Below are 72,089 nucleotides of genomic sequence, written 5' to 3' on the forward strand. Positions count from 1 at the left end.
TGTTTTATCATAGGCTCAACTCACCCCAAAAGACTGTCTAATATAGTGCCTGAGCACCCCCCCCCCCCCCCCCTTCACTTTGTCACTTTACACTGGCACTCACTTCTAAAAATAGGATTAAAATGTTGGTCCGGCAGAAATTTATTCAGCCATAGTGGTTCTAGTCTCCCCTTTTGGCTAAAACATCTCTGCAGATCATTCCTTCTAGCCTACTTTGGGAGAATTAATCTGTGTCACCTCACCTTGAGGCCAAATCTATCAATCACTTTTCCGTGTGAGTGACTCTCTGAAGCACCTCCTTCTTATTGACATCACAGCCAGGTGCTGGATTCTCATTTTAAAACCCCACTTGACTTGTTTACTTTCATTTGTTTACAATGTTACTGCCCATGGTACTGCATTTACTTATTTTTTACCGATGCCAGATCCAGCTATTTTAGTGATATGATATCGGGGCCGATATCGGACCGGTGCATACTATGAATGTGGGCAAAACATAGGCTACCTCGGCATAATATGCATTTATACAGCGCTACCATGTGGTCTTGACATGGTAGCTATGTCCACTGTCTCACCTGTCTCACCTGGTTCTCCCTCTCTCTCTGCTGACTCCATCCTGCTCTCTTCCCTTCTCTCCCTCTCTCTATCTGCTGAGTCCATCCTGCTCTCTTCCCTTCTCTCCCTCTCTCTGTCTGCTGACTCCATCCTGCTCTCTTCCCTTCTCTCCCTCTCTCTGCTGACTCCATCCTGCTCTCTTCCCTTCTCTCCATCTCTCTCTGCTGACTCCATCCTGCTCTCTTCCCTTCTCTCCCTCTCTCTCTGCTGACTCCATCCTGCTCTCTTCCCTTCTCTCCCTCTCTCTCTGCTGACTCCATCCTGCTCTCTTCCCTTCTCTCCCTCTCTCTCTGCTGACTCCATCCTGCTCTCTTCCCTTCTCTCCATCTCTCTCTGCTGACTCCATCCTGCTCTCTTCCCTTCTCTCCCTCTCTCTCTGCTGACTCCATCCTGCTCTCTTCCCTTCTCTCCCTCTCTCTCTGCTGACTCCATCCTGCTCTCTTCCCTTCTCCCTCTCTCTCTGCTGACTCCATCCTGCTCTCTTCCCTTCTCTCCCTCTATCTCTGCTGACTCCATCCTGCTCTCTTCCCTTCTCTCCCTCTCTCTCTGCTGACTCCATCCTGCTCTCTTCCCTTCTCTCCCTCTCTCTCTGCTGACTCTATCCTGCTCTCTTCCCTTCCCTTCTCTCTCTCTCTCTCTCTCTCTCTCTCTCTCTCTCTCTCTCTCTCTCTCTCTCTCTCTCTCTGCTGACTCCATCCTGCTCTCTTCCCTTCTCTCAATCTCTCTCTGCTGACTCCATCCTGCTCTCTTCCCTTCTCTCCCCCTCTCTCTGCTGACTCCATCCTGCTCTCTTCCCTTCTCTCCCTCTCTTTCTGCTGACTCCATCCTGCTCTCTTCCCTTCTCTCCCTCTCTCTCTGCTGACTCCATCCTACTCTCTTCCCTTCTCTCTCTCTCTGCTGACTCTATCCTGCTCTCTTCCCTTCTCTCCCTCTCTCTCTGCTGACTCCATCCTGCTCTCTTCCCTTCTCTCTCTCTCTGCTGACTCCATCCTGCTCTCTTCCCTTCTCTCTCTCTCTGCTGACTCCATCCTGCTCTCTTCCCTTCTCTCTCTCTCTGCTGACTCCATCCTGCTCTCTTCCCTTCTCTCTCTCTCTCTCTCTCTGCTGACTCTATCCTGCTCTCTTCCCTTCTCTCTCTCTCTGCTGACTCCATCCTGCTCTCTTCCCTTCTCTGTCTCTCTCTCTGCTGACTCCATCCTGCTCTCTTCCCTTCTCTCCCTCTCTCTGTCTGCTGACTCTATCCTGCTCTCTTCCCTTCTCTCCCTCTCTCTCTGCTGACTCCATCCTGCTCTCTTCCCTTCTCTCCCTCTCTCTCTGCTGACTCCATCCTGCTCTCTTCCCTTCTCTCCCTCTCTCTCTGCTGACTCCATCCTGCTCTCTTCCCTTCTCTCCCTCTCTCTCTCTGCTGACTCCATCCTGCTCTCTTCCCTTCTCTCCCTCTCTCTCTGCTGACTCCATCCTGCTCTCTTCCCTTCTCTCCCTCTCTCTGTCTGCTGACTCTATCCTGCTCTCTTCCCTTCTCTCCCTCTCTCTCTGCTGACTCCATCCTGCTCTCTTCCCTTCTCTCCCTCTCTCTCTGCTGACTCCATCCTGCTCTCTTCCCTTCTCTCCCTCTCTCTCTGCTGACTCCATCCTGCTCTCTTCCCTTCTCTCCCTCTCTATCTCTGCTGACTCCATCCTGCTCTCTTCCCTTCTCTCCCTCTCTATCTCTCCTGACTCCATCCTGCTCTCTTCCCTTCTCTCCCTCTCTATCTCTGCTGACTCCATCCTGCTCTCTTCCCTTCTCTCCCTCTCTATCTGCTGACTCCATCCTGCTCTCTTCCCTTCTCTCCCTCTCTCTCTGCTGACTCCATCCTGCTCTCTTCCCTTCTCTCTCTCTCTATCCTTTTCCCCTCTTTTGCTGTCAACCAAAAGGCAACATTAACATAACAACCAAAGATGGTATTTATAATCTAATAAGAGGTAGATATTTATAGTACATTATTTTAATTGTATATTGGGTTGCTGTGGGCAGTGCAGTCAGCAGGTAACATGATTTTGACCTGTACTCTCTCACCTGAGAATCTCATACTACTGAATGCAGTATGCAGTAAAGGAATATAGCATCAGCCAATAAACATATCGATCTACCAGATGGCGATCAATAACTGGGAAATTCTTTTTGGAATCCAACCGGCCACAGGTAAGAGCGATTTGACGACAATTTCAGCTTGATCGGATTATTGCAATTTATGATGTTGCAATAACAAATGCCGTTATTGGTAATCAATAATCGGAAACAACTTCCCCCCCCCCCCCCCCCATTTCATGCATTCATGGTGGACCATGATACCGATCATATGCATTTTGATTTTTAACTCTAGCTTGTGTAGGGCCGAAACGCCATCGATTTAACGTTATTAGCTTAGCGCCCTATAACTAGCTTTGCAGGAATGACCCTAGAGTCCAATCCAATATAACATTCATATTCACGACGCTATAAAATGGGAACGTATTGATGAAAAAATTATTTCTTTATGGCATATTGAAGGGAAGGTTTATACTGTCAATTGACAATGGACACATAGCAATAATATAAAATATAGATTTAGCTCCACAAACAACCTCACGCACAGTGAAACCTTGTAATGAAAAGCTGGCCTTAGATGTGAGATTAGACGGGCCCCGAATGTGTTATGGGGATAAACCCCTCAATAATCAAATGGTTCTATTCTCTTCTTACCAACAGGACACAACAAGTCAAGGTGAATGACACACTCTCTGAGGTCAAATTCTGCAGCACCGGTGCGGTGAGCTCCCCTCTCCTATTTACACTGTACACCAATGAGTGTAGCAGCAGTCAGCCTAACAATCATGTCCTGAAATGTTCAGATGACACACTTATTCTAAGCCTATTGAAGGCTGGCGACTGCCCCTCTACTTATTTTAAAGAGATTGACTCCTTTCAGGTCTGGTGTGAGAGACATCATCTCATTCTCAATACCACCAAAACCAAAGAGATGATCTATGATCCCAAAGAAGTGAGAGTACATGACCCTGTGGTAATTCCAATCTATCTTGGAGAAGGTAGTGGTCAGCCAGGCACAGAGAATCTTACAGGACCCTTCTCATATTCTTTATCCCGAATATGAAGTTCTTCCCTCAGGGAGACGGTTCAGAGCAAGTAGATATAAGAGCAACCGCTACAAGCTCTCCTTCCTTCCTACATCCATCGCTCCTAAATAACACTAGAGGTCTATTCCTTTGAGGTGCCACCTAACAGTGGGCTGTCACCTATTTCTTTCTTGTTCAAGTCTTAATCTGTTGTAATGTAATTAGGGCAGGGTGCAATATGAAGCTTTTTGAAATGAGTTGACCTACTTACCGTATGTATGGTTGCACCATAATACATGTACTTTTGGCTCTTTTTTTTTATACATGGATTAGGCTAATTAGCTTTAACGATTCGGATTCCTGAGCCTATTTTATTCAAAAGTAAGATTTTATTGATTTAAATGTTTATAGCCTATATACAAATGTGTATCGTATCTCCTGTGCTGGCACAAGCACTACCAATAGCGTGGAGTGGAGAGATAGAACACAATACAATACGTATAATAACTCATGGAGATAAACTAAAAAGCTATTTAAAATGTTTGGCCGGTAAAGATATATCTAGCTGTTTTTTTTTTATCTAAAGCTAAAAAGTAAAATTTCTTCCCTGAATGAAAAACTGCATTTAGCTACAGTATGTATGTAATCATAATGATTATAATGTCATAGTAACGGGCGTTTGTTATATTATTTATTTTAAAATAATAAAGTAGCTATAATGAGTCAATAGATAAAAAGCAGTAATGGCATGTAGGTTACTCACATTTGAACCGGTACCTGGTAATCGATACCGGTACCAGACCGCTTTTAGGTACTTTCATTATAACAAAATGTTATTTCTGTTAAACTAAACTAAAGTCTAAACTTCTCAATTTCAAGATTGTTATCACACCACACAAACTAAAACCCCTCCCTCTCCCAAACCGTTCCTACAACAATTTTTTAATGTTGCATGATCACGTATACATTTATTATGTATTATTCTTTTTTAAGTTTAAAGGTCTGTGTCTTATAAATGGCCTTTTCCAGTGTTTAGCATTGTTTCCTAGTAGGGATGCTTGATATCGGCTTTTTTACCGATACCGATATACCGATATTGTCCAACTCTTAATTTCCGATACCGATATCAACCGATATATGCAGGGTCCCCCCCCCACCCCCCAAAAACGGAATAATTTCAGGTAATTAACATTGCATATCTCTTGTTGTGGAATTAACAACATTATGCATACTTTTGACAATAAATAAAATCAGAATTTGTTCTTACTTGCTTGCCTGGGTAAATAAAGGTTATAGAAATGTAAAAAAAAAAAAAAAAAAATTGAAAACCGATACCGCTATTTTCCGATATCACATTTTAATGGCGATATCGGCCGATAATATCGGACATCCCTATTTCCTAGCAATGGGGGTTTATATCAATGGGCAATGTGTGTGTATGCGCGCAGGGATGGAGCTTCTCTACTCGCATATCACTGTTAAAAATATCGTTGCGTGCGCCCGTATTCCGATCTGTGCAATAATTTCACAGGGGTATATATTGTCATTTGAAACAAGTTACCAATGCATTTTCCCATGGGATTATGCCCCCCCCCCCCTCGCGGCTAAATTAATTAGTATCCCCCTCCTCTATCTCTCTAGATGCCAGTGCAGACTGTGGGTGACTCAAAGCGCTATTGTCACTCAAAGCGCTTATGGGCAGAGCCCAGCCCAAAACAGCTTGAAATCTTGAAGTGGAAAAATGCTGCTTTAGAGTACTTGATTAGAAATACAAAACAATGAATAAAAATAAATAAAAACTTTACAGATGTGTTCCATAGACTCACAGGAATTGTGTAAAGTTGCCCAAATAGTGAAAGGAATAGCAATGCATGTCCCCTTTAAATATCAACATTATCTGGCCATCCTCAGTAAATACTATCAAACTCTTCTGACTTCATCTGGTCTTTCCAAAGACCATAATTGGGACGGGCACTTGTGTGTGTGCACACACGCATAAAGGGAGAATGGCTTATGAATGAAGTTAAATCAACTATCCAGTTTTATACGTTTTTTGTGGCTGTTTCTAGGTTTTTTGTTGTTCCATAGGAAGCCAGAAAATAATTTGTTTATTTCTTTGAACCAACTAGGAGGGAACTTTAGAAATAGTGGAGGAATAGGACTACCAGATATCCACCAGTATTACATAGCATATAACTCAAGATACCCCTTGCAGTGCGCTTACAATAGTGTGAGACAGATTTGCAGCTGGGAATGGCTTGAAGAACAAATTATAGAAGAACATAACACATATCTATCTCTTTCATCTATCTGTTGTGGTATAACCCAAAAATCACTCCCAGACTGGACAATCCGCTTTTAGAATTTTCATGTGAAATAGTGAAAATCTTACATAAACGCCTGACCTTTAGTGGATATTCCTTACCATCATGTCCATTATGGAAAAACCTGTTGCTCTCTGCAGGAGGTAAAACCCTTTAAAAAAAATGTATGGCAACAACATAATATAACACCGGTGGGGCAAGTGATGGAAAGTGGAAATATGATACCTTTTAATGAACTTAAAACACAGTTTGGGCTGAAAATCACAGAATTTGTATCTTATTAAATCATTGTTGTCTATTAGAGGACATCAAAAAAGCTAGCCTTGGTAACAAATTCATTTTTATAATATCAGATCTGCCCCATAGGGATAAAGGCAAGACTGTCCATCTTTTGATGTCCTCCTTTATATTCTTTAAAAGGTCTGGTGTATTTACCTCAACCATTTTTTCAATGGGAGATCGGATTTTAATTCCCAGATATTTAATTCTTTTTGGCTTCCAATTGAAAGGAGCAGAACCCAGATGTGATTGAAAAGTTAGGTTGTTATATATCGTACTTAGCTTATCGCGTCCCGCTCTTAAGCCTATCGAGATACCTCATCTCATGTACCTATTGTACCTCCATCAACGAATAAAAAACAAATACACCCACACCTGCCGGGTCCCGCCCCTATGGAGGCGCAGCCTACAAGACAGCGGGTCTGGTCACCAAACACTCTTCCTCTATTTTCGTTCCCATCATAACGGATGCAGTGCACCTTATGTTAACTAGTTGTTATGAAAAGATTATGAGAAATTGCGTAATGTTGAAAGTTACCGGAGGTTTGCTTACCCCTGGAATCTTCGGGCCATGTTTCAGCGACACGGCGGGCCTATGTTGATGTTTCCTCGTCTGATGGCAGCAGACCAAGGATTCAGCGTGCAAGGTTTGGCTATCGGGCCAGCTTGTACACAGGTAGGCCCTGTGTCATCAAGCATGGGTATTAGTGTTAGTAATGCTGGTTTGTTTTGTTACACAACCATGTTGTGTGTCGGCGCCAGGGGCGGGATGGTTTGGTGAACGTTCACTGCAGTGAACGGGTTCCAAGCGGTCCTGGAAGCATGCTGTAACTGAGGGGTACAATTCCCTGACTGTATTGATAAGTATGGTATCATTAAACCACTACCGCTTTATGTACTTTAATTACTGGCCATACAGTACACGATATATGAATATGATGAACACTTCCCACAATGAAATCGGTTCCAGTCAAAGGTATTAATCAAGTATTTAATGGAGCAAAAGGTACATAGGATACTTTACATTATTCTTTGAATGCACTTGTAAGGCAAAGGAGTATGCGTAGGCAAATCAATAACGAATGTCCATTCTCTGGTTACGCAGGAGGTAATTATACAACCTGAATCTGAGGGAATTATATCTATGGTACACTAGTAATATAGCGGAAGATACTGGAAGGGGTTCCCACTGGTTGTAAGCCAGCAGGGGGGGTAGAAGATCTGTCGGTAGTAGGACGTCTGGTCAACGATGACTAGGGAGACTTCAGGTACAGAAGCCGGTGCAGTAGCCTCTTGATCCACAGACGAATACAGCTTGGTTCTCTTGTAGACTGTAGCTCCACAGGGAAGAAAGCTAGTCGGCCTCAGGCTCTCTGGGCGCCGACTCGACTTGACTCCTCTCGGGGTAAATCCAACACGTGCAGGCGTCGGCGATTATCCGCTCCATAAATCACAGGACCAAAGCAAATATATTCCAGCCGCAAAGGGCTATGTAGTCGTCGGGTAGATTAATCCAGTGTACATGTCCATACGGCTCTCGTCTAGGTCTCCTCGGGTGAAAGCGCCATGCGGTCGGCCCAGCCTGGATAAGAACTCTAGCTAATACGAGAAAGCGTTGGAGATGCTGGTCACTGTAGAATTCTAACCGCACGATACACTATACACAAATAGACTATTAAAGACTTAATAGAAATATGTCGCACTCGACGGTATAGCGCCAAACTCTGACAATTCAGTTATTAATTCGCACGCGGTCTCGATGCTCTATTCTGAGGCCAAACAGGCCATACTTCACCGCACGTTGTATCGTGGGTGAGGCTTCAACTTATCGGTAACATACTAAGGACGAAGGGTACGGAGGTAAGGGGCTTCTACATTCACCTGCGCCGTATTTATACGCACGGTGAACAAACTAGTTCCACTCTCACTTCTGTCGCGTATCCCTGGGCAAGGCCGGGCATGTCCAGACACATCTTGACGGTGACTTTGAACCTGGCTCCGGAGGCCGGTCCCTGGCGCCGGTGGACCGCTGTCCAATAGGAGAATGAACTATTATGGTCTGGGCTAAAGGGATATTCCGTGTATATGTACAAGGAATATACAGGGGATATCATACGATATACAAATACTATGCAATATATATCAATAAATAAATATATATATTCGGTTTAATCTGATCCTTTGTAACACGTGCTGTTAAACAACTAATGCTAATGCTACATGCTAATGCTACATGCTAACACTACTGCTACGCTGTTCTAATGTCTCCGCCGTGGTATGTTGTCGCTTTTCCCTCCTCTTGCCCGGTTCATCAATGAAGGTCAGTCGGTAGCTGATGTGGGGGTTTTGCTGAGTCTTATTTACCTTTTTTACGGGTAAATGGGTTGACAACAGGGTAGGCCGTGGCTAGGTAGCCTAGCCAGGTAGCGTTACCCCTGTGTCCCGGCGGGGGTTGTTGAACGGTGTCCCCACCTGGGAGCCGATGCTTGAGGCTCGGCGGGTAGCAGTAGAGCTATACTACTGCAGGATGGGACTTAACGGCGGCCCGTGTTGTGGCTCAGCTGACTGTTGTCTGTCCATAGTAGCGTTGAAACGCTATGCTATGCTATAGTAGTGTAGTGGGCTACTGTTTTGTTCTGTCGCTCTGCTATGAGAAGGTCTGTCTATGCTACAGCTTTCTCTTCTCTCAACCATTTCATGCTGACGGTCAATCGGTGTCTATTGGGGGAGTAGTGCGGGGGGGGGGGCTTTGTTTACCTTTTTTGGTAAATGGGCTAAGCTAGGGCTGGTGTGCTGTTGTGAATATTTTGAATGAATGCGGGACTGGTTCGCTCTGGTCCGCCTCCCCTTAACGTTGTGTATATGGGCTTGCTCATTCTACAGTATTTTGTGGTTTGGTTCTTTTATTCATTTAACCCCTTCATGGTGCACACCACAGTGGAGGTTGCTGTTTGCAACCACCAATGGTGCTCCGTGTTAACATCAGTCCTTTGCTTTTGACATATTGAAACAGTGCCCCGCCCGGCCGACGCCATGGGTGAGTCGGCCTGGCGAGTGGCTGGTGGGCTGCTAAAGCCTGTACCGCCACGGTATGGAATTGGCGGCGATTAGAACTGTGTTCGAATTGCTGTTTTTTCTATCAAAAATAATTGTGTCTGGTGGCGGGGCCTTGAGGGCCAGCCGACGTCGACACATCGCGTGAGGTTGTTGACGTTATTAGCTTTGACCTAGCCGCAAGCTATAACCGCTCAGGGTTCCCCTCTCCGCAGGGGATTTTGGTTTTCTGCTGGAGCGCAGGCGGTATTGTCCTACGCCCCACACCGCCTCACACCGCGCAGCCAGAAGAAGAGAGAGCACGGCCTCGTCAGCGGCGATGACGAGGCCCTCGACAGGCGGCCATGTTTTCCCCCGCCAGAGGTATCCTGGGCGTTGAATCGACAGGTGTCCACAAGGCCGACAGCCTTGGCGGCCGAGGGATCGGCCATGTTGGATGGGCTCGCGAGCAGCCCGCTCTCGGATCACTCCCTCCCCCAACACCAGCGGAAAAAGGGGGCTCTGATTGTTTCCTTTGGCTGCGGGCCGCGTGCCTTCGTTGAAGCGCGGGCGGCCCCACTTTTCGCTTCTCATGGGGACAGGGGCTGACACCCAGTTGATGGCTGAGCCTGGGTCTGTTCGTGAGAATGTTGTGCTGTCAAGCGGCTCCCACACCATAAGCTGTGTTGGTTGAGCCTGGTGTTACGTCTGTTAACTATAAGTGTTGTCAGCAGGGGGGCTCGAAACCTTGTATCATGTTGGTGCCTTCCACTCCTGAAAGATTGGCAGTGGTCTCGCAGGCACGTGTGATTTGGGTCGTAGTAATATCACTGCAGGGCTACGGTGTGTAGGAACCCATGGGGTCCTCACACCTTGCATGTCCGGCTGCAGAACAACTCCTCAGCATGTTCTGGAGGGGTGTTCAGTGGGTGGGCTTTTTTCACCTAGAAAGCCCCCCCGTATCAAACCGGCCCTTTCTGTCGGGGTCCCCCCTTGGGTGCGATTGCCTTGTGGGTAGTGTCAGGGTCAGATGTCCCGACACGGAACGCTCTGCTCGCACGGGTCCAGGGTTGGCTACGCACAGCGGGTGGGACCGGGCCAACTATCTACAGTTCCTGGCGGACCTGCGCCACATGGCGGCGGGTGCATTGGGAGTGTCGTCACATATGACTACGGCAGTACCATATGTCGAGGTGGATGGAGAAAATGCTGAGGCGGGGACTTGTGTTTACACAACCCCGCCCGTTTTCGGGTTTGGTACAGACCCTATTGTCAGGGTCTCCAGCAGTGACAGCTCTGGTCAACGAGATCCAATCTCTGTGGACGAAGCAAGCCATCGTCGTGGCGTTCTCCTCCCGGTGTTCTCTGGTGTCTGAGAAATCGGGAGGGGGGGGGGGTGCCAGACCCATGCTGGACCTGTCCCATGGGAAGGTTCGGCATTTTTTGGATCGTCTCCTACCTGTTGAACACTGTCAGGTGGGGGTCTGGTTCTCCTCCATAGACCTGTAGGATGCGTATTTGCATCTCCGATCTTCCATCCTAGGGCTTACCTACGCTTCCTTTGCAGGGTTAGCGTATGAGTACCAGAGGCTGCCGTTCGGTTTTTTTCTGGCTCCCCGCATCTTCACCAGGTGCGTGGAGGCCGCACTGGGGCCTCTGCGTCGTCAGGGGTTACGGAGTGTATTCTACCCTGACGACGTTCTGGTCCTTCGCGGTCAAGGTGGATCGTCAGGTCTCGTACCAGGCAGGTCTCTACCAGCCTGGGGTTTGCTGTAGACTGGAAGTAGAGTACTCCTCTTCCCAGTCAACGGTTGGAGGGCTATGGGCATCCCTCTCAGAGCGTGTTGTCGACACACTCGGGATCGACAGACAGGGAGGAGTACGCTCCCCCTGTATGCACCAGGCGGCGGGCGGCTGGCTATGGGCGTCCTCCATCTGCGCGGCCTGAGGGCTCCCCACATCCCCGGCAGGGTGAATGTGTGTACAGGTGTACTGTCGCGGGGGCGGTCCTCATCCTGACGGGTGGGGATTACGTCCGGACATAGCCAGGCAGGTCTGGGACGGATGCCGTGCCGCCTGGGATTCTTCCCCATACATATGTTAGGTCAGTTGTTGGGACGGGTATGTTGAGGAGCGCAGGTTCTTGACCCTTCTGTGGTTGATACCATCCGGAATGCGCATGCTCCCTCCACTGTCGCGCTTACGCGGGCAGATGGCGTATGTTCCAAGTGTGTTGTAAGGCGGGGGGCCGGGACCCAGTCTCCTGCCCCCTGGATGCTGTCCTTAGTTACCTCCAGTCTCTCCTTGATAGACTGTCGGCTTCGACGGTGAGGGTATATGCAGCAGCTATATCCTCCTATCATGAGGGATTTGAGGGGGATGTCTTGTTCGGCCACCCTCTTGTGAAGCGTTTCCTGCTTGGCGCTCGACGCGTTAAGCCGGTGCAACGCTCTTTGGCTCCGAGTTGGGATCTTCAATTGGTCCTCGGTCGGTTGTCCTTGGCCCCGTTTGAGCCTCTTGAGCAAGCGCCGTTGGAACAGCTGTCGTTCAAGACTGCGTTCTTGCTGGCCGTCACCTCCGCTGAACGCGTGGGTGTGCTTTGTGCTCTCTCGGTAGAGTGCCTGTCTTTCGTTCCGATTGCAGTGCCACTCTGCGGCCTAATCCTGCCTTCGTGCCTGTAAATATCCGGAGTTCTTCCGCTCCAGGGATATTGTGGTTCAGGCGTTTCATCCGCCTCCTCACGCTAGTGAGTTAGATGCGGGCCTTCACCTGTCATGTCCGGTCCGTGCTTTGGGAATTACCTCAGCCGTACTCAGGACCTCGGGGTCACCGATCAGCTTTCACGGTGGTTCTCAGGCCGGTAAGGCACTATCGAACAACGCCTGTCCCATTGGTTGTATGAGGGCATTGCCCTCTGCTACACGTTGGCCGGGCTGGATCCCCCTGGGGGTATCGGGGCGCACTCCACTCGTGCGGTGGCTGCCTCTGCCGCTCTGCTGGGTGGGGCCTCGGTGGAGGACATCTGTGCTGCAGCTTCATGATCCTCCCCGGGCCCCTTTGTAAGGTTTTACCTCATGGACATGACCGGGGGTTCTGTCTCCCAGGCGGTTCTGGGGTCTGTGGCCTTTCCTGCTTCCCGACCGTTGGTAGGGTAGCAGGAGTGTGTGGGTATGGGCCACAGTGTGTTAGGTCACACGTGGTTCCGCCTGTGCTGTGTTCAAGGGGTTCTAGTTCCTCCTTGCTCGCACTCCGGTGGAGTTGACTGCGCCCCCCCTTCATTAGGAAGGATGGGGTGACGGGACTCCCCAAACCCCTTGATGTGGGCTTACGGGTCCTCAGGGGGTACATTTGTCGGGCCTCGCGTCCGCTCTAACCCATATCTCGATAGGCTTAAGAGCGGGACGCGATAAGCCAAGTACGATATATAACGATAGGTTATGTATATAACCTAGTTATATGAGTACTGGCTGAGCGTCCCGCTCTTAAGCGGCCCTGAGTTCCCTTTTGAGGGATCTTTTACTGGGAACTGGATTTTTTGGCGAGGAAGAGTGTTTGGTGACCAGGCCCGCTGTCTTGTAGGCTGCGCCTCCATAGGGGCGGGACCCGGCAGGTGTGGGTGTATTTGTTTTTTTATTCGTTGATGGAGGTACAATAGGTACATGAGATGAGGTATCTCGATAGGCTTAAGAGCGGGACGCTCAGCCAGTACTCATATAACTAGGTTATATACATAACCTATCGTTAAGTGGAATAGCTTCACTTTTACTATAATTCACTTTATAGCCCGAAAGATTACCAAATGTATCTATAAGCTTTAGCACTTGAGAGATGGAATGGCTAGGATTTGTTAGTGTTAATAATGTCATCAGCAAACAGGCTGGCCTTATACTCACAACTACCAATACGAATACCACTGATTTCCTTATGAGCACGTATAGCACAGGCAAGTGGTTCGAGGGAAAGAATAAAAATTAGCGGTGAAACCGGACATCCTTGGCGGGTAGATCGATGGAGATGGAATGGATCAGACATTATACCATTTGTTCTGACTGACGTAACCGGGTCATGGTAAAGTGCCTTTATCCAGTTCATAAGAACCGGTCCAAATCCGTATTTATGAAGTACATAAATCAGATATTTCCACTCCACTCGATCAAAGGCTTTCTCAGCATCCAGCAATATTGCCATCGCTGGATGCTGGGAGGCCCCTGCCCTTGACATAACATGCATTAGCCTCCTCATGTTATTTGAAGCTAGGCGACCCTGTACAAAGCCGGCCTGATCAATATGAATCAATGAGGCTATAACATTTTCCAATCGCCCTGCAAGGACCTTCGCAAACAACTTATAATCATTGTTTAAAATACTCAAAGGTCTGCAATTACACATTTGCAAGTGATCCTTGCCAGGTTTTGGAATCAACGAAATAGTAGCTTGCCACATGGTTAGCGGCATGGATTGATTAGCCACTATATCATTAAACGGCAATATTAGAAGTGGTGTAAAAGTAACTTGGAAACACTTAAGAAATTCACTTGTATAGCCATCATCACCCGGCATTTTACCGGTTGAGGTAGCCGATTTAATTTCATTTTCCAGGATAGGTGCATCCAATGATTCCCTTTCTTCTTCAGAGAGGGTTGGGAGATTTATATCTCTGAAACTGTTTTCCATTTCCTCTTCACTCGTACAACATTCTGATGTATACAGTGTGCTATAACATTTTGTGAATGCTTGATTGATTTGAAGTTGATCACAAATCAAAGAGCCATCTTCATCATATATGCTAGAGATTGACTGATGATTTTCTTGCTGCTTCAATCTGAGAGCAAGCATTTTACCAGCCTTATCGCCAGATTCATAATATTTTCGACGCAACTGAAAGAGGGCAAATGCATTTTCCTCATGTAGAATTGCTTGTAATTCTGTTTTTATAACCAGCACTGCATTTTTTTGTTCTAAATTGTCAGGGTCCAACATATGTGTAGATTCCAAGGACTTAAATTCAGTAATCGGACCACGTTTCCTTGCCATTTTTTCCTTTTTCTTAGCTGTTGAGCAGTTTATAATCCAGCCCCTACAGGTTGCCTTATAAGCTTCCCATACAGTCTGCACTGACTGGACTGATGTAAGATTAATACTAATGTACTCCTGTGTTTTCTCCTCAATCATAGACACAAAAACTTGATCTTTCAATAAGGAGTTATTAAATCTCCATTGTTTGGTTTTATTGTTAATTACAGCAGGAGTAAAAAGGACCGACAGGGGTGCATGGTCTGATACAATTATGTTATGAATTTTGCAATAAATCACATTACCAACCAAGGATTGTGAGAAAAGAAAATAATCAATTCTGGAATATGAATTATGAGCGTGGGAGTAAAAAGTATATTCACGTGTGTCAGGGTTGACAACACGCCAAATATCGGATAATGCAAGTGAGTTTTGCATTTCTTTAAGTGCACTTGACAATGCTCCTTCTAGTGGGAGGGGGCGCCCAGACCTATCAATCGAGGCATTGCTAACCAAATTTAGGTCCCCACCCATCAGAACGGGATAATCTGCAAATTCTGCCAGCACCAGATTCAGCTTTGACAAAAAAGTATTCTGTCCCGTATTAGGGGCATATACATTTACTAAAGTACATTTTTCATTTAGTAAAAGACCTGACAAAATTATATCTACCATCTTTATCAACTTTGTTTTGAAAGTTTAAATGATATTTTCTTTGAAATCAGGAGGCTCCACTGCCTGGTGCTGAGAACTTGACCTACCCATCTTTGTTTCAATTTAACTGATTCTATTTAATTTAGATGGGTCTCCTGAAGCATTGCCAAATCACATAATAGGGATTTCAAATATGTAATAATTTTATATCTTTTCGTTTTGTTTGAACATTGAACATTATTAGGTCCCATTCTTTTTATTAAAGGCCAACTTGCAGGTTGTATTTTTGATCAATAAACAATGTGACTAGGCCAACGCTGACTTTCATGAAGAGGGGGGAAAAAGTATCGAAATAGACCCAGTTTTAGCGTTTTTATCAAACATTTTGTCGACCAAACCACAACCTCCACGCACATGCATATTTTAATCCATGGTTCATAACGTGCGTGTCATCTTAATGATGACGTCACATCAGGTGCAGGGCAGCGAGGGGCTCTGAGAGTCACAGGCAGGTAGTGGCAGGAAGCAGAGAGCCTTGCTACTAGGGGTGGACGGTATAAACGGTATACGGTATAAACTGTATTAATTTGCTCTACGGTATGGATTTTGACTATACCGTGTAACTGGTAGAGCAGCTCTAAAATAGCAATGCCGTCATGTAACCACAGCGCGACTATTTCAATCGCATTTGCCCCTAAAAATAGATAGAATTAGTCATAGATAATAGATATGTGCAAACTGGAAAAAGTTATTTAGGAGGCTTCGCGCAGTGGGCGTGTCAACACGCAATTGTCATTTCATAATAAACACATATCACCGCGGCGCACAGCAAGTTTCAATTTCAGTTCCTGGCATTTTTAACCAGTGGAGAAAGGTAAGATATTTCCCTATCGTTTTTCTTATATGAATTATTCTACGTTAATAAAACATACCTGGTGATCAACTACAGTTTGCTGTAAACATTACGATATGTGTGTAGTGTTATGATAACGACGGCTGCAGCGGGAGCCGGGAGGACCATATAGATATCTATGGGGAGGACGGCTGCAGCAGTGGATTTGCGAATAGCATGCAGGTGCAGAGCCGCAGAGCCAGGGGCTCTTTCAGGTCTGGTCACAGGCCCGTCAAACAGCGCCCCCCCACCCAACGGCTGAATTGCCACCAGACCTGAAAGAGCCCCTGGCTCTGCGCCTCTGCAGCTACATATGCTTCTAGCAAAATCCAGCCCCGCTGTTTGCAATGGGAGCAGGAGTCTCGACTCGGGACTTATTTTATTTGGAATATAATGACTTTATACGCAAAAGTAGCCTAGTTTTAAGTTAAAATATTATAAATCTACATGCCTTGAGGATGTCATTTATATAGCCTGCCTATCAGGCAAAAAAAATTATTCTAACAGAAACACTGATACCGTGATATATACCGTTACCGTCTATGCTTCAAATTATACCGAGATATAAATTTTAGACCATACCGTCCACCCCTACTTGCTACTACTAGCCGAGGAGCTAGTCTCCGTTTCACCTAACACTATTGCTCCGTGATCATAGCCATTCATCTCTAAAGCTAACCACTATTTGTAAAAGCCACAACCACGTTACAATATTTGTAATAATGTAAATCATTGTGTCGTTGTACATATTGTGTATATAACGTTAGTAGCTAAGTTAGCTAGCTTGGTAGCCAGCATTCTCGAAACTCCTAAAATGCCAGATTTAAAATGGTTCTCTCCTCTTTGTATACCTTTGTCCTCACAAGTATTCTGCCAGGGAACTTATGGACATGACAATAGTAGTAGTTATAAGGTGTTTGAGCTTGTAACGTTAACGTTAGTTAGCTAATAGATATCGTGGTAGCCCGTTTCATGACTGATGCACCGAGTGCTATCCGAGGGGCTACTATCGTATCAACATGCCGCAACGTGTAGCTTGCTAGCCGGCATGATGCGTGTGCAGTGCTTTGCCCCACTGGTCTGAGAAGGGGACCTGCACATTTGACTAGTTCCCAAAACTCTTTTACATGCCCTGATTTAAAATGGTTCACGACAGTAGACATAATGCTAACGTTAGCGGGGTAACGTTAGCCAGAGCCATATAGCCAGTAGTACTATGACCCGGACGGGCATAAGGCATAAGTTGCCTGAAGTGACTTCACGGCCCTGCTAGCGTCTGATAAGCTTTTTGATTTGCTCCGTACATGTTATTCGTGCGTGGACCTTTTTAACCCTTTGGAAAAAAATAAATAATGAAATTAAATACCAATGATGTAAACTACCCATAATTGAAGAGTATGGTTTAACCTGCAAGTTGGCCTTTAAGCAACTTTACAGCTTCCTCCTTGTAAACTCTGCCACAACATGTATGGATAGACAAAGACATAAAAAGAACAAGGCATGCACATACATAACATTTGCCATTAGGCAAAAGAAAAACGGTAAACAAAACCGAGATAGACTTAATGTCCATCCCTTATCCGCGAGCAGAGCAGGCGCGGCCGTGCTGCATCCTACACAGCTCCGTTCTCAAAGTTCAATCAACTTGCGTGATTTAAATACCCGATTGCGGGCACCAGCGTTATGTTTATAAGGGAGAGAGTGTGATTTGTTCGTTTTGCACTTGTTCATTGTGTAACATAAAAAAGATCTCCCAATTCCATCAGCCTCAGTAAAGCATAATGAATGAAGGAATTATCTGCATTTTAAACTATTAACGCTGACTCATTCCTTCAGTCCACAAAGAATTATGCTAATATTCCTTATGTTGTTTATGATATTAATTGAAAATCTCATTAGTATTATATAGTAATAAATAATAACACGTGGCGATATACTAAAAAGCAGAGGTGGAACCAAGTCATTGTTTTGCAAGTCTCAAGTCTTGGTACTCAAGTCCCAAGTCAAGACTGACGAGTCCCAAGTTGAGTCCCAAGTCGAGTCCCAAGTTCTAACCTTGAGTTTCGAGTCTTAAACAAGTCATAATGCGCGCTTCACCAAAAAAAATCATTATCAACTTGAAAAACATAATCTAAAAAACATAATCTAATTTCTATAAATGTAATAATATTCAGAATCGGGGTTAGTCTTACTACTAGATAGATTTGGGCAAGAGCTGCTTGAGAAAACCAGTTCAAGAGTATATTGGAAAAAAATAATAAGGATCACCATATCCATTTTAAAGGTAGGATAACAATAACCAACATATTGTCTTCCCACTTGGACCAATCATTTATTTAACGTCTGCCTGCCCTGTATATACAGTCTATGGCACATCCATAATAGCAGACCTCTGTTCAACTAACTAGTCTACCTTAACCCTTTATCAATTTTGGGGTATATAAAGTCTGTACTGAAATGACCAGGCATCTCTGCATTTCATTAGATGCTAAATGGTAGTTTATTAGGTATTAGAATTAGGTAGAGCCTAAATCGTGTGCGAGTACTTTCTCTCTCTCTCTCTCTCTCTCTCCTCTCTCTCTCTCTCTCTCTGTCTCTGTCTCTCTGTCTCTCTCTCCGTCTCTCCCACCACGTAGTTTTTATAAGCAAACGATGCAATCTTTGGTATCATTTTCCACTGGATCCGTCGTTCTAAATTGTAACGTTACTACTTCTTCGTGTGTTTCTCTTGCGCAACTTGATTGGATGCTGTCAGATTGTTTCAAACAAAGTGGATCTGGGAGATGAAGTGTCTATTAGCTGGAAATGAATTAATTCACGGCACATTTAATAACATAATTTTTAATCGTTGGGCATGTGGGAAGGTATCAAGTCTTCTCAAGTCAAAAGGCTCAAGTCCAAGTGAAGTCACGAGTCATTGGTGTTAAACTCAAAGTCAAGTTCAAAGTCTTTTTTGATTTTGTCAAGTCTAAAGTCATCAAATTCGTGACTCGAGTCTGACTCGAGTCCAAGTCATGTGACTCCAGTCCACACTAGGGTTGCACGGTATTAGTATAGTACCGCGGTACTAGAGTGTTCGAAATTATACTATACTGCGTTTGGAAAGAAACGGTACTTTAAAAAATATATATAATTTATTCATTTATGCATGCAAATGCCTTCCTATTGGAGCACAGCACTGCTGTCAGTGGTGACGTTGCGCTAGTTTACAGGCAGCAACCTTCTGGAATGAAGAACAACAAACTCTAGTTGAGACGAGAGCTAGCATAGCTCGTCTAACGAATGTTGGCATCAATGACATGACTACAGTACTGATAGGAGCTACTGTAGCACGTAACGTTAGTAGGGCCGATCACGTCATTTTCCGAAGATCGGGATCGACAAAAAAAATAATAATAATCTGCAATTTTTTATTTTATTTTTCTTTACTTTTTTTTATTTTATTCAACAAACATGACCATGTTCACGTCTTAAACTCATACTGAGGCTTTAGTTTTGGTTTTAAATTGCATATCACCATTCATTATTTATTGTCACAGAGCAGAAGAATTTTGCCAAAACAAACCAATAGTATCCAGCTGCAGAATGGCAGACCAGCCAAACTCTCAGACCCAAATTAAAATGTTTATTTTTTATTTTTTAATCCCAATTTCTCACATTACATTCACCCTGAATGTTGACGTTATCCAGGTGAAAAGTTAACTTCATTCAAGCGAGGCATTGCAATCATTGACATAAATCATTTGATGTATAATTAAATCAAAGGAAATGCGTTTGGATCTGAGAGTGTGGCTGGTCTGCCGTTCTGCAGCTGGATACTATTGGTTTGTTTTGTGTGACAATAAATAAATGAATGATGATATGCAATTTAAAACCAAAACTAAGGCCTCAGTATGAGTTTAAGACATGAACATGGTCATGTTTGTTGAATAATTTTTTTTTTAATAAAAAAAAAATTATCTGGATCGGGAGCAAAAAAACTTCGGGACATCCCTAAACGTTAGTTATCATAACCATCTGCAATCGCAGTGAGGGTCTTTATTGATTAACGTTAGCTAGCTAGCTTTAACTAGAATTATAGTTCGCTAGCTATATAAGCTAACATTAGCCGAGTTTACTCTATGCAAAATGTGCTAGCTAGCTAACGTTAATCAATAAAGATCCTCACTGCGATTGCCGATGGTTATGATAACTAACTAATCGCAGTGAGGATCTTTATTGATTAACGTTAGCTAGCTAGCTTATATAGCTAGCGAACTATAATTCTAGTTAAAGCTAGCTAGCTAACGTTAAGCAATAAAGATCCTCACTGCGATTGCCGATGGTTGTGATAATGTTACGTGCTACAGTAGCTCCTATCAGTACTGTAGTCATGTCATTGATGCCAACATTCGTTGGACGAGCTATGCTAGCTCTCGTGACTACAGTTCCTTATACGAGCATTAGAAAATGTCCACAATGCTATTCGCAAGAATAGAAAATAAATTGAAAAGCCTAAAATAGGCTATACATAGCCTAAACTGCCGTGCTGAAAGCTAGTAAACACAGCATCTCTATGGCTTAGTCACAAACGTGATTTATACAGAGACATTTGACAATTGCCCATTTAATGGTTCATACATACTGTATAAAGACAACGGAAATCTATTTTATTTGTTAAACAGCCTACAATATGACATAACCTAGTTCTAGATTATGATGGGCTATAATCAGTCTCACTCATCAAAATGTTTTCTAGGTTATATGGTATCTCAAACTAATTAGGCCCTCTGCTATGACAAATGTATAATAATACAACCATACTTTTCTACCCCTTGAATTTCTTTTTAATTTTTTTTTAAATTTTTGTTTTACTTTTTTCTTTTCATGTCAACGTTAACACGCACAATTGAGCCAAAAGTCACTCAATTAATGACAGATTTCATTGATAAATTGAGGGAAAACTTTGCAAGTCGATTTGATGAATTTGACATGTCCAGAGAATTGATGCATTTTGTGAGCAACCCATTTGCCAATGTAGCTGCTATTTCCACAAAAGGACAAGAGTTCCTTGCATCACTTCACATTGATGAAGGTCTCCTGCAACTTGAAATAATTGACATGCAAGCATCATCTGCTCTGAAGCAGGCACTTGAGAATGAATCCACCACAACATTTTGGATAAAGTGTATTCATGTCAAGACATTCCCCAAAATAAAAACGCTGGCAATATCTGTGCTAACAATGTTTGGCTCAACATACACCTGTGAATCCAGTTTCTCTCACATGAATGCCATTAAAACAAGCAACCGTGCCTCCTTGACAAATGAGCATTTGCATCACTGTTTGCGGGTAGCCCTCACTTCCTATGAACCCTCTTTCTCTGCCATTGCCCAGTCAAAGAAGTGCAATCGCTCTCATTAGATGTGTGTATGTAGGCTAGGCCTGTCTGCCCCCCACCCCCCTGATGTTTGAGAGTTAAGAGTGGACAATAAGTGCTAATAAGATGCTGTGATTTGCTGTTGTTGCACAGACATGAAGCACTTTTTCATAAGCTCAGCTGCACTATAAATGTGTTTTTTTGTTCAAGTGTTGATGTTAGAATGTTCAGATGCACATCATGCACTTGTTTGTTTTTTATTTAATTTGTATATTGAAATGTTGAAGAGGAGATGTTGCAGTTGTTGCACAGTCATAAATGAAGCACTTTTTGCAGGAGATGTTGCAGATGTGGCACATACTGTAAATGAAGCACTTTTTTTGAAAAGTATACTACTTTTGCAATGTAGTTAAATAAAAGTTGTGAAAATGTGGTTGCGTGTTGTGTCAAGTGTACATATATTCATAGCACGAGGAGGCGCCGTGGCAGTCCGGCCCCTGGCCCCTTGGGTTTCTGACAATGTGGCCCCCTGAACAATTTAGTTGAATAGCCCTGCCCTACCCAAAGCTGTAAAGGAATGTGAATCCCTACCCACATTCAAAACCGCTCTTAAAGAGCACCTACGGGAGGCTGCAATTCGAAACTGGCCACCGTAAATGCCCAAAACCCCCACCACCTCCTAATAGACAGTCTCCTCCCCACCGCATGTATATATTCCCTCCCCGCCGTATGTATATTTCTCTCCCACCCACCCACCCACCCCCTCCTAATGTACAGTCCCCTCCCCATCATATGTATATACTCTGTCAGGATCTAGGGGTAACAGTACTGTATATTTGAATACCGTTTATGTCACAAATGTATCAGTACTAAATACCTATATGTCCCTATGCCATAAATGTCATGTATGTTGTGTATGTAATAAATGTCTATATGAATTGAAAATGGGGGACCCTGATGGAAACAAGACAAACGACTTTCTCAGGTCTGCATCCCCTTAACAATTGTGTGTATTGAGCCATACTGTATTGTACCCATTCTGCAATCTGTTAAATAAAGTTTTCATTCATTCATTCATACACTATACAATATAAATACAAATACAATATAATATAGAAAAGTACAAAATACAAGATAGTCCAGTGATAAGAGTCCAGTGATTTGTGTATCTAGTGCAAAATACAAGATAGTCACTACGGTGATGTGAGTCTCTAGTTCTCAAGTCCCGAGTTCTGACAGTGATAGTTCTGGCAGCAGAGCCGGCCGTCCGAGCCCTTTGTTGTAGAGCCTGATGGCTGCCGGTATAAAGGACCGGCCCAGGCGGTTTGTGGTGTGTCGGAGGGGGATGAGTCTTTGGCTGAACGTGCTCTTCATTTTGGCTCGTAGAGGGGGGTGAGAGGGGTTCTCCAGGATGGCTTCTAGCTTTTTCCTCATCCTCCTCTCAGCCACCACCTCTAGATTATCCAGCTCACCACCCACTACTGAGCTAGCCTTCTTCACCAGCTTGTTCAGCTTGCTGGAGTCCCTCGGGTTGATGTTGCCCCCCCAGCACACCACAGCAAAAAAAGAGGACGCTGGCTACAACCGACTGGTAGAAAGATAGCAGTTACTTTGTGTGTGTTAGTAGTGGGTTTGCATTTCTACATGTTGCTGATGTTACATTGTCCCTGTCTTGCCTTGTTCTGTCTCAAAATGTTTTCCTGTATTCTGTATTCTATTCTTCCCACTTTGCCAATAGCAAATTGTGTATTTAATAGCCTTAACCACTTTTAACTATGCTGGTATAGTCAAATACTATACTATATTATAAGTATGCTCTTAAAAATGTCTCTCTCTATTCTGTTTTTACCTGGCATTTAACATAAATGCCTAGGTAAACTAGCTACCCAGCTAACATTGGCGTATTTACAGTGGTGGTACTCTGTCTCATTACTGTTGAATAATGTGCACTGTCCCTATTCAAATACACGTAATAAAAACTCACCTAGGGCACCAAATGTAACAAGGCTGGCCCTGCTTTCTGTTAAAGTGACTCTAAGTAGTTATCTTAAAATCACAACAGAAGGTGAAAGAGGTAGAATTGAAAGCCAGGTACTGAATTACTTTTCACACCTGCTAAAGCTCATAAAGCAACCTGTAATGGCCTGTTCAGGTGGCTCAATGGACTCAGATTGCTGTCTGCTTCTATGACATCATCCTTATCTACAGATCTACAGTACATGAAGAGACCAGTGGTGACTGACAGGAAGATTATCCACCTCCATCAATGTTGTGATAATCAGCTGTGGAGCTCTGTAGCTAGCCAGCAGACACTAGTTGGTTCAATGGCAGTCACACAGGAACCAAACCAGCGAGGACATTAAATAAGGAGGTAATTTTTTAAACTGGTTGAGTCTACACGGTTCTCATTCAACACTGTCCAGTTAAAACATGCAGAGGAGACGTGTGTGTGTGAGAGCAAGTTTCAAGTTTGTTTATTAGATGTCACAATAAAACACATGTACTTTACATGAAATGCTTGGTTCTGTATGAGCCCCTGAGAGTGTGCTTCATACAGTAAAAAAAAAGTAAGTAAGAGAGGAATATACAATATACAATACAATATACAATCTAAAGTACAGCCTAAGTACAATCTAAGTACAGTGAGTAAAAATGAGTAAACAGTGAGGTACAAATGCAGACAATGAGGTACAAAACTTTAAGGTAAGGTGCAAATGAGGTATGAATGTAGTGCAAATCTCTTTAATAAATAGATTAAAGTGTCTAAAGTGAGTGTTAATAAGGTGAGTGTTTGTTTAAAAGTGAGTGTGTGCATGTGGATGTGTAACTGACCGCCAAGGGTAAAGATGCCTATCATCTTTACTGTCGGTAAGCTTTGATTTGCGTTGGTCTAGATGATCAATTTCTCTGTATTGGCTCAGAATACTGAGCCCTCTATTTATCTATTTAAGAAAATAATATTTCGGAGCCACTTGTGCACTTTCATTTAGTGTCCACATGGGGGCAGAGCTCGTCTTCCTTTAGTATAAAAGTCACAGCTTCCTGTGTGACCAAGGCGGAAGTAATTCAGAGATAACGACGGAGCAGGCAGCGAATATGTATGATAGAAGGACCTTACTCCAGTTAAATTAACTACCCTTGGTAAAGCGGAATAAGGTATGTCGAACACTCAAATGTATTATTATTATTACTGTTGTTGAAGATATGTTGTTGTATATTTATGTGTGTAACCGCCAAACATTTATAAACATATAAAGTGGTGCACTCACGAAGTAGATTCTAATCAAAGGCACCTGCTGCCGGACAAGTAACGTTATTATATATCATTGTTTTTCCCTGAGTGCCTTTGTTATGGAAGACGAGTTCACCTTTTAAATATCTTTGAATGCAATTGTTTGTTTGAACACTTTGGTATAATAATGAACAACATGTGAACAATATTGAAATGTGAAATATATAACTAATTGTATGTTTGTGTTTGACTGTCCTATGCAGTTTTCACGGTGCAAACGGGGTGCAAACGGAGCAAATGATGCAACCGTCACTACCTGTACAAACACGGTGCAACGACACAACTACCAAAGAAAAGCTACAGTACTGCTAAGCTGAAATGCAAGAGAAAAAAGAGAAAATAAATAAAAGCATCTGTACGAAACATAACCGCATCTTTATTTCAACACCAAGCCGGGGGGCAGTTACAGGATGTGTGTGTGCAATGACTGTAGATGATGGGTTAGTGTTACATAGTCATTGAGCATCCTGATGGCCTGGGGATAGAAGCTCCTTCTGAGTCTCTGTACTGGCCATGAGACTCCGGTAGCGCTTGCCTGACCGCAGCAGTTCAAAGAGGCAGTTGTTGTTCCCCTTATAATGTTGAGATGGTGTGCATTCGATTTCAACCCCCCCCCAATAATTCAGATGGCAGATTCAAAGGATGGGCAGATAAAGGCATAACAAATTATTTTTCTTTTGTCCATAAGGGGGTGTCCCAGAGCTTTGAATCTCTACAGAGAATACATGGACTGGAGCAAAAAGATTTCTTTAGATACCTGCAAGTACGACATTATTTCAACCAAAATGTAGTGGGAGAAATAGGAACGGGAGAGTCAGAAATCATGGAAGTGATTACATCAGCAGTCAAATCATCAAAATGTAATAGGATCATCTCCAGAATATACGGAGGACTCTGCCAGGCCAAATTGAAATCAACCAACACAATTGTTATAAGATTAGGGTCTGCTCCTTTAAAACCAGAGGCACCGACACTAGACGATTGGATAGACGTAACTCATTACATTTACATAATGGAAAATATGTCATTTTCAATAAAAATTCAACAGGAGAAGTTCTACCGGATCTGGACGAAATGGACAGAATATGTCAAACACACACGATCTGACTTATGCTAAAGGTAATAAGGATCAAATGTAACGGTCCCTCCCCAGGAACAGCCACTAGCCTGTCTGATATGTAGTATTATTGCTTTTTATCCTGTCTTATGTTTGACCCTATGTCCCTATGGGGGGGGTCTTCGTTTTATTTTGTTTTATTCTTTTTTGTTTTTGTTATTGTTTTTTTTTCATTTCTAAGTTACTTGATGTGTACCAAAAAATTATTCTAGTGGCCATCACCCACTGGGAAAATAATGACTGGAGTCTTTGACTATTCTCTTAGCCAGTGGTGCAGTCGTAATATGGGAACTGGTAACACGCCACGCACGCGCGTACTTAGCGCACAACGAATGGATAGAGCGCATCTTTGTGCGCGCGTACTGATCATCTAGTAACACTGCGTGTAACCGCGTGTGACCACGACTGCACCACTGCTCTTAGCCTTGGCTCTGCAATGCCTGGTGTAAATGTTCTGGAGAGTGGGAAGCCCACCTCCAATTGTGTGTTCGGCTGAACGGGCCACTCTCTGTAGTCTGCTGCGGTCGTGTGCGGTGCTATTCCCAAACCAGGAGGTGATGTTACCAGTCAGGGAGCTCTCTATTGTGCATGACTAGAAGTTATAAGGATCTTCTGACTCACTTTAAACTTCCTTAGGCGCAATACAATCATCAAATTTGCTGACGACACAGTGGTGGTGGGCCTGATCTCTGCCAACGACGAGAGGGCCTACCTGGAAGAGGTCAAGGTCCTGGCGGGATGGTGCCAGGAAAACAGCCTCTCCCTGAACGTCAGCAAAACAAAGGAGATGATTGTGGACTTCAGGAGGTCGGGGGTCAAGGACTACAGCCCCCTCAGCATCGACGGGGCACCGGTTGAGAGAGTCAACAGCTTTAAGTACCTCGGAGCCTACATATCCGAGGACTTGACATGGACCACACACATTGACAGTGTTGTGAAGAAGGCACGACAACGCCTCTACTTCCTCAGGCGCCTAAGGAAGTTCCAAGTCAGTCAGAAGATCCTTAAGAACTTCTACTCATGTACAATAGAGAGCATCTTGACTGGCAACATCACCTCCTGGTTTGGGAATAGCACTGCACAAGACCGAAGCAGACTACAAAGAGTGACACGTTCAGCCGAACGCACAATTGGAGGGGGGCTCCCCACCCTCCAGAACATTTACAACAAGCGTTGCAAGGGCAAGGCTAAGAGAATCATTAAAGACTCCAGTCACCCGAACAACTGCCTCTTTGAACTGCTGCGGTCAGGCAAGCGATACCGGAGTCTCAAGGCGAGCACAGAAAGACTCAGAAGAAGCTTCTATCCCCAGGCCATCAGACTGCTAAACGAACAATGAACACTACACAACAACAACCACCAAACGCACATAGCACACACATCCACACGCACACACTCACTTTAAACAAACACACTGTAGCGCCCACTCCACACACTTTATAGCACACACCCACTTTAAACAAACACACTGTAGCACCCACTCCCCACACTTTATATTTATTGATGAAGGATTGCACTACAACTCGTACACCTTACTGTAAATTGTACCTAAATTGTACCTCATCCCATTTCTGCTTTGCACTATATAGTACTGTACATTAGTACACTGCATAGTATTGTATATTATATGGTAACTCAGTTACGTCTATTCTGCATCGAACATTGTACATATGTCTATACTGAACACTGACCTCATTTTCTACTTCTAAATTACATGCTATACTATGTTATTTGATACTATCTTGTCTAGCACAGTCTCTGGAGCGTAACAGTAAGAAGCATTTTGTATGAAAGTATTCTGTATGACAACTATTAAAGAAACTTGAAACTAACGAAGTAGAGGTGTTGCTGTGCCTTCTTCACTACACTGTCTATGTGTGTGGTCCATGTCAAGTCCTGGCCCTGAGCAGGGTCACTATTTCTCTTGGTGCTTTGAATAACAAGCGTATACTGATAGAGCAGGGACACTATTTCTCTTGGTGCTTTGAATAACAAGCGTATAGTGTTGGTTTACAGGTAGATTTGTCCTCAACTAAAGTACTTCTTATTGGTAAATAGTTAGGGTTTCCTCCATCAACAGACCAATACATGTGTAACATTGTCTTCCTACATTAGGCCTATAGTGCTTGTGCTTGCCAAAGCATAACTGAGAATATTATGTGATGCCAGAAACATGGCTATCATTTTATAGGAAATGAAAAGTAGGTTTACGAGAAATATTACATTTGTGTAAATATCTGAATTCCACCTTTGTGATTCTGAATCTTTGAGGAAAAATTCAGGAAAATATTTACCTCGTCCATTTTTGGTTATGGATGTGTTATTTTTCCTGGTTTAAAGAAACAGTTGTGCTCAGAGAGAGAGAGAGAGAGAGAGACTGTGAAACGTTGAAACCTCCCTGCCTCATTACCATATGCATTCCTAGGTGACTGGGGGAGGGGATCTCTAACGCTGCCGGAGTGCCGGGCATTTCAAACTAAGAAGAAGATCCTGAGTGTGATCCTGCTGCTCGTCTGTGCTGCTCATGTCTCTAGTGGGACCGACATCTGAGCCCCGTCCTCCTGGTGATGGAGGCTCGTCAGGTAGAGACTGAAATGTGTTTTCTAGCTGCATGTAGAGAGTGTTTGAGGGGAGTTCTCCTCTTACTGTGTTGTTAGCAGCGTCCACAGCTGCTGCTTATCGTCCTGGTGGTTGATGTTAGCCTAGTTAGCAGAGCCAGCCATTAGCTCTCTCTCGTATTTGTTTTCGGTCTTGCTCCACGTTCATTCCAATGGCTATTTTCGTTACTGTTATCTGGTATATTTCGGTAGTTTTCCTTCTGTAGCTGGAGCTAGTATCTTCTTAGCTGGTACCGCTGTATCTGGGGCTGTTGTTACTGTGTTAGCTTAGCTGGGCCTAGTGTTAGCTTAGCTGTGCCTTGTGTTAGCTTAGCTGGGCCTAGTGTTAGCTTAGCTGGGCCTTGTGTTAGCTTAGCTTGTTAGTCGACTAGACAGCCTCTCGTTTCACCTTTGGTGTCCATGGTATCGTCGTCTCTCTTCTCTTCGTTTCGAGTACGATACTGGTCTGTAGATGTACACAGTAGTCTTTACAGGGGGACATATCGTCTGTAGATGTCCACAGTAGTCTTTACAGGGGGACATATCGTCTGTAGATGTCCACAGTAGTCTTTACAGGGGGACATATCGTCTGTAGATGTCCACAGTAGTCTTTACAGGGGGACATAATCGTCTGTAGATGTCCACAGTAATCTTTACAGGGGGACTTATCCGCAGGGTAATGTCCACTTATGGGGCTAGGCGGCTAAGCTAGTGAGTTAAATTCCAGAGAGGTGTCTGGGAACTATAATCTACTGTAGCGAGTCTTAAACTTTAAAGAACATTAAAGCAGCAGTTGAGCAGCGTTTGTGTAGCATTTATGTAAAAAAATAGCAAAAGTAGTGAAAATTGTGAAATGTATTAGATTGTGAAAAGAAACTGCGTTAACCATACTGTAACCGAGAGATTTAGAATAGAAATACTCTTATTCATCACGAGGGAAATTTGCCACTACAAATCGCTCACGGTAAACATTTAGGTAAACAAGACACGAATAAAAATAAGCCTAAGAATAAAATACGGTCCGGGATATACATTTCCTATGTTAAATTTTTTTTGATCTTTTTCTTCCCCCCATTTTCCTCCGATTTTCTCCCATCCCAGTTAGTCGTATGCCAATTCCCAATCCCCTTCCTGGTCGCTGCGCACTTACCCCCCACACCCACAGTCAGATCATGATCTGGGAGAGTGGAGGCTATCACGTGCTTCCTCCGACACATGTCCAGCCAATCAACCGCTTCTTTTCACCTGGCAGCGCGGATCCTCCCTGAGAGGGCGTAGCGTGTGGAAGGATCACACTATCCCACTCAGGTCCTATCCGCGCTTAGCAGGCGCCCCGACCGAACTTTAGGAGTCGCTGTTTACAACGACCCGGACCCACCCCGCCAGCTTCTCCCACCCTCTAATACAGCCAATTGTATTAGTGTGAACGGCCAGCCAAGCTGGTGACAACCCCGGAGCTGTGAGCTGGACTCGAACAGGCGAATCCAGCTCACAGCTCCGGGGTTGGTGACGAACGCAATCTCCGCTACGCCACCTAACCGCTACTCCTATGTTACATTCTAATATAAAATACAGTACGTTTTAAATTGTACTATGTTGGTTTAAAAGTAAAAGTCCAGGAAGATAGTACTGTCACCCTGTGCTCAGTGATGCAGTGAGGCACAGTGATGCATTGTAAAGTCTTGTGGCTGTTGGAATGAAGGACTTCCTGTGCCGTTCAGTGCTACATCTTGGTAGTCTTAAGTGGTCCGCACACGGCGGGCGACCGACGTCGCCTGGCGATGCGATCGTCTGTCGCTCAACGACAATCGCCTGGCCCCCCACACCAGAGGGCGACCGTCGCTCTGTCTAGTCTCTGGTTACTTGTTTCCCCCCGGAGGGAGATATCAGAGGACGGACCGGATGTTAGGTTAGCATATTAGCAGGTAGCTGACTAGCTGTGTTGTGCTTTACGAGGGAACTAAACCCATATTGAGCTGGAATTAAACCACCTATACGAATACAACCTCTCCTCATTCTTCCTGACATTACTGCATGACTGATCGCTACAATACGTTCATTACCACCGATTGGACAAGTATTGTTATGCAGCTGAGAGAGAATGTTTTTTTCACTGAAGACGCTGTTCTCAACCATCATTTTCTTTGGACAATAAACCTTATAAACCACATCAGATGCAGCCTGGACATTAAACTCTGTCAACATCCACAACTTCTTTTGTTACCCGAGTATAAAAACATCTAAGTAGGTGCATTGTGGCGCATTGTTCATAAATTAGTTAATGACAAGCGGCCACTATAGCTTCTCCAACTAACGTTATTTATTTAAATTGTTCCTGTTAATAATAATGAACATAAGTAGCATGGTAATAATACGTAGGTTATTGATCAATGAATGTATTGATAAATTAATGGTGTACAAATGATACACCAGTAGAACTTCTGTACTACTTCTACTGTAGAAGTCATGTTATTTCCTCACTCCTTGCCGTCGCCTCAAAAAATAGGATCATGTTAAAATCACGATTTTCTTCTGGGGGAATAGGGTTTACAAACATGTCACCTCTTTATCAGTTTCCAGGTCTGGTTACTGTAGTCGGGGGAACAAAATAAGCACCCGCCAAGCGCCAATGGCGTGTAGATTTACTCTTTGGCTGGTAGATTACGGAGGCTACTCGCCACCCTGGCGTGTACAAAATTGGGAGCCAACTTTCTGAATGTTCATAAAAGAAATGGCTTCTGTGTCAGCAGTCGCTTCTATACGTGACGTGTGTGTCCGTTCGTTCGTAGCATGAGATGAGTGCACCGCTTACTTCAAATTGTATGCAGTGATGAATGGTCTTTCCCAGTGGAACACAAGTTACTTAACCCACAGGTTAGGGATGGGTACCGAATTCGGTTCTTTTGAGGTACCGAACCGAAACACGTCGTCGGTACTACCGAGTATCGATTCAAGTGAGATACAAAAAAAAAAAAAAAATGTTACCTTTTTTTCTTTTCATGTCAACGTTCACACGCACAATATATGCTTACCTAGGATTTGACTTGATTCAACAACAAAGCAGTTGGAGCAATGGCAAGCCGAAAACGGTCGAAATTGTAGTTATTTGAAGTTAGGATTTTTTTTTCACGACTGAGGTAGGTAAATAATTTCTTTTTAGACTAAAGTACCGAAAAAAGGTACCGTTGGGTACCGGTATCGATTCACAGGTACCGGTACCGTATCGGTTCAAATGTGAAAGGTACCCATCCCTAACACAGGTCGAGCTATATATATATATTAAGGCTGTCAAATATATCGCGTTAATATCGCGTTAACTCTAGAGTTGTTCCGATACCGATACCAGTATCGGAAATGCCGCCGATACTGCCTAAAATGCTGGTATCGGTATCGGCGAGTACACGTAAATTCTAGCCTCCGATCCCATGATGTCATTTATCTCCTGCCGAGTCCTGCGGAGAGTGGGGATTATAAAATGAACATGTTTTAAAGTGTGATGCTGTGTCATTTTAACAGCAGATACACTTTCTTAAATTCCATTGTCCCCGACAGTGCGGTGTGAGGGGGGGCTCGGACGGGAATCGGGATGTGTTTGGCTGGTGTTATGATAGCATTAGCTGGAAAGATAGCTAGTTGGAACAACATCCGCTTTAACGTTACATCAAATCAGATGATCGCCTGTCCTTTCTCCAGGACCTAACACTGTCCGTGACCGTCTATCAACAATAATGCACCCACGGTGAATTGTATTTAAGTTAAGTAGCTACGGACTAGCGTCAGCTGACTATTACTAACGTTATCAAATGTCAATGCGGGAAGACGAACTAGGTCAGTTAGCTTAGCTTGATAACGTTACCGTGTCTAAAGTTGGTGCTACTCATAATCCAGCAATAATGGCTGCAGACCTGCAAGCAAAGTACAGCAAGTGCCAAAGGATAAGAGTCTGAGGCGGAGTTTCAAAGAGAATGTTGAATATTTATTTTGCATCAAAAATCACAACATGAATGTTCTATCTGCCTCTAGCTTACAGACTGAATAGGGTATATCTGCAGAGCCACTTAGTAGCGAGTGCAACACCGTTTAATGTCCGTGTGCAGGGACCGAAACTAAAGCCCGCCGCCCGCCAGGGGCGGTCTGTTTTTACCTTTGGCGCATGACACTTAGAGGGCTGCCCGCCGTGTGGCATGTAGACGTGTAGTTCATAAGCAGGCCCCTAAAAATATTTGTATGCGAACGGTAAAAATCAATTACGCGCACGCTGTGCGAATACAGATTATAGCCTCTCGTCTTTTTTTTCCTCCGCTGCGAGATCGTTAAAAAACTACAAGTCCCACATTGCACTCAAGCCAACGGTCCAATCACAGTAGAGTGAAGTGACTGGTTTCATGGGAAATAAAGCAAATGACCAATCGGAAGCTCTAATTTTTCTTGTTTACTTCCTGAAACTCCGCGATCAGGGCTCTCGTTTTCCGAGACACCAACTTATTATAGTCTCTCTTACCAATAGCAATAGATTTTAGAACACATAGATTTATCGATAGCAATAGTAATATAACGTTAATGCAACAAAACGAATGCCTTGCTTTGTTAATCATAACGTTGATGCAGTAGCGTATGTCGGTGTGTTGGCTGTAACGGACATGACAATAACGTTATAATAATAATAATGCAGGACCTGTTCAGAGGTCTCTATATAGTTACACTTTCAATAACATCAGCGTATTTACATAGTGCCGACCGAGGTCGACCTAGATATAGGAAGCTCGTTCATATCTCAGCCCGTGCTGACTCAGTTGTGCCCATTCTGCGGTCTGTTAATAACGTTTTCAATCAGACAGATGTATGGAAAGGCTTTTATTATAACATCCGTTGAAGTAAAATCATTATGCCTCCAGTCGTTTAGTCCTTCTGCGGAGCTAAAAGCTAAACGTCGGCCGCGGCGAGCTGCCATTGTTATTGTCATTGAGCTCTCCAATGGCGGAAGTAAAAAATAAATACGCGCTTTCCGATTGGTGCTAAGAACAGCAGGGCGGGTGCAAGCGATGTGACGTAATTGGCAGACGCGACTGTCAATCAAAATGATTCTGTTTGCCGACTGAATGAATGAGAACGTTATTAAAAGATTGCAGCATGGGTACAAATAATACAGTACAGCTCAATACAACAACAGTCAACAGCGGACTGGAGGATGCAGACCAGAGAAAGACTTTCGTCTTGTTTACATCAGGGTCCCCCATTTTCAATTCATCATATTTCATATCTAAATCATATAATATCTCATTGCTAAATATATGCAATATATAATCTAATAATCCAATAATCTAAATCTAATATATAATATAAAAATGCTAAATGCATGGGTATTTTATTTTGTCTTTAATGTTAGCTTGCAAACTCAAATACTGTCTTGGTAAGCCTCATAATGAATTTTGGGGAAAAAAAGAAAAACATCGTGATGCGTATCGTGTATCGCCGAAAGGTCAGAAAATATCGTGATATCATATTTAGGCCATATCGCCCAGCCCTATAGGCAACCCTGAAAGGATTATTTTTCTAGAAGAGCAACACAGCCAAAACAGACAGTGGAGCTGTTTGCAGATAGCAAGCATTTTGACTTATTGCGTGGTGGCGATGTCTCGCAGATAATACAACTACAAGTATGATTATATAATATATATTTTATTTAAAAAAAAATTGTATATATAAAATATATATATATATATTTTTAATCAAAACAATTTTGGCAGGTAAGAAATATGCTTGGCGGGTAGACTCTTCCCATCTACCCGCCACTGGCCGGTGAGTCAAAAAGTTAATTTCGCTCCCTGTCCGTGTGGATCATTGGAGTAGGGTATATCTGCAGTGCTGCAGCCCATACTCATTGATTAATGATACTAATACAAATCTATACAATCACCTGTTGTTGAATAAATACCATACGTTCTAGTTATTACTAAAAAACAGTATAACAGTATCTAAAAAAAAAAGTATAATTTATATAATTTTTTTTTTTTTTTGTGCACTGGTATCGGATAAATATCGGTATCGGCCGATACCCAAAGCTTAGGTATCGGAATCGGATCGGAAAGGGAAAAATGGTATCGGAACATCTCTAGTTAACTCCCGATTCTATTAATGCCACACATTTTTTTAACTCAAGATTAACTAAAAAAAAAAAAAAAAAAAAAATTTTTTACTAGACTTCACTCAGGTGTATCATTGATGCTCTCATTGATACTATGTTTGTTTCTGAAGTGTGTGTGTGTGTGTGTGTGTGAGATATAGAGAGAGAGGGGGGTGAGAGAGATGAGGAAGGGGCAAAAGAGAAAAAGAGCTGGGAGAGTGTGTGTGTGAGGGAGAGAGGGGGGTGTGTGATTAATCAGCCCTTGTGTGTGTGAATGTAACAAGTTCCTAACGTTTTCTTTCCCCTATTATTTCATGCACACTTTATTCATTGTTTTAAATTATTATTTTCTTTTGTTATTTTGTGCATCACTCTGTTTTGAATTTGATGCAAATTTGCAATGCATGAGGGTCATCCTTTTGTGTTAAATGGCTGCACAAAGCAAGCATTTGTTGACTCGCATGTTGATAAGAGTATTAAAACTTGGAACTTGAAAAAGATCTGTTTAAGGTAAAAAAAAATTAAAAATAAAAATGCGATTAATTTGCGATTAATCAGCAGCTCATCTTGTATCTCAACATTAACATGCAGCGGTGTCTTTATGACATTTCAGATGACTCAGTTCAGTGAGGGTGAATATTGTGAGAGGAGAATTGGAAGAATGCACCAATATGAGAATTTTGAGACATAGATCATATTAATATAAGTTCACATAGCTAGGAAACAATGCTAAACACTCAAAAAGGCCATTTATAAGATAGTTCCCCTTTAAAAATAAAAGAGCGAAGTCTAAAACACAGCTTTAAAAAAAAAATTTAACCACTTTCTCCCATTTTCTATTTTTCTCTCATCCCAATTTTTCGTATCATCCAATTCAACCCTCCCCTGTCTTTTGAACGCTGTTTCATGCCTCCCACAAGCCAGCTGCAATGTGGACTAAGTCATACATAGCACGAGTCCCCTCCGATACTCGAGGTAACAGCAGTCGCATCTTTCCACCTGCGCGGCTCGATCTTTCAGCGTCAGGGGTCTGGGCTTTGGAGGGGCCCCGCCCCCGTCGCTTCCTGATTCTACTGCGCAGGCGCACCATCCCCACCCATCAGTTTCCCTCCCCCTAATACTGCCAATGTGTATTAGTGCGGACGACCAGCTAAACTGAAAGCAATGTGGAGCGCTGGGCTCGAACAGGGAGGCGAAACTGTTCGAGCCCAGTCTCCAGTATTCATGGTGAGCGCCTTTCCCACTGCACCACGTATCCGCCCAACACAGATTTTTTTTAAATGAAAACGAAAAAGATCGGTTCCGTCTCTGTGGATGTACACCCAATTGTCTATACACACAGAAGCATACTGGTAGTACAATGGTGATCAGAATGCATGTTGCCAACGCAATTTGACGTGATGGTCTCGGGTTGCTACTGGATAGAACAGAATGGTAGCCAACACTTATGATTTGTGATTGATTGGTTAATTGGAAATCTTATTGTTTTTAATAGTATTTTTGAGAGAGTATTCGAATACTCGTGCAGAAACACCAAGGAGTATTCAAAGCCTGTAAAATGGTATTCGGAACAGCCCTACTACACTAAATATATATGTTTTAATAAATTATCTGCATTTTAAACTAACACTGACTCATTCCTTCAGTCCACTCAAAATGATGCTAATATTCCTTATGTTGTTTATAATATTAATTGAAAATTGGATATGAGAGTATTGTATAGTAATAATAACACATGGCGATATACTAAAAAGCTATTTATCATTTTTGGCTAGTAAAAAATCTGCCTGGCTGGTAGTTTTTTAAATCTGTTAATTTTGTTCCCTGACTGTAGTTACTGAAACTGATTGAATATGGCACCGCCCCACCTAGAATATTTTTCACCAGCCGCCACTGGTTATCAGACGCAACGATGGCAACGTGAGTAACGTGAATGTTGAATTAATAGCGTGTTTTGCTTTACATCGTGTAAGTGTGATTGATATCAACACGTGAATGCAGCGTGACGTGAATGCATAGGGGAATAGGACCGAGTGTTTTAATGCAACTGATCTCCATTTAGACGCAAATACATCAGAATCGTCGTCATTTAGAAATGAGATCGCATAGATGTATGAATCGAGATCGCTATTTTATCGTGCAGCCCTATTTGCAATTGAATATTTCTAAATGTTTTACTAGTATTCTCGGGTCACATGGGTAGTTGCCTCTTTGACACCACCTACTGAATAGTCAGAGTAGGAGAAGAGCCATGAAGTTTATTTATGTCTATAAATGCTGTGTAGTGTGGATGCCTACTGTACATGAGTAGGGTGAGTAACCATGCCATTACTGCTTTTTATCTATTGACTCATTACAACTACTTTATTATCTTGAAATAATATAATGGCGAACGGGTGCCATTAGCAGATTTGAGCTCTGCGTTTGATACTGTTCGCCCTCACCTGCTTGTCCAGAAGCTTATGAGTACGGGGATAAACCCCTCAATAATCTAATGGTTCTATTCTCTTCTTACCAACAGGACACAACAAGTCAACGTGAATGACACACTCTCAGAGGTCAAATTCTGCAGCACCGGTGCGGTGAGCTCCCCTCTCCTATTTACACTGTACACCGAGTGTAGCAGCAGTCAGCCTAACAATCATGTCCTGACATTTTTAGACGACACACTTACTCTAAGCCTATTGAAGGCTGGCGAGGTCTGGTGTGAGAGACATCATCTCATTCTCAATACCACCAAAACCAAAGATGATCTATGACTGTCTGACCCCAGATAAGTGAGAGTACATGAACCTGTGGTAATTGGCCACTGATATAGAGCAGGTTGCATCATTAAATACCTAGGAATTCAGATGGATAATCGACTGAAATGGCATGTACATGTTGATGTTCTGTGTTCCAAACTAGCCCAACGACTGCACTTCCTCCGTAGTCTCGGACTGTTTGGTGTGAGCACAGCGATCATGACCACATCTTATAAAGCTGTCCTAGAAAGCCTGAGGCGATATGGGATGGCAGCATGGTTTGGTAAGTCGAAGCTTGAAAGGCTAGTGAAAGCAGCGATGAAGGTGACCGGAAACACCAAGTATCCGTCACTCCAATCTATCTTGGAGAAAGTAGTAGTCAGCCAGGCACAGAGAATCTTACAGGACCCTTCTCATAAACTTTATCCCGAATATGAAGTTCTTCCCTCAGGGAGACGGTTCAGAGCAAGTAGATATAAGAGCAACCGCTACAAGCTCTCCTTCCTTCCTACATCCATCGCTCCTAAATAATACTAGAGGTCGATTCCTTTGAGGTGCCACTTAACAGTGGGCTGTCACATCTTTCTTTCTTGTCCAAGTCTTAATCTATTGTCGGGGTGGAATATGAAGCTTTTTGAAGCTTTTGAAATGAGTTTACCTACTTATGTATTATGGTTCAGTGTTTCCCCTAGAACTTTTTCCAGGGCGGGTCGTAGGCCCCACGAAACTACTAGTGTTGTCGCAGGGCGCGTGTGTCACGTATACGTGGTGTCAACAGTGTCGTCATAGACTGTTGGTATCGGTGAATTTCCAGGACCAGAAGATTCCAGGACCAGATTGGACATTGAGCATGACGTCAAGAGTTTCTTTGTCTACCATCACCCCAGACTTTGAGACTCTTGTCAGGAGCAAACAACATCCCCAGTTATCCCATTAGTTCCCTGGGATGTTAAGCTAAGAAGTCTGCTTTATATATATATTTTTTGTTATTTAAACACTTCCACTTTAATTTGTATTTAATTTATTTATCTTGTTATGAGTGATTGTTGTATTGTTCAAATACATTTTTATTTAAAGTTGCTTAAGATCCAAATTCAAATGTTTCATTTTTTTATCCACTTTTTCTCACATTTTTCTATTTTTCTCCCATCCCAATTTCGTATCATCCAATTCAACCCTCTCCTGTCTCGAACGCTGTTTCTTGCCTCCCACAAGCCGGCTGCAATGTGGACTAAGTCATACATAGCACGAGTCCCCTCCGATACTCGAGGTAACAGCAGTCGCATCTTTTCACCTGCGCGGCGCGATCTTTCAGCGTCGGGGTTCTGCGCTTTGGAGGGGCGCCGCCCCCATCGCTTCCTGATTCTACTGCGCAGGCGCACCAACCGACCTGTAGGAGTCGCTGTCCACAACGCCCGATCCCCACCCATCAGTTTCCCACCCCCTAATACTGCCAATGTGTATTAGTACGGACGACCAGCTAAACTGAAAGCAATGTGGAGCGCTGGGCTCGAACAGGCGAACCCAGCGTCTCCAGTATTCGTGGTGAGCGCCTTGCCCACAGCACTACGTAGATTCAAATGTTTCATGAGTCATTATTTTAATTTGCTGTGGGATCATCATGTTATGTTAAGTTAACTGTTAAGGCAGAGGGACTGGACAACAGGGTGACATTCACAGGTGTGCAGACTTGAGCATGTGAGGTAAAACGTGCATTGGAGAAGGAGCCATGCCCACAGGAAGCAGAGATTGAGGGTGTGACAAAAATAATCGTTAGATTAGTCGACTAATCGAATGACAAAAATAATCGTTAGATTAGTCGACTAATCGAAAAAATAATCGTTTGTTGCAGCCCTAGGGTCTAATAACACCCTAGAGCAGACCTGGGCATTGTACGGATGATTCTGACCGGCCCGCGAAAGATTACATGATAGATTTTTTTTTTTTTTTTTACTTTTTTTTTTAAACTTTTTTCTTTTCACACGCACAATATACGCTTACCTAGGATTTGACTTGATTCAACAACAAAGCAGTCAGGGCAAGCCGAAAACGGTCGAAAGTGTGGTTATTTGAAGTTTGGATTTCTTTTTTCACAACTGAGGTAGGTAGATAAAATTTTTAGAGACTAAAGTACAGAAAAAAGGTACCGTTGGGTACCGGTATCGATTCACAGGTACCGGTACCGTATCGGTTCAAATATGAACGGTACCCATCCCTACTGAACACACAACTGCAGGGCAAGGGCATTTTTGCTCATGAAATGCATAGCCATGTGAAAGCCTTCATGACAAAGTTGCAATTAATTTCAAGGCAACTAGGCAGCAACAATCTCAAACATGAAAACCCTGAAAGAAGTCAAACCATCAGCTGATCACCGACACAGGTACTCATCCATGTTGGGAGCACTGCATGATGAATTTTCAAGATTTCAAAAAGGTTGAGGATGAAATGCAGCTGGTTTCCTCTCCCTTTACCTGCAGTGTTGATAGTGCACCCACTGATGTTCAGCTTGAACTCATTGACCTGCAGTCTGATTCACTACTGAAAGAGCACTTTAAGTCAGCATCACTGCTAGAGTTCTACTCTGCTCTCAATGAGGAGAACTTTCCAAACATGAGGAGACATGCTCAGAAGATGTTGGTTTTCTTTGGATCCACCTATATGTGAACAGACATTCTCAGTCATGACGTTTACCAAGTCCAGGTACAGATCCTCTCTCACTGATGAACATCTGGCAGCTGTGCTTCGCATCTCCACCTCAGACATGCAACCTGACTTTGATGGACTTGTTAAAGCTCAACAGAGACTGGATTTATCACACTGAATGAAGAAAAAAAAGAGCTGAAGAACACTAAAATGTGGAAATATAACAAGTGAAATGGGACACTTGATCTTTTTTTTGCACAGTTCTGAAAACATTAAATGTTTAATATAGGCATGTAAAGTAAAAAAGGCTACTGGGACACTTTTCTTTACACAGTTCAGTAACATGTCTTGTTTATTTTGGCTATAAGATGATGTGATGTCTTTAGAAAGCTAAGAAAATCCTTGTTTCAATAGTATATGAAACTCAAAATAATAACTTTATTTGTATAGCACTGTTTCATACATGCCCTTTGTTATTAATGTTTCACATTTTGTTTATCATTTTGGAAATAAATTCTATTTGAATAAATGATATTTCTTAAAGCTAACCTCACCTTTTAATTGCCAAATAATAACATACACTCTTACCAGGGGTCAAAACAATGCCATTTACTGCTTTTTATATAGAAATAAAATGTATATTATGCATAATTGAGTTTGGAATTTTGGCCCGGCCCTCTAAGATATTTTCAGTTGCTCATTCGGCCCCCCGGGAAAAATAATTGCCCACCCCTGCCCTAGAGTCTCATTGAGCTACTTCTGGTCAACGTGCGAAAAACAGATTCTTTTTTCATCCGTACATTGATACCGTTTTGAATATGAACATAGTCCGGCCGCTTCTGAGCAATTCCAGGGAAAAGACACGAAAACAGTGTTTTTGTGTAATTCAATAAACACGTTGTCATTTTTCGCCTGATTATCGGATCTTCCTGAAATCAACGCTAGATCATCACTATTATCCTTTGTGGTGCACGCATGCAATGTGGTTTAGACCGGCGCTCTCCCCTCCTGCATCCCAACGGCAGAACATCCAGACACATTAAACATATAGCTTCAATCGCAGTAGAAATAAATATCGGATCAACGCAAGCTTTCATATATAGTGTCCTTACCTGGTCTCTGAAGTAATGCAAAATCCAATAATCTCAACGCCATTCCAGTTATCCACAGTGATCGTCCCTCCAACGTTATTGGGCATTGCTCTTCAATGGGCGGGCGCGGTCAGTTGTCCAAGCCATCCCTATAAGCGTGTGTTTTGCTGGAGTGTTTAGGACCCGCCCCCACACCGCAGCTCGGTATAGAAAATAAACGAACCCATTTCTAACCGGGTGCATTACTGGCCGAAGGCGTTAGAGGGCGGTATAATACCGTCTGCCAGCTTAGACACACTCAGAACTGTATGCACAAGGTGCCCCGCTGAATTATGAATGGATATAGATAATAAAATAAATACTGTGACAGAAACGTAGATCTACATTTCCGGCACTCAACGATCGGATGACGGAACCGTAGATCTACGTGAACGGCACTGAAAGTGTTAAAGTCTATAAGCCACCTAGACAGCAGCCTGAGCGAGGAATCCATGGCTCTCAGAACAATGAGCAAGGTGAATGGCAGAACCAAATTTCTGGCCAGAAAAGCACATTTATTAGACCTTGAAAGTCTTCGCATTCTGGCAAATTCACTTGTTTCTTGTTCTTGGTACGGAGGTCTGACAAGTTTTAAAAGAAAAGTTACAGGTTTCCCAGAACAAACTCATCCGATTAACTCTAGGACTAGCACATGTGGGCAAACAACACTTCCAGATGTTGGGCTGGCTTCCTCTGGAAGCCAGGTCCATTCAACTTCAGCTCAATATAGTTCACAACATTTATAACAATAGGGCCCCCACAGGGCTCCAGACCAGTGCGCCTAACTTTTTCATTTAGGTGCACCAGCACATAATTTAGGTGCACCCAAAAATGTTCACCGTGCCTTTTGCCGCTGCAATAATACATTTTAAGCGTTACCATTACCTTTTTTGTCACTTCCCATACACATTAGTAATTTCTTAAGATGTTATGTAAATTATTGTTTTACATTGTATTACAGTTAGCTCACAAAGTCCAATCCTTCACTTTATGTCTATTTTAACACATTCAACTCGGCTCCAGTTAGAGCTGTCCCAAGCCTGTTTTTTGGGATTCGAACATTCTCCAGGGTTTTTCGAACGGATGTTCAAACCATCGTTTTTAATCATGCAAACAATTTGCTCCTAAATAGGGAGGTGTAGTCTGACGTCACTTTGTGTACAGTCTCCTAATGTACAGTCTCCTCCCCATCATATGCAGGGCTGTACAGTGCAACGAGGTTATCGCAAATTGCCCCTATATATGGCCTGTACGAGTGGAGACAAATATTTGACCGCACCTTTGCGAGTAGGGATTTCAACCCTCTCATTTGCATGTAACTCCTTTTTTCCAGAGGAATTTAAACGTTGCAAATCTTGTTGGCCGTTTTCATCTTCCCTCCCTCGGTCTCTCTCCGTCTGCCAGATCAGGAGCGGGCTGTTTTAGTTACACTAAAACGCTCACACTCACACATGCATACAGGTACTTGAGAGGTAATGTCTGCGCTGAAGCAGAGCAGAGAGGAGAGAACGAGTTCGGAAAGGCTATCGTTGGATAGCGCGACCCGTGTAACGTTAAGTAACTTGTGTTCCGTGGGGAAAGACTGTTCATCACTGCATACAACTTGGTTTAATCCAAATATCCATTCAGAAACTGTATTATGAAATCATTCTGGGATGTCTGTCTGCCTTGTTTGGTGTGAGTTCAGCTGACACTGTTGACACACACACACACACACACACACACACTGCTCCGGTCATGCGTCCACTCAACTCATGGAAAATACAGCATCAGGCTATTGTTCTAAAAGTATCTACTAATAAAATGGAGTATTGAACTGTTTTTAACAGCTGAGTATTGGGTGGGACATTCTGATTTAAGAACTTTCTAAATAAAATAGAAAGTCCCAAAATAGTTAATTTATCTGACTGCTTGTATTAATTGATCAAAAAGTAGCCATGTGCAGTAATATAGTTATATAAAAGAATAATAAAGCAATGTCGATTCTGTTCTTAATTAAAAAAGAAATCTTGCAAAAGAATAAAAAATAACCGATAAGAGTATCGATAAAGTACAGAACCGTTAAGCAGTATCAATAAGAGTAGTAGTATTGATTAAATCCTAACGATACCTAGGGATGGGAATCGAAAACCGGTTCCCGTTGGGAACCGGTTCCTAATTGGCCGATGCCTGGAACCGTGTGGCTCCTGTGACTTTCGATTCCCTTATCGCTGCCTACAGTTGCGCAATAACGTTACGTTAGCATGTAGCCATGGCAGACTCTATTTGATTCCTTAAGGGCTCGAAATTGCCTGGGTTTTGGTATTATGCTCCCGAAATGCTCCCGCTGTTTGGCTACTTCTATGTGCAGTGAAAACTACTTGAATGCTTTAGAACAGTCATTGATTTAGTTTAGGGTGAGCTAAAATTAGCCGCGGAGCTATCGCTAGCTAACGTGAGCTAACGCTATTTAATCAAGCTCACAAAGAGAGATAAACAGCTGACAGCGGATAGTACAGGTACAAATACAATAAAACAGCGGGTGGGGACTGTTGTGTAAACCTTGTACTCTTTAGTTCACATATAATAAGAGCCGGATTGTTTGTTTACTAAGTCTCTACTAGTCTACTCTGAGTCCGTCAGACAGGAAGTACCATGGTGCAACATACAAATGTGTCCGTGTAGCAACACAAGCCAATACTTTAAAGGACAGGGGCCCGGGGAGGGAGCTCTCTCTCTCTCTGTGTGTGTGTGTGAGAGAGTGTGAGTGAGAGACAGAAGTCAGAGGAATAACAACCTGTTATTCAATAGATTAAATTCGTTTAAGAATAAAAAAATAAATACATTTTAAGAGAATCTCAAATACATTATTTTATTTAAGTGTAGGCTATAGTTAATGTTTTATTTTTTACAGTGTTTGTATTTTTCTGACATGGGGGCTCAACAATAAATGACAATCAGAAATGTCAAGTTGCATGTTGTTATTCTAACCAGCTTAGACCCCGACGCTCTGCATCTTCTGGCCGCCTCAGACCTACTCCTATCCGAGCTCCGGGAGGGTCATCAAAGAGAAGTCGCCTATTCTCAGTCCTTGCCCCACAATGGTGGAATGAACTACCCACCCCAGTTAGGACAGCCGAATCACGTCCAATCTTTCGCCGTCGACTAAAGACGCACTTCTTCAACCATTATCTGAATAAAAAAAATATATATCTAACCCTAACTAACCGTACTGTCATGCACTTGTCCTAATAAACTAACCTACACTGTAGCACTCAACACTGTGATGAATATTGTTACTCAGCTGATAGAGTTGTATCCTTCCTGATGACTCGTCGTACAGAACTTGTAAGTCGCTTTGGATAAAAGCGTCAGCTAAATGACTAAATGTAGTTCTGTTGCATTTCCAATTTATTTATTTAAATTATAAATTGATCAGGTATCGATAAGGGAATCGATAAAGAATCGAATCGATAAGCAGAATCGATAATGGAATCGTATCGATAAAATCCTATCAATTCCCATCCCTAACGATACCCATCCCTAATGAACACTGTTATCAATGAAAGAAGAAATGTTTGCAGCTGTGGTAATACTTCAGTTGGTTCATTATAAAAGATACAAACAAAAGCACTTAAATGTTAAATAAAAGGACCACAGTAATGAGGCAGGAGGAACATATTTTTTGCACTATAATGGTAACATTTGTATTTAAAAAAGTGCCCCTAAAAAAGATTCTGTGCCCCTAAAAGCTTAGCGTACAGCCCTGATATGTATACGTTATCTGTTGAGATCTATGGGTAACAGTTAGGGATGGGTACCGTTCACATTTGAACCGATACGGTACTGGTACCTGTGAATCGATACCCAACGGTACCTTTTTTCTGTACTTTTGGTCTCTAAAAATGTAATCTACCTACCTCAGTTGTGAGGGGAAAAAATCCAAACTTCAAATAACCACACTTTCCACAGTTTTCAGCTTGCCATTGCCCCGACTGCTTTGTTGTTGAATCAAGTCAAATCCTAGGTAAGCGTATATTGTGCAGTACCGAATTCTGGTACCGACGGATCTCACGTGAATCGGTACTGGGTAGTACCGACGTGATTCGGTAGGTACCTTTTTTAAAAGTACCTAATTCGGTACCCATCCCTAGTAACGGTACTGTATATTTGCATATAGTATGTAACCGTACTATATACCTGTATGTCATATGAATTGAAAATGGGGGACCCTGACCCTGATGTTGCATATCGTATATGTAACCGTACTATATACCTGTATGTCATATGAATTGAAAATGGGGGACCCTGATGTAAAGACAAACGTCTTTCTCTGGTCTGCATCCCCTCAACAATTGTGTGTATTGAGCCGTACTGTATTGTACCCATTCTGCAATCTGTTAAATAAAGTTTGCTTTCATTCATTCACCTCCCTCTGGTATTTTATGGCCACTTCCGTCTTCCTCACTCCAGCATAGTCTTGACTTTAGGCACATAGCGATTGAATTAAAATTGTATTAACAGATTGCAGAATGGGTACAATACAGTACGGCTCAATACACACAATTGTTAAGGGGATGCAGACCAGAGAAAGACTTTCGTCTTGTTTACATCAGGGTCCCCCATTTTCTATTCATAATGAATTGTAAGTAAGGGTGCAACTTGCTCCGTGCAATCCATTCTTTGTGGATCTAGCCCTCTGTGTGTAAACTGAGGGCACTGCATCAACTATACTACTAAAGTATTTCATTCATACCACTTGATAACTCGTAACTCTTTACTATCTCTTTACTATCCCTTAAACTATCCCTTTAAGGTGACACTCTCATCATCAAGTACCAGTGACAAGACATGTCTAACCTGTCGATCTACAATTACTCTGGGGAGAGTGAACGTTGTACTTTGCAAGACTCTTATTGTTACTGTTTTTATCTGGTATTTTACAGTGGAGGAGATGGCGTCTTGCAGTCACTTCTCTCTGTTGGAACTAAAGGAACTATCTGTCTACTTGGTGGACTGCATTAAAACACCAGGACATAAAGGAACTGTGAATGAAGGAGGAGGTAAGGCTTTAAAGGGTACATCCATCTTCAGTGTTCATACAGATGCTTGAAATAAATCATGCAAGGGCGGTTAGGTGGCGTAGCAGAGATTGCGTTCGTCACCAACCCCGGAGCTGTGAGCTGGATTCGCCTGTTCGAATCCAGCTCACAGCTCCGGGGTTGTCACCAGCTTGGCTGGCCGTTCACACTAATACAATTGGCTGTATTAGACAGCGACTCCTACAGTTCGGTCGGGGCGCCTGCTAAGCGCGGATAGGACCTGAGGGGGATAGTGTGATCCTCCCACACGCTACGCCCTCTCGGGGAGGATCCGCGCTGCCAGGTGAAAAGAAGCGGTTGATTGGCTGGACGTGTGTCGGAGGAAGCATGTGATAGCCTCCACTCTCCCAGATGATCTGACTGTGGGGGGTAAGTGCGCAGCGACCAGGAAGGGATTGGGAATTGGCATATGACTAACATTGGGATGGGAGAAAATCGGAGGAAAATGGAGGGGGAAAAAGAGCAATAAAAAAAATGAAATAAATCATGCAAAGACGAAGCGATCGTTCAAACTATATCCCCAATTGTTTTATGCATGTTTTTCCATGATTCTCATTACCATAATTTTCAAGGTGACATAATACTGTGATGAATCTGAAGAAAATCTCCATATTCCAATAAATCAAACCTCATCATTCATTTATTCGTACATGGAATTACCACAGTCCAACAGTACATATTAATATCATTCACCAAATTCCATGGCAGAAAGGAACAGGAAGAAGAAAATTTTTTATATATACCTGCCCTATACACACATACAACACACTGATAGACTTATTGTGTAAAACCAAACGGAATATACCCATTTTGCTAAAATGGAAACATCAACACAACTAAATAAAATCAACATAAATAAACCCATTTTGTGTGCATCAGTCAAACTACATATTTAGGTTCATTCATTTATACACACACGCACACACATGTATCTATACATTTATGTATTATTCTACAGTGTTTCCCATTAATTACCTAGACTGTGGTGGCCCGCCACAGTCTAATTGGCTGCAAAACCCTTGCGTAGAGACATTCTAAATTCTGTGCTTAACACTTTGATTACCGGCCTCATAGTGATGCACCGATGTGAAAATTGTGGCTGATACCGATAACCGATATTAATATTGCTGTTCTGGCCGATACCGATATTTACCGATGTCGATATCTCTGTATAGAAAACACTTTTTTACGATAATCAAATAAAGAGCTATTTTCCAAAACGCATAATTTTTTTTACTTTTGTAACTTATTTTCAGAAATGACTGATATTTTGAAACTATTTAAGGCCAAAACATAATCTGCCCGTCGTTTATCAATGACTTGTTTGCAGTCAACATTGTCGAGACGGATTGTTTTTTAATCGGTTCATTTCTTTTTTTTATAGCATTTTGAAAAGCCCTCGTTTTTCAGGAAAATATATAGATTCCGTGATAATAGCCCTTTACTGGAATATTCTGGCATACACAAAAACGTTGTAATTTTTCGGCCTATTTATGAATAGTTTTCAAATAAACGCTAGATTATCGATAGTATATGTGTACTTATGCACGCTAGGGAAGCGGGCTGAAAAATCGATTATCTTATTTCCTGATCAGCGAGCACACACACACATAGGGCACACGTTGATATATCTGTGAAAAAAGCTCTGATTACCCTAAGACTGGTAAAATAGATTCCTTACCTCAGAAAATACATAATCTGCGCTGTTCTGAGGGTCGGCGAAGACTTGGATCTCTTCAGATGCCTCGCCGGAGAGTAACATGAGGCTGGACCGCCCCCCACCCATCAGTCTAAACCAGGGGTGGGCAACTTTGTATATGGTGAGAGCCACTAAATTTCCACACTCAATCTGGGGGGCCGCATTGTTTATCGGCAGTCCCGCCAGTAGTACCCCATCACTCAAATAGCCCATAATAGTCACAGATGTGGTAAATAAGGCATATAAACTATTATATTTGTTGTAACTTTGTTTTTATTCTATTTCAAACGCATTTAGTAATGCTTAATTTCAACTTTATGAATTTATAAATACAGCTGAATTTGAAAGTATTGCTGTGTAACCCAAATATATACAAAAATGACAAATTATAATTAAGGCATCTATTCAAATAAATGTATGAACTTAAAGCCAACTGCTCAACAAACACAAAGCAGCATTCCTGCTGCATTTCACTAAAACAGTAAATCAAAAGTGCAATAATAAATGATTTTGTTAAATGTATAAACTTTTATCCTGCTACTAAACAAAACATTCCTGAGTGCTTCATGTCCATAACATGCATTTCAGTGTTATCTGAACACTACAAAAGTAAACAAGTAGCCAAGTGCAATACTCATCAGAATAATGAATTGCTCTTTGTGCAATTCTACATGCCTCCCATTGACCCTTTATCAAACTGGCATGACATTCACCTTCCCCCACAGTGGGTCAATAATGGTTCTGTCTTTAATGAGACACTTGTGGTCTCTCCTGTTGGCGCACAATAGAAGGAATGTCAACTTCAATGTTTGTGCATGCGATCTGCATCAGATGAAATAACGTTTCATTTTTGTGTGCATACTTCTGCTCAGAAAAGTGCTGGGACGGTGGCGTGAATATTAAAGGCAACCAACTTGTGTTCAGCTTTTTGTTCAGCTTTTTGTTCAGCGTTTCTCTGATTGGCCACGTGACTGCCCTAGCACACGCCCTTCGCGGCAGAGAGAGACGCGGCAGAGTAGACCATTGTACAATAATCCACAATTATGTCTGTATTTGATTATGGTGAAATTATGTACATGCATGCCTCTCCCTCTGAAAGCCCATCCACGCTGTGTATCATAGAGCACTGGGTTTTATCACTGGAAATACATTTCTCACTCACCATTGTATTTTGCGCCATCTGACAATATCATAATGATGTGTTTTCTATATTATATCCACAATCATTCATCTAAAAAATTGTATGGGCGTAAATACATGTTAAGATATTCAAAATCGTCACAGCAGTATAGTTTGTTTATACTTCAGAAGTGATGTACAGTGACGAGTGAATCTGGTAGTTGGTTGTTAAAAACGCGAAATAACATAATAACGTTACAGTTTCTAGTTCAGTCAGCAGCCTCGCGAAATAACATTATACATTATGCTCCGCGAAATAACATTATACATTATGCTCCGCGCTTCAATTATACATTATGCTCCGCGCTTCATTCATTCATTTCATAATCAGTCAGCAGCCTGCATCCTCCCAAATAACATTATACATTATGCTCCGTGCTTCATTAATTCATTTCATAATCAGTCAGCAGCCTGCGTCCTCCACTGATGCAGCCTCCACTGATGGATTTCATTTGGGACCGCTGCCGCTTGCCTGCCGCGTTCGCGGCAAAAGGGGGCGGGGGGTCGCGGCCAATCAGAGAAAAGCTGAACACAAGTTGGTTGCCTTTAATATTCACGCGGGACGGCGTGGTACCGCGTGGCATGACCACTGCACCCCTGATTATTAGTGACCCACAATAGATGGAAATTATGTTAGCGAACTTACCTGATGTATAATGCAGTGCAGCATTGGACACTCAATGCCACTCTGCCTTAGAAGCCCCGCGAATCCTGTGTGTTTTCCTTTCATTGCGAGTGCTCCATCGGTAACAACAGCGGACAGTTTATCAAACCCCCCATATTGTTGCACGGCACTTTCAACAGCGTTGAATATGTCCACACTAGGGCTGACCCCTATTAGTCGACTAATCGATCGAAAGGAGCTATAGTCGACTGCCAACTCTTCTTAGTCGAATGAAAAATATATATTATACTTTTTATTTATTTTTATTTTATTTTTATAAAATATTGGTCGGTGAGGGCCGCCAGTTGCCCCTCCCTGGTCTAAACCAATGGGGTGCAGTTACACGGGGAGAGACTATAGGGGGCGGTATTTTCCCAATTGAGCTCAGAGAGAGTCTGCAACACTAGCGTGAGGCTCGATTGATGAAATATGAATTCAAATCGCTAATAAAAAAAATACGACAAACAAACGCTATATAGCGTTGCCGGCACTCAACTGGTGGCATGAACTAACTACAAAACGCGTCCCTGGCACTCAGTGTTAAGAACGAAAATAGAACACTTTCTAAGCATTGTTGATAAATGAGGGCCCTGGGTCCTACACAGTTTTGAAGCCTGACAGTCTCTTGTTTGATACCCACACAGACTGACAGTTTTGAACCTGTAATAAAAAGTAATAGACAGAGTAAAATAATGCAGTGCAATAAAATGGTAGAATAGATAGTAAAATTATTATTAGAAGGTTATGGTGAACAGGTACGTTTTTAGCTTATTTTTTTTAAATATTAAGAGATCTAGCTTCCCTAATGTCCATAGGTAGTGTGTTCCATAATTTTGGTGCATAGTTTCAAGGTGACATAATACTGTGATGAATCTGAAGAAAATCTCCATATTCCAATAAATCTAACTTTATTTTAAACCTCATTCATTTATTCGTACATGGAATTACCACAGTCCAACAGTACATATTAATATAATTCACCAAATTCCATGGCAGAAAGGAACAGGAAGAAGAAAAATGTGTACATATACCTGCCCTATACACACATACAACACACTGATAGACTTATTGCGTAAAACCAAACGGAATATACCCATTTTGCAAAAATGGAAACATCAACACAACTAAATAAAATCAACATAAATAAACTCATTTTGTGTATCAGTCAAACTACATATTTAGGTTCATTCATTTATACACACGCGCACAGACATGTATCTATACATTTATGTATTATTCTACAGTGTTTCCCATTAATTACCCGCCACAGTCTAATTGGCTGCAAAACCCTTGCATAGAGACATTCAAAATTCTGTGCTTAACACTTTGATTACCGGCCATATAGTGATGCACCGATGTGAAAATTGTGGCCGATACCGATAACCGATATTAATATTGCTGTTCTGGCCGATACCGATATTTACCGATGTCGATATCTCTGTATAGAAAACACTTTTTTACGATAATCAAATAAAGAGCTATTTTCCAAAACGCATACTTTCTTTTACTTTTGTAACTTATTTTCAGAAATGACTGATATTTTGAAACTATTTAAGGCCAAAACATAATCTGCCCGTCGTTTATCAATGACTTGTTTGCAGTCAACATTGTCGAGACGGATTGTTTTTTAATCGGTTCATTTTTTTTTTATATTATTATTTTTTAAACACACATATAAACAAACTTGACAACACACGATAAGATACACAAGCATTAATATACAGTGTATATCCAACGAAATTACCATTTATACCAATGTCTTATACAGGATATACCCCTAATACCTGTTATCTAAAAACCTACACACATATGCTCCAGCTCGAACCCCCCCCTCCCGGACCCCTCTTTGGATAGTACCTCCATTATCCCTCGCTCCTAACCAGACACTACCATTATAAGCTAGCTTTTATTCTCTCCACCACTTCTAACCACATTGACATTTTGGATTCATTCATTGATATGACGATATTATATAAATATCGGGTACAGTTCATTAACGATACACTTTTTCAACGTATCGTGGATATCGTGATGTTTTGCCCAATAGGATTGTGTCGCGTCAATCTGGTCCACACGTTACTAGTTCATATCTCAGCCCGTGCTGAGATATGCCCATTCCGCGGTCTGTTAATAAAGTTTTCAATCAGACAGATGTATGGAAAGGCTTTTATTATAACATTTGTTGAGGTAAAATCATTATGCCTCATTTAGTCATCCTGCGGAGCACTGGTCTCCTACTCGTCGGCCGCGGGGAGCTAATGTTATTAGCTTTGTTGTTGTCAGCACACAGGACATGCAGGAAGTCAAAAACTAATAGCGCTTGCCGATTGGTGCTAAGAACAGCAGGGCGGGTGCAAGCGGTGTGACGTAATTGGCAGACTCGACTGTCGATCAAAATTATTCTGTTTTCCGTCAGAATGAATGAATGAAAACTTTATTAACAGATTGCAGAATGGGTACAATACAGTACAGGAGGATGAAGACCAGAAAAAGACTTTTGGCTTTTTTACATAAGGGTCCTCTATTTTCAATTCATCAAAACATTTAGAGACATACAAATATACAGTAGTTTCATTAAAATGCTATTGATTGATTGATTGATTTAAAACTTTATTAACATATTGCAGAATGGGTACAGTACAGCTCAATACATACAATTGTTAAGGGGATGCAGACCAGAGAAAGACTTGTCTTGTTTACATCAGGGTCCCCCATTTTCAATTCATCATATTTCATATCTAAATCATATAATATCTCATTGCTAAATATATGCAATATATAATCTAATAATCTAAATCTAATATATAATATAAAAATGCTAAATGCATGGGTATTTTATTTTGTCTTTAATGTTAGCTTGCAAACTCAAATACTGTCTTGGTAAGCCTCATAATGAATTGTTTGGGGTAAAAAAGAAAAACATTGTGATGTGTATCGTGTATCGCCGAAAGGTCAGAAAATATCGTGATATCATATTTAGGCTGTATCGCCCAGCCCTAGTTAAGATTGATTTGTTGATGGTCCGGGTTCCTTGATGTAAGTCGGACATTTGCCCAGGCTCCTTGCCAATCAAAGTCACTTTCCAGGTCTGGTATATCCCTCCTCCAGACAGAGTCTAGTTGGAGGGTTTCATACGAGGACGTTAGTAATTGATGATAAAAATCTGAAACAAAACCTCTCGATGTCTCTTTCATAGAAGAATTTGTGGTATCTGTGGTGTTCAATTGGTATGTCTAATGGAACACTGTGAGACTTCAAACATAGCCGTAACTGTATGTAAAAAAGCCATGTGGACTTGGTGAGATAAAAAAATTTGCATATTTCTCCATAACTACAAAAACCCTGTTTGTTAAAAACATCCCCTAATGAGTGTATGCCTTGCTCTTCCCATATAGGGAATATTATAGGTCGTTTTTCAATTAAGAGTGCATTGTTATTGAATAAGGGAGTATGATTGTGCCATTTATGTGGGTTAGGATATTTTTTTTGTGTATCACGCCATATCCGGATCGCATGGGTAATTATGGGGCCAAATTTCCGTTCACAGTGCTTGATTGGTAGTTTAGTGTATGCTATGTCCTTCAGTCTATGTGGGGCTACTATGCTTTCTTCTAATTTTCTCCAGGATACTAATGCTTGGGGATCAAACCATGTTGTCAATGGTCTTAATGTGTACGCCTTAAAATAGTGGAAAAAATCGGGAAATGCCATGCCACCGTCTGCTTTATTTCTCTGTGCGGTGGATCTTTTTATACGTGGTGGTTTGTTATTCCAAATAAATTTGTATGTGGAGGAGTGTAATCTTTTCCAGTAACCCTCTGGAGGGGGTAACGGTAGCATTGAACTGAAGAAGTTGATTCTAGGTAGTACATCCATCTTAACTGTTGATATCCGTGCCTGTACTGAGTTTTTAAGTTTTGCCCACCTATCAAGGTCGTCTTTGATTTTGTTTTGGATTTTTGTGTAATTGTGCTTCACCGTTTGTCTTATGGTGGGGAATATTTCCACTCCCAAGCATCTAAAATGTTTTACCATAGGTATCTCTCCTGGGAGGGTTATATCTTTTTTTGCAGGGGTGTTAAGTGGAAGGAAAGCCGACTTAGGCCAATTTATCTTAAATCCCGATAAATCACCAAAGTTCTCAATCAACTTGAGCAGATGAGGCAATGTGGTGTTGGGGTTTTGCATGAACAATATTACGTCGTCCGCATATAAACTAATTTTATGTTGTGTGCCCTTGATTACGATTGGTTCTATGGATTGGGATTGTCTTATATATTGTGCTAAAGGCTCTAATGATAGATCGAATAGTCCGGGACTAAGAGGGCAACCCTGTCTGGCTGAGCGTGATACCGGAAAGATTTTGGAGATGATTGTACCTGTTGTAATCATGGCCGATGGGTCTTTGTATAATACTTTAATCATATCAATGAATCCTTTTCCTAACCCCATCCTTTCTAATACTGCCCATAGATACGACCATTCCAGCCTGTCAAAGGCTTTCATAGCATCCAGGGACAGCATCGCCTTAGGTATGGTGTCGTCCTTGTCGGCATCTAGTACGTGCAGTATTAGTCTTATGTTATCAGTGATCAGGCGGCCTCTTATGAAGCCAGTTTGGTCCGGATGAACTAAAGACGTCATATGCTTTTGTAATCTGATGGCTAATACCTTAGAGTACAGTTTGATATCGGTTCCGAGGAGGCTTAAGGGTCTGTAACTACCGCACTCGGTGGGGTCTTTGTCTTTTTTGAGAAGGACTGTTATGAGTGCAATATTGTTGTTTTTATGGAAGTTCCCCTCCTTGACTGAGTATAAGATCATATTTAGTAATAAGGGTCCAATTATGTCCCAACAAGAAAGGTACATTTCTGGTGGGATACCGTCTCTTCCAGGAGCCTTACCACTTTGCATTTCGGATATGGCCTTCTTGAGTTCCTCTAGTGTGATCGGTGTTTCTAACTGTTTAGCGTCATCCTCTGAAAGTTTAGGGAGAATAATTTGATTAAGATATGTGTCCATTTTGTTTTGATCAAAGGTCGTTTCTGATTTATATAAGTCGGAGTAGAATTCTTTGAATGTATCGTTTATTTTTTCAGGGTCTGTTTCAAGTACTTGTTGTGCTCTAATGGTAGTTATATCTGCAAATTTTGCATTAATTCTTAATCGCATGGCTAATAGGTGACTAGGTTTAGAACCTTGGGAGTACTGCTGTTGTCTTGTGCTGCGTATTTGTATTTCCGATTGTTGTCTGTATATGGCATTGATCTCTATTTTTAGTACGTTAACTTGATTTTCTAGTCGAGTTGAGTTGTTGTATTTTAAAGAATTAAATAACGTTGAGTAAAGCGTTTCCACTTCAGACAGTTTTGTGCATTGATTCTTGCGCATTTTGGAGGAAAAGCTATCAGTGAAATCCTTGATCATTCCCTTTACTGTCATCCATATTATTCTGGGGTCTTGCACCGAGTTTGCATTCTCCCGTAGGAATACTATAAGAGCTTCTTTGAGTTGTGTAATGAATTCCTTGTTATTAAGCAGCATCGATTTAAATCGCCATCTTGGGACTCGGGAAGATAGTATGCCAAATGTTCCTTTTAGGAGTAAATAACAGTGATCTGATTGGGTATCATTTCCACTTCATATTTATCAAATAGTCTCGGGGATGCAAAGACGTAATCTATTCTGGATAATGTGTTATGTCTCGCAGATCGACAAGAGTACTTTCGGGTCATGGGATTAAGTGATCGCCATAAGTCATTTACACCTGTATTCTTTGACCAATCCTTTAATGCTTTAGATGAATTCTTTTGTTCGCTGGAAAAGGCGAGGTAAGATTTGTCCATCCTTGGATTCCAAATGGCATTAAAATCTGCACCTATTATAAATGAGTAATCGGGAAGGTCTAACATTGCATTGGTTAGTGTAGAGAAGAAACCCTCTTCATACAAATTTGGGGCATATACCGCTGCCAACGCTATTTTCCTGTTATTGTGTACAATCATAGCTATAGTTATACGACCATCTGCATCCGACCATACTCCCTTTAATTCAATATTTAACTTACGTCTAACGACTATGGCTACACCTCGAGTTCTCGTACCAAAAGAAGAGTGACTAATATTATGATATGTGTTGTCCGCTAACGTATCTATGTCTTCCTCTAAAATGTGCGTTTCGCTTAGTAGAGCCACGTCCACATGTTCTTTTTTCATCAGTGTGAGCACGCTTTTGCGTTTGTGTTGTTTATTTATCCCACCAGTGTTCCATATCATTATGTTCAAACTAGCCATAATCTATACATGCTGTTGTGTAGTTCTGCAATCTGTTAAATAAAGTTTGCTTTCATTCATTCACCTCCCTCTGGTATTTTATGGCCACTTCCGTCTTCCTCACTCCAGCATAGTCTTGACTTTAGGCACATAGCGATTGAATTAAAATTGTATTAACAGATTGCAGAATGGGTACAATACAGTACGGCTCAATACACACAATTGTTAAGGGGATGCAGACCAGAGAAAGACTTTCGTCTTGTTTACATCAGGGTCCCCCATTTTCAATTCATAATGAATTGTAAGTAAGGGTGCAACTTGCTCCGTGCAATCCATTCTTTGTGGATCTAGCCCTCTGTGTGTAAACTGAGGGCACTGCATCAACTATACTACTATAGTATTTCATTCATGCCACTTGATAACTCATAACTCTTTACTATCTCTTTACTATCCCTTAAACTATCCCTTTAAGGTGACACTCTCATCATCAAGTACCAGTGACAAGACATGTCTAACCTGTCAATCTACAATTACTCTGGGGAGAGTGTACTTTGCAAGACTCTTATTGTTACTGTTTTTATCTGGTATTTTACAGTGGAGGAGATGGCGTCTTGCAGTCACTTCTCTCTGTTGGAACTAAAGGAACTATCTGTCTACTTGGTGGACTGCATTAAAACACCAGGACATAAAGGAACTGTGAATGAAGGAGGAGGTAAGGCTCTAAAGGGTACATCCATCTTCAGTGTTCATACAGATGCTTGAAATAAATCATGCAAGGGCGGTTAGGTGGCATAGCGGAGATTGCGTTCGTCACCAACCCCGGAGCTGTGAGCTGGATTGGCCTGTTCGAATCCAGCTCACAGCTCCGGGGTTGTCACCAGCTTGGCTGGCCGTTCACACTAATACAATTGGCTGTATTAGAGGGTGGGAGAAGCTGGCGGGGTGGGTCCGGGTCGTTGTAAACAGCGACTCCTACAGTTCGGTCGGGGCGCCTGCTAAGCGCGGATAGGACCTGAGGGGGATAGTGTGATCCTCCCACACGCTACGCCCTCTCGGGGAGGATCCGCGCTGCCAGGTGAAAAGAAGCGGTTGATTGGCTGGACGTGTGTCGGAGGAAGCACGTGATAGCCTCCACTCTCCCAGATGATCTGACTGTGGGGGGTAAGTGTGCAGCGACCAGGAAGGGATTGGGAATTGGCATACAACTAACATTGGGATGGGAGAAAATCGGAGGAAAATGGAGGGGGAAAAAGACCAATAAAAAAAAATGAAATGAATCATGCAAAGACGAAGCGATCGTTCAAACTATATCCCCAATTGTTTTATGCATGTTTTTCCATGATTCTCATTACCATAATTTTCAAGGTGACATAATACTGAGGGGTTACAATACCCTGACTGTATTAAAGATTGTGATATATTAAACCACTACTAGTTATGTACTTTAATTACTGGCCATACAGTACATGAATATATATGGTGAACACCCACACAAGAATACGGCATTGACACATAAAGTTCTATTTGGAGGGTATTTATTATTATTAAGCAACGTTGGGTTACAGATTGAGAATTAGGCTCGCGCTTGTATGGCGAAGAACACACGTAAAGTCAGTCAAGAGCATAAGTCAATGAGAATAGTATGAATACTAGGATGGGTCTAAGCTGACGCCACCTGTGGTATAGCAATTACATAGGGCACACTGGTACCAGCTGGAGACACTGGGGGGTTCCCTCCGGGGTGTAAGGCCGGTAGGGGTAGAGGAATGTTCGGGTACAAAGTCTGGGTCAACGAGGAATAACGAGGCTCCAGATACAGGAGCCGGTGCATGTACTCCCTTGATCAGCAGACAAAGCAGCAGTTGTAATCCAAGATGCTCGAATAGCATTGACGACAGCTAGCCAGCCTCTTCCTAGAGGCGGGCCCGAGTGATGATCCTCACGGGGGTAAATCCCAAACGACAGTGGGATCGACGGTTCTCTTCTCCAGCGGTCACGGTCCCAAAGCAATATAATCCAACCAGAAATGGTTCTGCAGTCGCCGGTGTAGGTTCTCCGGTGTACATATCCAACGGTTCTCGCCTAGGACTCCTCGGGTGTGGGCACGGATTTAGGCCGCACAGCCTGGATAAGTGCACTAGCTAAATACACGACGAACCGATGGTAATGCTGGTCACTGAAGAACTGTAGCAGCACGATACACTATAAATGATCGACTATTACTTCACATTAGATTAAGTCGAACTCAACGTTACTGCGTTAAACTCTGACACTTTAGCATTCTATTCGCACGCGGTTCTCAATGCTTATTTAGATGCAAGGTTGCTCACTTCACTGCGCGTTGTATGCGTGGTGAAGGCATTAAGGTTTTGGTAAGACTACTGCTGTTTACACCTGCGCCGTATTTATACGTAAGGTGAATATCTAGTGCCAACCTCAGTTCTGTCTCGTATTACTGCGCAGACTCTGGGCATGTTTCGACATGTCCGGAGTTGCCTTTGAACTTGCCGTTGGGGGCTTGGTCGTTGGCGCCTGGGGGTCGCTGTCCAATAGGAGAGCGAATATTACTCTGGTTTGTACACAGGTAAAGGGATATTCCGTGTATATATACAAATAATATACAAGGGATATCATGGCGATATACAAATATTATACAAGGGATATCAAGCAATAAATATATATATTCGGTTTAATCTGACCCTTTGTAACAGCCGCCTCCTAATTAGTCCGCACCTAATTAGTTAAAGCGAAGACAGATTAATAGTCCTGTCAACTACTCAATGTCTGTTGTGGGGAGTAGGGCCATCTACAAAGTCAGTGGGTCATGATCGTCATCAAGAGAGTCAGGGAGCCTTGGCAACTCTATCAGCCTCGCCACGGGTCGGGTGTATGTCCGTCCCTGGGCAATAACTTCTGCCGCTCTGACCTTTCCGTCGGCACCAGTGATCACTTTGCTTACGCGGCCGGCCGGCCACTTAGCTCGGGGTAGTGATTGGTCCACGATCATAACGACTGTGTCCTCCGTCATGTTGTCTATCTTTTACCCATTTCTGGCGGGTTTGTAGAGACGGTAGGTAGTGGAGGAGGAAACTGTTCCAAAACTTGTCAGCCAATACTTGACTGTACCTCCACATTCTTCGGCCGTTCGCTTCTTCGGGTCTGTACACCGTCTGTGGGAGCGCGGGGTCCAGCCGCCCCATCAAGAGAGTGTTGGGGGTGACTGGGTCGACATCTGCTACATCACTTGAGACGTAACCGAGGGGCTTTGAGTTCAATACTCCCTCGATCTCTGAGGACTGTCGTGAGGACTTCTTCAGCCACGGTCTGGGCCCCAAGCACGGCGTACAGAGCTGTCTTTATGGAACGTACTTCTCTTTCCCAGGTTCCCCCGAAGTGAGGGGCGTTCGGGAGGTTAAACTGGAAGTCGATCTGAGAGGGAGCGAGGTGGGTCTTAAGTTCTGGGCCCATGGCTTGGAAGCTCTCTCTCAGCTCTCTTTCTCCGCCTTTGAAGTTTGTCCCGTGATCAGACATCAATATAGACGGTTTTCATTTTCGCGCTGTGAATCTCCGGAAGGCCATGAGGAATGAGTCCGTACTCATGGTCGGAAGGAGTTCTATGTGTATTGCTCGGGTGGTCATGCATTTGAATACAATGCCCCACCTCTTCTCCGTCCCTCTTCCTTTCTTCACGTAAAGCGGGCCGAAGCAGTCCATGCCGGTGGAGTGAAAAGGCTTGTTGCCAAGTCGGAGGCGACAGGGAGGCAGGTCAGCCATCATGGGTATACTGGGCTGTGCTCGCCACTTGCGACAGTCTAGACTGGTCCGCTGGAAGCGTCTTACTGCTTCTCTTCCGTTCAGTATCCAATAGCGACGTCGGATCTCAGCGAAGACTCTCTCTGCCCCAGCGTGGTGCACATCCTCGTCGTATTTCTTTATGATGAGCTCTGTGACCTTGTGTCGGCTGTTGAGGACTATAGGAAACTTGACGTCATCCGTTAAGTCCGGGGCTCGTCTCAGACGACCACCCACCCTGATGAGGTCATGGGCGTCGCGCTCAGGGGCCAAGTGGAGCAGTCTGCTGTCTGACGGGACTGGCTTTGATCCCTGCAGACAGTCTAGCTCCTCGGGGAACGAGTCTCTTTGGGCCCGCTGTAGCAGAAGGAGTTCTGCTTCTTCGTAGTTTGCTGCATTAATGTCGGTAGTGGGGGGAACCTCAGGGTGGTGCCACAGGAATGTCTTTAACTGCGCACTCTCAAGGGTGAGGCAGTCGTCTATGTTAGGGTCAGTGGGGACTGGTGTGTGCGTCAACCCACAGAACATAGATTTCTGGATCTCTGCCTCTTGACTAGCCTCCCGAGGGGTGGGTTAGGCCACTCTTCTTCCGGGAGCTTGAGGAACTCAGGACCGTCACTGTAGATATTGTGACGTGTGAGGTCATCTAGGGACATCCCCCGTGTGATGACATCTGCTGGGTTCTGTTTCGTGTCCACGTACCTCCAGCACGCTGATTCTGTTAAGTCTTGGATCTCTGTGATTCTCACCCCCACGAAGACCTTGTATCTACACGAATCGGACTGGATCCATGTGAGTACGGTCATGGAGTCTGACCACAAGATTGTTCTTTGCACCGGGATGGTGAGTTCACGTTGGATTAACGTGGCGAGTTGCGCGCCTACCAGGGCTGCGCAGAGCTCTAGACGCGGGATCGATTGTTGCTTGCGGGGGGCTATCCTTGAGCGAGCCAGGATGAAGGCTGTGTGTATTTCTCCTCCTTCCTCTCGGGCCCGCAAGTAAGCCACCGAGCCGTAGGCCACTTCAGAGGCGTCGCTGAAGACGTGCAGGTCCATCTGGCACGTCTCCAGCCGCACTGTGGGTGGGAAGTAGCTTCGGCGTATGTTCACATTTTGGAGCGAGTTGAGTTCTTTTTCCCACTCTCTCCAGGTGGAAGCGAGGTGGTCGGGTATGGGGTCGTCCCAGCCCTGTTCCTTGTCCCACAGCTCTCGTACAATCATTTTCGCCCTGGTGGTGTAAGGTAGGATACACCCCAGCGGGTCATATTGCCTTGCGAGTGTTCTGTATACGCTCCGTCTGGTGGTCGGTAGAGGGGTCGACCTTCCCTGCTCCGTGGTCAGGGGTGTGTATCTGTAATGGAGCGAGTCTGTTTTGAAGCGCCAGACTAGTCCTAATGTCATTTCTTGTGCTTCACCTGGGATGGTCGCCATCCAGGTCTCGCTGCTTGCTGCCTTTGTCTCTGGGGAGAGGCTGCGAAGTACTTGAGGGTCGCTGCTGGCCCACTGCCGGAGATCAAAGCCGCCTTTGATCAGTGAGGCGCGGAGCTTGAGTAGGAAGGCTTCGGCTTCTTCTGGCGTCGAGACGCTTTGCAGACAGTTGTCCACGTAGAAACTCCTCTCTACACTTTGTCTGACCTCCTCGTCAGCTTCTGGGTCTTCTGTCACATGTTTTTGCAGTGCAAACGTAGCACCGCATGGGCTGCATGTGGTTCCGAAGGGGAGGACCTCCCATTGGTAGATGGATGGTTGCTCATCCCCGATCCTCTCTCTCCATAAGAACCGCAGCAAGGGCTTGTCCTCTTCCACTAGTCGCACCTGCAGGAACATCCCTTTGATGTCGCCGCTGATGGCCACCTTGTCTTGGCGGAAACGTAGTAACACGCCTAGTAGAGAGGGGCCGAGTGTTGGGCCGGGCAAGAGTTCTTTATTCAGATTCTGTAGTCCGATCTGGTAGCTGCAGTTGAACACAATACGATCCTTGCCGTTGTGGTGGACCTTGTGGTGGGGCACGTACCATGATTCGGTCGTCTGGTCGGCCTCTTGAATTAGGGCTGGGCGATATGGCCTAAATATGATATCACGATATTTTCTGACCTTTCGGCGATACACGATACACATCACGATGTTTTTCTTTTTTACCCCAAACAATTCATTATGAGGCTTACCAAGACAGTATTTGATTTTGCAAGCTAACATTAAAGACAAAATAAAATACCCATGCATTTAGCATTTTTATATTATATATTAGATTTAGATTATTAGATTATATATTGCATATATTTAGCAATGAGATATTATATGATTTAGATATGAAATATGATGAATTGAAAATGGGGGACCCTGATGTAAACAAGACTAAAGTCTTTCTCTGGTCTGCATCCCCTTAACAATTGTATGTATTGAGCTGTACTGTACCCATTCTGCAATATGTTAATAAAGTTTTAAATCAATCAATCAATCAATCAATAGCATTTTAATGAAACTACTGTATATATGTATGTCTCTAAATGTTTTGATGAATTGAAAATGGAGGACCCTTATGTAAAAAAGTCGAAAGTCTTTTTCTGGTCTTCATCCTCCTGTACTGTATTGTACCCATTCTGCAACCCTTTAACAAAGTCTTCACTCATTCATTCTGACGGAAACATATAATTTTGATTGACAGTCGAGTCTGCCAATTACGTCACAGCGCTTGCACCCGCCCTGCTGTTCTTAGCACCAATCGGCAAGCTCCTAGCTTTTTACTTCCTGAATGTCCTGTGGCTGAACAACGTCAACAAGGCTACTAACGTTAGCTCCCCGCGGCCGTCGAGTAGGAGACCAGTGCTAAACAGGATGACTAAATGAGGCATAATGATTTTACTACAACGAATGTTATAATAAAAGCCTTTCCATACATCTGTCTGATTGAAAACTTTATTAACAGACCGCGGAATGGGCATATCTCAGCACGGGCTGAGATATGAACGAGTAACGTGTGGACAGATTGACGCGACACAATCCTCTTGGGCAAAACATCACGATATCCACGATACGTTGAAAAAGTGTATCGTTAATGAACTGTACCCGATATTTATATAATATCGTCATATCGCCCAGCCCTATCTTGAATGTCAATTTTCTTTGTGTCCCGCTGTGATTAGCTTGTCAATCTCAGCGCGGTACACAGTGGCTTGAGTGGGGTCTTTGGCCAGACGCCGCTCGGTGTTCAGTAGATATCGCTCTGTCGCTTCTTTTGAGGCGTGGAGGGTGGGCATACCCTCTCGCCTCAAGAGTGGAGTTGCGTATCTCATCACTCCATTGACCTCGACTCTCTTTGTCCTCTGCTCGAGGAGGTTTATGGCATAAGTGTCTTCCTTTGATCGAACAAGTTTCTTTTCATTCTTAAAGGGCATTGCGTCTAATGTCCATAGCCTCTCGACGTGCTGTAAGAGGGTGGTGTCTTCTTCTTTTATTCTTGAGTGGAGGCAGCGAGTGGCTGCTGGTCGGTTGGAAGACCCGGAGAGGGGGCCTTGTAGTGTCCACCCTAGGCGGGTCTCGACCAGTGCTGGACAGCCTCTGGGCCCGATGTGGACCCGGTCCGTTGGGACGATGAGGTGTGCGTGGTCGGATCCTATGAGCAAGGTCGGGGTGGCGCCGTCGATGAGCGGTATAGGTAGTTGACATAGGTGCACGTATTTTTCCATCAGCTTGGGGATGGGGTAGGTGTACTGTGACAGGCCTATGTCTTGGCTGGTGAAGGCGTTAGTAATCCTATACTGCTTCTCGGGCTGCCCGACTGCTGCTATCGTGAAGGAGACATTTTCACCCTTTATGGTCTTCAGGTCTCTTCTAATAGTACGGATTGTCATTGTTTCTTCGCTCCCCCGCAGACCCAGCCGGGCTGCAGCGGATGCGAGGAGGAGAGTCTTTTCTGACCCATCGTCCAGGACGGCGTAAGTGTCCATGACCTTGTCCTCGTAGCTTAATATCACTCGGACCACTTTCAAGAGCACTCGGGAGCTCCCGCTCCTCGCAGGGTCGATATACATGACGTTCACTCTCGAGCTGCTTGGGGGTACGAGTTTCTTCTTGTTGCTGTCATGTAAGACATCCAAGTGGGCGCCGTCGCACTTGCTGCATTTCTTCTTTAAACGGCACTCGGCTGCCATATGGCTGCGCGCGCAGCGGAAGCAGCGGCGGTTGGCTTTGATCCACTGATTCACCTCGTCAGCGGTCATCTTCTTGAAAGTGTCACATTGAGACAGCCAATGTTCCTTTTCACAGTACTGGCATACAATCTTCCACTTCCCCTTCGTCGGGGGGGTGCTGTGGTTCTTGTGCTGCGGCACTGACTCGGCTTGGTGCATAACGGTCACTGACCGGCGGTTATCATTAGATCTCCGAGGTCCATCTCTTGGGCTTGGTCCACTCCACACGAACGTGTCCAGTCGTAGGCTGCTGACTTCCCTTGCGAGGAAGGCAGCCAGGTCTAGGAGGGATGGCTCGGGACCGTCGGGATCACGGTGGTCTCTCTGCCGCCGAAAGCGCTCTTGGCGGGCTGGAGGGAGCTTCTCTAGTATTCGTTCCACATTAGAGTTAGCATATAGTTCATATCTCCCTTTCTCCTTTTGGGACCCCAGCATCCCTACCAGGGATTGTACCTTGATAGAGAGGTCATCCAATGCTCTATTGTCTTTGGCTGGGGGGAGGCGGTCGATATCTCTTATTTCTTGTATCACGTAGTCCCATATGCGTCCATAACGCTGGTCGAGGGCCACTAGAGCCGCGGAGTATGGGGTGCTTGAGTTGTAATATGCCAGCGCTATATTATGCGCTCTGGGCACCTTGAGATGCTTGAGGAGGATGGCATATTTGTACAACTCATCAGGGACGTCGGACATCATAGTCTCCAAGCACATCCATAATTCCGTGTACTGTGCTCTGTCCTCGTGCGTAAAGTCTGGGAACGTCGGTGTGCCAAGGTACGATGCCATGGATGGCTGGCACATTGGTGAGCGTAGGGGAAGAGGCCTCCTGGGCGAGTCTCCCCGTACATGTTGTCGTGGGTTGGTACTTGGTGGGTACCAGAGGTCGGGTACCCAGGTGCTGTTCCTCGGTGCTGACTGTACGTCAAACTCACCCGTGAGTTGAGTCGGGGGTTTGTAGCGCAGTGACTCGGGGCTGAAGTCTGGGCTATACTGGGCCTCCTGGTCCTGAGTACGTTGCTGCTGGTGGGCTTGACTTTCCTCCTCTTCCTCTTCCTCTTCTAGGTCCTGAAGTCTTCGATTCAGTCTCTCGGCGACGTAGGCCGGTTCTTCCCGGTGGCTGGGTCTCGTATGGACCGGTCGGGGAGGGGGTTCGGAGACGTAGGTAGGATCCTTCTGTTGGCCGGGTTCCGGGTCGCTTTGTCGGGTAGGGGAAGGTGCCCTAGACCCTTGTCGTGATGATGTCCGGGAGCTCCGTGCGGAGAGAGGGGGTGTCGCCCTGGCAATCAATTGTTCTATCATCTGCACCTGCAGCCGGTCGCGCTCTGTTTCGCGCTGGGCATGGGCGGCGTCGCGCTCTGCTTCGCGCTGGGCATGGGCGGCGTCACGCTGTGCATTGGCGGCGTCGCACTGTGCATTGGCGCGGTCTCTTTCGATGTTCTCTTCCGTCTGAAGGCGTCTGGTCTCCAGTCTTATGCGGTCGTCTTCACTCCTTTGTTGCGCCTGGAAGCGCTCTCGCTCGGTTGCAGAGTGTTCGCGTTCACTAAGGGCTTGCGCTTGGAGTTGCGCGTGAAGGCGCTCTCGTTCCGCTGCTGATTGTTCGCGCTTGCTCGTCTGTTGAGCCTGAAGGCGCTCTCTTTCCATGGTAGAGTGTTCGCGCTCACTTAATTGTTGCGCCCGGAGGCGCTCTTGTTCCATGGCAGAGTGTTCGCGCTCACTTAATTGTTGCGCCCGGAGGCGCTCTTGTTCCATGGCAGAATGTTCGCGCTCACTAAGCGTCTGTGCTTGAAGTCGATCGCGTTCACCCTGAAGTCGATCGCGTTCGGTGGAGGCTGTCAGGGTGGCGATGAAGGCTTGCGCCAGTATCTGGTCCGCCTCGCAGGGGGATGACACTGACTGAGGTGATCGGCTTCTGGCAGTGCTCGTTGGAGATCTGTTCTCCTGGCGCGCCCCGAGGTCCATCTCCTGGGCGCGCTTCTCTTCTGGTGGTGTGTCGGGTTCTGTCCCCGGAGCGCTTTCTTTATCCTGGAGCTCTCCGGGGACTATCCCGTTGACGTTGTCTGGAGGTATAGTCATGTCATGTCCCACCTGGTCCCCCCCGTGAGCTTGGTCAGTTTCGTTAGAACCCACTGGGGTCTCTACTGGCAGGGTCGCCTGGTCGATAGGATTTGACATGCTTTGACTATCCGTATTTAACGTCTGTTTAGATAAGCTAGGTATTAGAACGACAGCGTATTCCTCCAGATAGCAACGTTAGGTTACAGATTGAGAATTAGGCTCGCGCTTGTATGGCGAAGAACGCACGTAAAGTCAGTCAAGAGCATAAGTCAATGAGAATAGTATGAATACTAGGATGGGTCTAAGCTGACGCCACCTGTGGTATAGCAATTACATAGGGCACACTGGTACCAGCTGGAGACACTGGGGGGTTCCCTCCGGGGTGTAAGGCCGGTAGGGGTAGAGGAATGTTCGGGTACAAAGTCTGGGTCAACGAGGAATAACGAGGCTCCAGATACAGGAGCCGGTGCATGTACTCCCTTGATCAGCAGACAAAGCAGCAGTTGTAATCCAAGATGCTCGAATAGCATTGACGACAGCTAGCCAGCCTCTTCCTAGAGGCGGGCCCGAGTGATGATCCTCACAGGGGTAAATCCCAAACGACAGTGGGATCGACGGTTCTCTTCTCCAGCGGTCACGGTCCCAAAGCAATATAATCCAACCAGAAATGGTTCTGCAGTCGCCGGTGTAGGTTCTCCGGTGTACATATCCAACGGTTCTCGCCTAGGACTCCTCGGGTGTGGGCACGGATTTAGGCCGCACAGCCTGGATAAGTGCACTAGCTAAATACACGACGAACCGATGGTAATGCTGGTCACTGAAGAACTGTAGCCGCACGATACACTATAAATGATCGACTATTACTTCACATTAGATTAAGTCGAACTCAACATTACTGCGTTAAACTCTTGACACTTTAGCATTCTATTCGCACGCGGTTCTCAATGCTCTATTTAGATGCAAGGTTGCTCACTTCACTGCACGTTGTATGCGTGGTGAAGGCATTAAGGTTTTGGTAAGACTACTGCTGTTTACACCTGCGCCGTATTTATACGTAAGGTGAATATCTAGTGCCAACCTCAGTTCTGTCTCGTATTACTGCGCAGACTCTGGGCATGTTTCGACATGCCCGGAGTTGCCTTTGAACTTGCCGTTGGGGGCTTGGTCGTTGGCGCCTGGGGGTCGCTGTCCAATAGGAGAGCGAATATTACTCTGGTTTGTACACAGGTAAAGGGATATTCCGTGTATATATACAAATAATATACAAGGGATATCATGGCGATATACAAATATTATACAAGGGATATCGAGCAATAAATATATATATTCGGTTTAATCTGACCCTTTGTAACAACTGTGATGAATCTGAAGAAAATCTCCATATTCCAATAAATCAAACTTTATTTTAAACCTCATCATTCATTTATTCGTACATGGAATTACCACAGTCCAACAGTACATATTAATATCATTCACCAAATTCCATGGCAGAAAGGAACAGGAAGAAGAAAAATGTGTATATATATCTGCCCTATACACACATACAACACACTGATAGACTTATTGCGTAAAACCAAACGGAATATACCCATTTTGCTAAAATGGAAACATCAACACAACTAAATAAAATCAACATAAATAAACCCATTTTGTGTGCATCAGTCAAACTACATATTTAGGTTCATTCATTTATACACACACGCACACACATGTATCTATACATTTATGTATTATTCTACAGTGTTTCCCATTAATTACCTAGACTGTGGTGGCCCGCCACAGTCTAATTGGCTGCAAAACCCTTGCGTAGAGACATTCTAAATTCTGTGCTTAACACTTTGATTACCGGCCATATAGTGATGCACCGATGTGAAAATTGTGACCGATAACCGATATTAATATTGCTGTTCTGGCCGATACCGATATTTACCGATGTCGATATCTCTGTATAGAAAACACTTTTTTACGATAATCAAATAAAGAGCTATTTTCCAAAACGCATTTTTTTTTTACTTTCGTAACTTATTTTCAGAAATGACTGATATTTTGAAACTATTTAAGGCCAAAACATAATCTGCCCGTCGTTTATCAATGACTTGTTTGCAGTCAACATTGTCGAGACGGATTGTTTTTTAATCGGTTCATTTCTTTTTTTATAGCATTTTGAAAAGCCCTTGTTTTTCAGGAAAATATATAGATTCCGTGATAATCGCCCTTTACTGGAATATTCTGGCATACACAAAAACGTTGTAATTTTTCGGCCTATTTATGAATAGTTTTCAAATAAACGCTAGATTATCGATAGTATATGTGTACTTATGCACGCTAGGGAAGCGGGCTGAAAAATCGATTATCTTATTTCCTGCTCAGCGAGCACACACACACACACATAGGGCACACGTTGATATATCTGTGAAAAAAGCTCTGATTACCCTAAGACTGGTAAAATAGATTCCTTACCTCAGAAAATACATAATCCGCGCTGTTCTGAGGGTCGGCGACGACTTGGATCTCTTCAGATGCCTCGCCGGAGAGTAACATGAGGCTGGACCGCCCCCCACCCATCAGTCTAAACCAGGGGTGGGCAACTTTGTATATGGTGAGAGCCACTAAATTTCCACACTCAATCTGGGGGGCCGCATTGTTTATCGGCAGTCCCGCCAGTAGTACCCCATCACTCAAATAGCCCATAATAGTCACAGATGTGATAAATAAGGCATATAAACTATTATAATTTGTTGTAACTTTGTTTTTATTCTATTTCAAACGCATTTAGTAATGCTTAATTTCAACTTTATGAATTTATAAATACAGCTGAATTTAAAAGTATTGCTGTGTAACCCAAATATATACAAAAATGACTAATTATAATTAAGGCATCTATTCAAATAAATGTATGAACTTAAAGCCAACTGCTCAACAAACACAAAGCAGCATTCCTGCTGCATTTCACTACAACAGTAAATCAAAAGTGCAATAATAAATGATTTTGTTAAATGTATAAACTTTTATCCTGCTACTAAACAAAACATTCCTGAGTGCTTCATATCCATAACATGCATTTCAGTGTTATCTGAACACTACAAAAGTAAACAAGTAGCCAAGTGCAATACTCATCAGAATAATGAATTCCTTTTTGTGCAATTCTACATGCCTCCCATTGACCCTTTATCAAACTGGCATGACATTCACCTTCCCCCACAGTGGGTCAATAATGGTTCTGTCTTTAATGAGACACTTGTGGTCTCTCCTGTTGGCGCACAATAGAAGGAATGTCAACTTCAATGTTTGTGCATGTGATCTGCATCAGATGAAATAACGTTTCATTTTTGTGTGCATACTTCTGCTCAGAAAAGTGCTGGGATGGCGGCGTGAATATTAAAGGCAACCAACTTGTGTTCAGCTTTTCGTTCAGCGTTTCTCTGATTGGCCACACGGCCACGTGACTGCCCTAGCACACGCCCTTCGCGGCAGAGAGAGACGCGGCAGAGAGTAGACCATTGTACAATAATCCACAATTATGTCTGTATTTGATTATGGTGAAATTATGTACATGCATGCCTCTCCCTCTGAAAGCCCATCCACGCTGTGTATCATAGAGCACTGGGTTTTATCACTGGAGATACATTTCTCACTCACCATTGTATTTTGCGCCATCTGACAATATCATAATGATGTGTTTTCTATATTATATCCACAATCATTCATCTAAAAAATTGTATGGGCGTAAATACATGTTAAGATATTCAAAATCGTCACAGCAGTATAGTTTGTTTATACTTCAGAAGTGATGTACAGTGACGAGTGAATCTGGTAGTTGGTTGTTAAAAACGCGAAATAACATAACGTTACAGTTTCTAGTTCAGTCAGCAGCCTCGCGAAATAACATTATACATTATGCTCCGCGAAATAACATTATACATTATGCTCCGCGCTTCAATTATACATTATGCTCCGCGCTTCATTCATTCATTTCATAATCAGTCAGCAGCCTGCGTCCTCCACTGATGCAGCCTCCACTGATGGATTTCATTTGGGACCGCTGCCGCTTGCCTGCCGCGTTCGTGGCAAAAGGGGGCGGGGGGTCGCGGCCAATCAGAGAAAAGCTGAACACAAGTTGGTTGCCTTTAATATTCACGCGGGACGGCGTGGTACCGCGTGGCATGACCACTGCTCCCCTGATTATTAGTGACCCACAATAGATGGAAATTATGTTAGCGAACTTACCTGATGTATAATGCAGTGCAGCATTGGACACTCAATGCCACTCTGCCTTAGAAGCCCGGCGAATCCTGTGTGTTTTCCTTTCATTGCGAGTGCTCCATCGGTAACAACAGCGGACAGTTTATCAAACCCCCCATATTGTTGCACGGCACTTTCAACAGCGTTGAATATGTCCACACTAGGGCTGACCCCTATTAGTCAAATAGTCGACTAATCGATCGAAAGGAGCCATAGTCGACTGCCAACTCTTCTTAGTCGAATGAAAAATATTTAGAGACATACAAGAGCTCAGAGAGAGTCTGCAACACTAGCGTGAGGCTCGATTGATGAAATATGAATTCAAATCGCTATTAAAAAAAATACGGCAAACAAACGCTATATAGCGTTGCCGGCACTCAACTGGTGGCATGAACTAACTACAAAACGCGTCCCTGGCACTCAGTGTTAAGAACGAAAATAGAACACTTTCTAAGCATTGTTGATAAATGAGGGCCCTGGGTCCTACACAGTTTTGAAGCCTGACAGTCTCTTGTTTGATACCCACACAGTTTAATACCTGACAGTTTTGAACCTGTAATAAAAAGTAATAGAGTAAAATAATACAGTGCAATAAAATAGTAGAATAGATAGTAAAATTATTATTAGAAGGTTATGGTGAGTAAAATAGTGCTACAGTACAATCAACAGCGGGAGTGTATTAGAAGGTTATGGTGAAGAGGTACGTTTTTAGCTTATTTTTTTAAATATTAAGAGATCTAGCTTCCCTAATGTCCATAGGTAGTGTGTTCCATAATTTTGGTGCATAGTTTGCAAAGGCTGCATCCCCGATCCTCTTTAGACTGTGGTTTGGAACCTTCAATAGACCAGTAGTAGATGATCGCAATGTTCTAGGAGGCACATAGTTGACTAGAGAATTTACAATGTAGCTTGGTCCTGTTCCATTTAGTGCTTTGTATATAAGGAGGAGGACCTTGAAATCAATTCTAAATGTTACCGGAAGTTCTAGTTCTAGTTAGTAGCCTAGCTACTAGTTCTAGTTAGTTCTAGTTAGTAGCCTAGCTGCCGAGTTTTGAATGAATTTAAACACCGTTTTGACTATCGCAATTGAATTCCTTCAACTACTAAACATTATTATAATATTAATTGAGTAATTAACATTTAAATCTTTGTCACAATGTTGCCAACCAATCCTTGGTAATCCTTGAAATAGGCCTAACTATAGGCTATGTGTTTTGTTGTACACAGAGATGAAAGACTTCTGCCAATCTATAATTTCTATTTCAATCTTTATTTAATCTCGAAAGAACATTTATAATAATGTCTAGAGGTACAATACATAATACACAAATAATATAGAAACAGAAGTAAATCATTTAAATGAATTAAAACAAATGGTCGGCTATTATAGATTTAATCTGACCAATGCAGGGTTCAAAATTAATGGGGGCTTGGGGCAAAATGCCCTCAAAAATTGACAAAATGCCCTCGAAAATCGGTTAAGGGGGGCAAGAAAAGCCCCTGACAGTTTACTAATTATATATATAATTATATTATGCTCTACAGTGCGAGCATTTCCCTCGTATTTGCCCCTAATAATATGTGTGTGCGAACCGGAAAAATCATTTAATTGCAGTGTACGAGATGAGTGAAGATTACAAAACAGCTCCGCTGCCTGTTAATAGTTCAGAAACTGGACTGAAATTCAGTTTTTGGGTGGAATGTTGCAAGGAGGGAGGGAGGCGGGGCCCGCTGCGTGTTACAGGGTGCTTGAGAGGTGCGAACACAGACAGACGGAGTGCTCTGCTTTCATCAAGCATAAGCATTACACTGCTATCTTAACGTTAGCAAGCTAAGCATCTGCATAGCGCGACCTGTGTAACGTTAAGTAACTTGTGTTCCGCGGGGAAAGACCGTTCCATTTGTAACTAGGGATGCACGATATTGATTTTGACACCGATACCGATAACTTTATGCTCCTCAAGCCGATACCGATAACAGATATTTATTGTATTATAATATTTT

The sequence above is a fragment of the Notolepis coatsorum genome (genome assembly GCF_963971535.1).
Source record: "Notolepis coatsorum genome assembly, chromosome: 8".
NCBI lineage: Eukaryota > Metazoa > Chordata > Actinopteri > Aulopiformes > Paralepididae > Notolepis > Notolepis coatsorum.